Source organism: Nicotiana tomentosiformis, chromosome 11, assembly GCF_000390325.3.
Source record: "Nicotiana tomentosiformis chromosome 11, ASM39032v3, whole genome shotgun sequence".
NCBI classification, from domain to species: Eukaryota; Viridiplantae; Streptophyta; class Magnoliopsida; order Solanales; family Solanaceae; genus Nicotiana; species Nicotiana tomentosiformis.
The window spans coordinates 26,021,310-26,093,398 of NC_090822.1; the positions used below are offsets into that span (position 1 = coordinate 26,021,310).

A 72,089-nucleotide genomic window follows, 5' to 3' on the forward strand; every position below is an offset into this window, starting at 1 on the left:
TATCGAGCCAGATCTCGAGTCCAGGGTTGACGAGGTACATGCTCGAACTAGTGTATCGAAGCCATAATCGAAGGTCCATCTCGAGGGCCATGATCGAAGGCAAGGCTTGAGGGTCAGGATCGAGACCCAAGATCGAGGGTCACTATCGAAGGTTCAAGCTCGATGCCATGATTGAGGTTATGATCGAAGGCCCAACCTCGATACCCTGATCGAGGCCATGACCGAGGTCCAGGCTCGAGCCTGTGATCGAAGTCACGATCGAAGGTAAGGCTCGATGGCATGATCGAAGGTATGGCTCGAGGGCTAGGATCGAGGCCCAACCCTCGATGCCCTGATCGAAGGCACATGTTCGATGCCGCGATCGAGGCCCTATTCGAGGCCCAGTTCCGAAGTGCTGGGCAGTGTTATAAAGAGAGGACATTCGTCCCATTTGCCATTTTTGACGAACTTGAGCTTGAGCAAAGACGACTTTTGGCAGATTTTCAAGGGAAAAACATTGGGGTAAGTGATTCTAACTCGGATTTGGTCTACATATACAAGTATATCATTGTTTTCACAATCTAATTAGTGTTTTGAGATTGAAATTTAGAAAAGTTTAGAAATCTCATAGAAACAAAATTTTGAGATTTCGGTATCGATTCGGAGTCGGATTTGAGTGAAACTTGTATGGTTGGACTCGTAATTGAATGGGTTGTCAGATTTCATAACTTTCATCGGATTCCGAGATGTGGGCCTCGCGGGCGAATTTTTAATTAATTTCGGGATTTTTATTAAAAATGTAGCATTTCCTTATAGAATTTATTTTCTATAATTTTTAGTGATTGTATCGAATTATTTTGGCTAGATTCGAGCCAGACAGAGTTGGATAATCGTGGAAAAGGCAAAATTGTGGATTAAATATGAGCAAGACGAGGTAAGTCTCTTGTCTAATCTTGTGAGAGGAAAATTACCTCATAGGTGATTAAGATTAAATAATTATTGCTAATTGTGGGGGCTACGTACGCACGAGGTGACGAAAGTCCGTGCGTAGCTACTATTAATGCTAAAGTCCGGGCAGTTTAGGACTCAAAGCATGTATTACTTGTGTAAATTGTATTCTTTGATTAATTAATATTAATTAATATATATATATGAATATATTGTGAATTGTTTGATAAAGATATTAAAGGATGAAAATCTCATAGGTTTGATTTCTATTTAAATCAATTAATTGTCAAACGAAATTGTTCTCCTCCCAAATTTCTCATATAATAAACATACTGTCCTTCCGGAGGCATATAAGAAAATGTCCTCATTTCTTGTGGAGCGGGCCGAACGCCTCGGCAGGATAGATGCATCTATGGAGCGCGCCGCATGTTCCTCGGCAGTGTACACGACACTCTGGATCGGGCCGTACGTCCTCGGCAGAAATCGTGCTTAATAATAATAATTACATGATACTTTAATAAATTATTTCAGCTCGGGAAGCTAATTAATAAATTGAAAAATCCATGAAATTTAACAAATTATTATTCTTGCTTGTTAAGGAATTAATTGTTACTCCTGTAAATGAGATTTAATTGATAAATTGAAAATTATTTGAGTTGGAGGAAGTTAATTAAAATATTGAGAATTGTTACATTTGAAGGAATTTGATTATTTCCGCTGAGTAAATAAATTATTTGTAAATTCTGTAAATCATGCTGATTTAAATATCTTAATTTTATTTCAATTATTATTGACCTATAGTGAGTGTCAAAGTCGGCCATCTCGTCTCTACCACTTTGAGATTAGGCTTGATACTTATTGGGTACACGTTGTTTACGTACTCATACTACACTTGCTGCACTTTTTGTGCAGGATCTGAGACAGGTACTAGTGGAGGACCTATCATCACATACCCACGTCATCCCGAGGCATAGTGGTGAGCTGCCATTCTGAGCCGTTCTGCAGCTACCAGTGTCTCTTCTGATATTTCTATTCTGTCTATTTTATTTCAGACAGTATTTGGAGTTTTGTATAATCTACTAGATGCTCATGCACTTGTGACACTGGGTCTTGGCACACACATTAGTAGAAATTGGTATTTTATTATCTTCTTGGAATAAAAGTTTAACAAATGTATGTTTGACTTATTAGTTGGCTTGCCTAGCTGTAGTGTTGGGCGCCATCACGACCTATAGGCGAATTTGGGTCGTGACAGGTCTGAAACACATCTGAAACTTATCCAAGCCACTCGGGACCTTGTTTAAACATTCCAACAAGTCCCGTAATATAATACGGACTTACTCGGGGTCTCAAATCACGTTAAATAACGTCGAAATCACAATTTACACCTCGATTCAGACTTATAAATTTCAAACTTTTCAATTTACAAAACTCGTGCCGAAACATGCTAAATGAATTCGGAATGACTTCAAATTTGGCACACAAGTAATAAATGACATAACGGAGCTATTTAAATTTTTAGAATCTTAATCCGAGTCTGATATCAATAAAGTCAACTCCGCGGTCAAACTTTGAAACTCTTTAGTCTTTATATTTCTAGTTTCCGTTAAATGGTGATAATTTGAGCTAGGGATTTCCAAATCCAATTCCGAGCATAGGCCCAAGTCCCAAATCACTATACGGACCTACCGGAACTGTCAAAACACTGATCCGAGTTCGTTTTCTTAAAATATTGACCAAAGTCAACTCAGTTGAGTTTTAAAACTCTATTTCATATTTTAATCCATTTTCACATAAAAACTTTTCAGAAAATTATACGGACTGCGCACGCAAGTCGAGGAATGAAGAATAGTGCTATTCGAGGTAGAACACAAAAATGAATGTTTAAATTAAAGATGACATTTTGGGTCATCACACTTGGCTTGTACAGTAGTTGAACATGCTTCTTCGAATTCGGGCCTTTCAATACCGGTGGTGCGCCCGGGATTTGATCCATGCGGGCATTTACTTTTCTCATGAACTATAAATGCTCATCTTTGAATGAATCGTTCTATTTGTTAAGACCTGATCTGCTCTCCCAGCCCCATCGGAGCCAACTTCACCCCTGGGAGTGTTGTTGTTGATTCTCTATGTTGTTTGGTATGCAGGAACAACGGGAGGAATAGGATCGTGCCTGTTTTCATTATTCGAAGCACCTGATAGAGCTTGCTTCAATTCTATCAGAACCCGATCCTGCCGCGTGAGATGGCCTAGAATAATTGCATGTTGCTCTTGTAGGATCCTCACAGCATCTGGTACTTGCTCCTCATCAGCATCATCGGGAGTTGTCTCCCGAACCTGTCGAGGGTACTGCCTATCATGCACCGGTGTGGCGTCATTCCCCTCATTGCTGGTGTCACTGATTGAATCCTCGATTTGAGGCTGATCCCCCCGAATTTTAAGGTTGTGTGCATCGTTAACAGTGTTATCTGCCATTTTTTGTGATTTTTTCTAAGACAAAATAATCAAAATACTTTAGTAAAAAATACAAGGATCAATTTAATTGCACGACTGTCTGGGCCCCACGGTGGGTGCCAAACTGTTTACCCATAAAACGGTACAGTTAAATTTATACGTTGTTTCTAGACAAGTGAACTAATTTGATCCTGAAATAATATCATAATTGAAGAAATATACAATACTTAGCCTTAGAATGTAGATGAAATAGCAAAGATGGTGATTCCGTGAACACGGTCTCCGAACACAGCAATGATGAGATTAAAAAGCAAGGAAGCGAAATTATATAAAGCTTTGTATAGAATATAGAATATGTTCTTGCGATAAAATTCGTGTCAATTACAATGGTAACTGAGCTCACTATTTATAGCTATGCCTAGGGAAAAAAAGTCCAGGATCATGCCCTCCTTTAATGCCAATTATGAGGGTCATTGATGAAGATGTAACGTTAAGCATAAATGCCAAATTCTCTGTAACGGACCATCGCTCTTGATGTTGTAGAATATTCCTTAGTAAATACTATCGGGATCAGAGCATTTAATACACTTTTATAAACGTTATCCGTTCCGGTGACAAGGGCAGTGGCTGCGTTCGGTCCTCAGCCATCCCATCTTGGATTCCACGTGTTCTCCTTTTAGTCAGCCACGTGTCATATCATATTTTACCCTATATAGGCACCTGCAACCTTCGAATCCCGGATTCGCCTCTGTATTCACATATCTATATCTATATTATTATAAAAGCATGAATACAATGTCGGTTTATAAAAATAACCTTATAATAATAACTCATAATAAAAGGACATAATCAGAATTCTAGATATTAGCCTTATAATCCTATTAGTTTTAGGACATAATACTACATGTTAGGAATCCTACATGATTACCTTTAGGAATCCTATTAGTATAATTACTTTCCGGTTGTCTAATTCGTATAAAATTGAACAAGTAAATATATTTAGTCATGTAATCCTATTACTTTTAGGATATACTTTTTAAAATTTTTATTACTAATTTAATTTGAAAACGTATTATAATGTCTTATTACTAATTTAATTTGAGAATGTATTATAATGTCCAAATCCATTTAGAAAAAGTAGAGTCTATATTATTATAAAAGTATAAATACAATATTAATATACCAGAATAGCCCAAAAATATTAAACGGGAGAACTATAGGGAAAGGGAATAACCGCAATAACTTATTTTTTGGACTACAATACCATCTATGATAATTTTTAATATTTAATATTTTAAAATTAATAAAATTTATCTATTAAATTCTTATTAAAAATATGTAGGAAGGTTTAATAAAATCAATTTTATCAGACTCCTCCGTATTGGCAATATGTTACCACTCCATAATGTCCAATACCAAAAACAATATATTAAATGGACTGTAGAAAGAGTTGACATTGAGGAAAAAAAAAATACCCCATGATAATATATTTTTATATTATATTTGAACTATTTTCCTACTCAAATAATATTTTTTTTTATCAATTTTTCATGTAATATTAAAACAATACCCAGTTATTAAACTACAACTAAGAAAATATTTAAGAATATAAATGTGTGAGAAAGAGAAAAAATGATTAGTAAGAGTCAATACCACTGGTGATTCTACAGGTATAAAGATCTAAAAGTGAAATGTCATATCAATCTTTTACTCTTTGAAAATAAAATTTATTGTGGATAAAATTATAATTAAGACTAAATATTCAAAACAAGAGATGAACTAATATTAAGATCTAAATCAACATAGAATAAATTATTTTTTATATTAAAATCAAATAATTAAATCTTTTAATTAATTATTTAGCAAGAAAATCCAATTCAATTATTTTTTTCGATTCATCACATGAGTAAAATTCTTATTCAAGTTAAAAAAAATCTTAGGGTACATAAATTTATTCCATAAAAAGAGCGTTAGAACACAAAATAAAAAGGCTAATATATTATTAAGAATCAAAATGCTATACAAGTCTCTGAGGAAGCACAATCAAAGCTAAATATTAAACAAGAACAAACTTTCAAGACTATATTATAAAGAGTTGACTCTGCTATAACGGGATTATTCTTTGGAGATGCCTCCGGCGGAATCGAAATAATATTTCTATGTGATGCATTACTTACAAATATCATATCAAGAGGCATGATACTGTTAGCAATAATAGCAAGTGGTGTACCAACAACGATTTTATTGTGAGGCCACCCACTTTAGATTTGATATACCTCTTCAAATAACTTAAATAACCATCACAAATATATCAAAGCAGAGCAATGGTGCTAAATTTATAAGGAAAGCAAAATTGATAATATGGGATGAAGCACTTATGGCTAAGTGTCAAGCGGAGTTCTAGAGATATATTGGATATTAATGAACCGTTTAGTAAAAAAATAATAGTTTGGGAGATAATTTATGTCAAGTACTACCAGTAGTTCCAAAATCGACAAAAGCAGAGACTGTAAAAGGTAGCTTGCCAAAGTTATACTTCTGGCCTCAAATGAAAAAGATTCAACTGACAAAAAAGATAAAGTAAGAACAGATCCAGTATTTAGTGTCTTCTTGCTTTGTGTCGGAAACGAATAAGAGCATCCAAGTGTTCAGGAAGAACCAAATTATCTTTTATTGGATGCTCTTATTCGTTTCCGACACAAAGCAAGAAGACACTGAACAACAACAACAACAACAACATAATACCCAGTCTTATCCCACACTGTGGGGGCTGGAGAGGGTAGTGTGTATGCAGACCGTGTGTACGCAGACCTTACCCCTACCTTGTAAGGATAGAGAGGTCATTTCCAATAGACCATCGTCTCAGGAGATAAACATCCTAAATATTGGACTATATTTACCGCAATATGTTTGCTTGCACGAACAATTGTATGTTGCACTTTCAAGAGGGATATCAAGATCGACAACAAGAGTTTTGGTTAAGGCAGAGCAACCAAAGCATTGGGAGGAAACATACACAAAAAAAATATTGTCAACAACAACAACAACATACCCAGTCTTATCCCACAATGTGGGGGCTGGGGAGGGTAGTGTGTATGCAGACCTTACCCCTACCTTATGAGGATAGAGAGGTCATTTCCAATAGACCATCGTCTCAGGAGACAAACATCCTAAATATTGGACTATATTTACCGCAATATGTTTGCTTGCACGAACAACTGTATGTTGCACTTTCAAGAGGGATATCAAGATCGACAACAAGAGTTTTGGTTAAGGCAGAGCAACCAAAGCATTATGAGGAAGCATACACAAAACAATATTGTCCACAACAACAACAACAACAACATACCCAGTCTTATCTCACACTGTGGGGGCTGGAGAAGGTAGTGTGTACACAGACCTTACCCCTACCTTGTAAGGATAGAGAGGTCATTTCCAATAGACCATCGTCTAAGGAGACAAACATCCTAAATATTGGACTATATTTACCGCAATATGTTTGCTTGCACGAACAACTGTATGTTGCACTTTCAAGAGGGATATCAAGATCGACAACAAGAGTTTTGGTTAAGGCAGGGCAACCAAAGCATTAGGAGGAAACATACATAAAAAAATACTGTCCACAAAGAAGTGTTTGTTAAGATACCACCACATTAAATACTTTTAAACTATAATACATAATTATCTAACTAACATGACAAAATTGATCATTTGTGTAAGTTTTGATGATATCCTTTTATTTTAAATTCCTGTATTATGCTAAACAATTTACCTTTATGCAATGATTTATAACCACACAAAATATATGCACCTCATTTTATACCACAAGTTCAAAAGTCTTCTATCTTTTCTTAAACTCCGTACTCAATCAAATGGGTTCATCTAAATTCAAACAGAGGGAGTAATATTTTTTGGCATTTAGATGATTGTTGTATTATTATACATAAAATTTCTCTTATTAATTAAATTTCATTGTTCCTTCATATAAATAAATATTTAAATCACCACGAGTCATTATTAACGTGCAACGCACGTTCATAGATACTAGTCCTTAAAAACGCGTACAAATGTAATTGCTATCCATTTTAAGGGTAAACAAATTGCTTACTTAAAAAATAGATTGTTATCTTTAAATAATTTAATCCCCACATGTTATACACGTAAAACTATAATAGATGTTTGCATAATTTAATATGAATATTATTTACAGAAATCAAATATTGCGTCAGTTATGCGATGATGAATTTTTTTTATACAGCCAATAAAAATTATATTATTTTGGCAAGATTTTATGCTGGTATTAATTCTACCAATATACAATCAAACGATCCCACAGTTAATTAATCTGTTATGAGTTTATGTCGTAGATAAAACTATTATTCTATGCTAGTAGAAAAAGTAAAAGGGATAACTATTCTGTCACTTTATTTTGAGGATCTAGATGACACGTCAGCTCTGACCTATTCCACATATTTTATCGCCTGTGACTTTCCTCAACTTTTGTTTAATAAGCTTCATATAGAATCTTTTTTCCATTTTGTTTTTTATTTTCTTTTTCCTCTTTCACAATTAAAAAACAAGTTCACTTAATTTAGAATAAAAATTATGATATTAATTTAAAGCGATACTTGATTGAATTATTGTTATACTAATATTTCGCCCTCTTATAGTTGTTCGATAATTGAGATCCATGCGTATATTCTCTAATATATGTATGAATTATACTCGGACTTTTATTATTTCTATTTTTGTGATTATAGCATTATTTAGAAACTATATATAATATGCTTTCATGTAGGATTTTTTCTACACAAGATGGACGCATAATAAACTAAATTTTATAGTTATTGCACAAATGATTCTTATAGCCTGTTTGGCCAAGTTTCTAAAATTAGCTTATTTTGAGAAGTATTTTTCTTAAAAGTAGTTTTTAGCAATTAGTGTTTGACTCTTTGGCAAAACTTTTAAAACTTTTAAGTGTATTTTTCTCAAAAGTGTTTTTCATACACGTATTTTTGGAGAGAGAGTACTTTTTTGCTTTTCAAAAACTGTTTCTGCTTCTCCACAAAAGTATTTTTTTTCTTTCCAAAAATTTGGTTAAACACCTTAATTTTAGGAAAAAAATACTTTTTACAAACAGAAAAGACACTTTTGACTCATGAGAAACTTGGTAACAGACTTCAAATTTCAATTCCTCCGAAGCAAAAATATAATCATGCTTTTTACCAAACTAAAGACAAGATTTTCTTATTAAAATCATTTTTTATCATGTTGGATTAGCAATCAAGATCATATGTGAAACACAAAGACTTCAAGTTCATGAGTTCATCCCACCCAGTAAGTGCATAATCCACTTTATTCACTACTAGAAAACAATGAAAATTAATAATAATTTTCAATCATAGATATTAAACAAAATCAAATTTGAAACCTGGTAACACCGCCCTTTAATTCTCAAACACTAATATCCACTACAGAACTTTGGATATGTTAATTAATGTGATAATGTTTGTTTTTAATAAATTCAATCACCTTCAACACATTATTTACGTACTTGTTTGCTAACGCTATTATAGAAGTATTTAACATTTTGAGTTTTCATTAGACGTAGATTTCCGTTAAGAAATAATATATTTGGCTGAACATGTGAAGATGCGAAATTAAAAATATAATATCACATTACTTAACTAATAATAATAATAATAATAATAATAATAATAATAATAATAATAATAATAATAATAATAATAATAATAATAAATGATTCCTTAGGCTATGGGTAAACCAATTGATGGATTAAATTGATAAGATTAAGTTAGAATTGATGGATTAAAATCTAAGTCAAATTGAATGGTGGAAATTGATTGAATTCTCCGTGTTTAGATGAAATAATAGTTTGGTGAGTTAAAATTGATTAGATAGAAAAAGGATATGGATAACCCTAAATTGACGAATATTTAGGGTAAGATAACATACCCTAAGAGGAGAGATATTTGGGCGTTGATCACAATTTGACCAAATTAGGCAATTAAGAAATTGACTATTAAATACCTAGACTGGTAATCTTTTGACCCTAAAATTTGAAAAAGGACGAACTATTAACCTCCAATAAACTTTATATTCGAAATAATTGAACTTAATATAACTCTTTCATTGTCTTTCATAGTTCGATGTTCAACTATAGCATGTTTTGAAATTATTTTACTAATATTACTTTTTTTTTTCATTTTGTTTGGTATAGTTTGTCTCGATACGAAATTTAAATAATTATTTTTTAAAAATGTGTGATCTAAAAAATATCATAATATTTATGTCGTTATAAAACTTTTAAAATTTACGGTCTTTAACATTATATAATAAACATTTGTGTTGGTATAAATTTTTTATATAAAAAGGGTTAACTGGGCATTATTTAATAATCTCTCACATTAATTGTAGTTGTTTCTTTTCTAAATTTTTATGGGTAGGCAGGGTATTGAGAACATAAGTATAGTGACATCTTTGTCTCATTCCAACATAGGACTGATCTAGAAAATAATAATTAAAGACATAAGACTGTTCTTGATGCATGATCGCAGGGAAAAAAACAGAAATGAAATAAAATTTAGACCAATCATTATATATTTATGTTTCCCTCAACCTAAGGGTGGTGAACCGACTATCTACCAAATACAATTAAGACAGCAGAAGTAGTTTAGATTTAATAAATCTCCATTTATTATAATGTCTTAGTGGGGTACTAGAGTCCTTATAAGCAGATTAAAATTTTAATAGTTGTTGACGTATGTAGTAGTTTTTTTATGTAGAATTCACTAAATTCAGATGAACATAATACTGTTCTAACTTCTATAAAAGCCAATAGAGAGTACAACATAGTTGCTTACTAATGTCGTTTTGTGCTCTCTAAAATTACAATGGAATAAAACTTTGGTGGAATAATTAGATTAAAAGGCAGAAAACTAGATATAAAACTAAAAGAAAAGAAAGAATATTATTTGTACTAGCAAGAAAAAAATCAACAACTATAATAATAGTTTTCAATTATTTGTTTCCCTTTGTTGTTGTACCTACTGTACTATACAAAACAGCCCCACCCCTTTGGTTCGTTTCTTAACATTTAACTTCTCTTAGATCCTTCTGTTCATTCAGAAAATCGGATAGAGTTAAATTTATACGTAGTTCTAAGGGTATATGGTATAACTTGATACAAAATCGTAACAAGAAATAGAAGAAATAGAAATATACAGTCTTGACTTATAAGGATAAAAGATACAAACGGTGGAAAGGAGAAAAATGAATGACCTAGATAAAATGAAGTAAAAGAGCTCAAAGGATTGATCTTTCCATATGAGAAGCAATCTTTTGTTACAATGTGTGAATGTCCTTCACAGAAATAACAATCATCCCCTTTATAGTGGAAAGATCCTACTTTAGATATAATAAAAAATATATAGTGGGAAACCCATGAGGAACTAATTTTTTCCTAATTCCTGCCAGGATTCTCTCCCCTAATGCGGTTATAACGACTCTTATCTGTGAGCTCGATATTGGCTCGAGCTCGGTATTGACTCGAGCCCTCGATCTTGACTCGAGCTCGATTCTTACTCGGAGTCTGATATTGATTCGGGGTCGGTGTCGGTCGGTCTATGCATCTCAAGCACGATAATTTTGCTTCGCCCCGTAGCTCGATTTGGATACGAGCCCGATAATGATACCGAGCTTGTCATTGATCGGTCCTAGAACTCGAAGCTTGATGACCCGACTTCGGACCTCAACCTGGTATTACGAAGCCGCTCTTCGATCAAAGTATTATCATACTGACCAGTCCGTACGACGGACTAATCGAATCTGATTAGATATATGCTGACGTGTGCATCGAATCCGATCGTGACGTACACGATAGTTGTCCCATCGGTTCAGTTTATCGAGGTATTTAATGCGTGTCAGACGGCGGTCGGCCATTACCGATATTGCACCGCCACTGCTCAGCCTATAAACATCCCCTTCTTTCACCATTAATCACTTTTACATCTTCTATCTCAAAATTTCCTAAGCATCTTCTCATACCTTCTGAATTAAGTGTGGAATTTTCCTTCTGCGGTTTTTACTGCAAGATCTTTCTTTGAAACACCACATCTTCTTTATTTCTTTCTTCTAAATTTAAAAATGGTGAAAACATCAAAAACCATCCCCCCAAAAGAAGAGGCTTTTTATTCACAACCTGCTGCCGATAAAACACCGGTGGAGCCATGACCTGAGGAGTTTGTTCCCGGAACGTGTCTTCTCACCTCCGATTTTAAGGTCGATAAGGACTCGTTGGTTCCCGGTCGGTGTGAGCCGGTATCGAGGTATTTGTGCTCGATAACCAAAAAGCAACTTGCACAGTTAAAGACTTATTGCAACTGGGATAATAAGGAAGTGGTAATTCTGGCTCACGATGAAGATATTACCACCCACGTAGAAGGGTTCCTTAGTGTGTATACTTACCCTTTTACGTTAGGACCTTTCGACCCTGTTATCATCGATTTTTGTCATCAATACCGAATAACTCTAGGTCAGATTTATCCTTCCTTTTGGCAGATCGTTATCCTGATCCGTTTCTTTGCAAACAAGATCGAGGGGATGCCTTTCACCCTCGATCATCTTATTAGATTATATAGTCCCCGCCTATTTCGAGGTGGATTAATAAAACTTCAACGCCGGGCTACCAAGGTATTGTTCTCCACCATAGATGAGGACAAGGATCGAGGTTGGATGAGCATGTTCATTTGAATGAAGACTTCGGACCTGATCCCAGCCGAAAAGATGCCATTCCCCGAAGAATGGAATATGAAGCGTAAGTGTAATTCTGCTGCTTATTCCCTATCGCCTTGTCTCTTTGTTTCTTTCTTGCTGATATCTCTTTTGTGATGCAGAGGTTACTTGGATGCCCGATGTCATTCCCGATCTTAAGAGCTGGGTATGGGCCCTGGCTTCGACCTCTACATAAGTCGAACGTTCGTGGTGTGATTTGGCGAAGGGCCGATGGGAGGCCAAAAATCATGGTAAGCCTATTTCTCATGTTTTGAGAGTTCGAACGAAATATTTTCTACATATTCAACCGATTTTCTTGTATGTAGGCCTAGGCAGAGATGCAGTTTTGAGGTCCCTGCCCGGTGAGTAAGAAGCCTCGGACCCGGTTTCTAAATCGGCGAAGGGAAATAAGAGAAAAAGGGCCTCTACTCCCGAAAATCCAAAACCGAAGGCAAGGTCGACTTGCAAGCCTAGGAAGAATACCATCCCTTTGACCTTAGAATCGATTCAGCATCTAAGGGATGGAGATGAGGAAGAAGAAGATGACGGGTCCGTACTGGTGGCCCGATCGAAGAAGACCACCAATGTTCCACAGGCAGCTGGATCGATGGTGGTTTATAAGGCTCCGCCTCGAACTGGGGATATATTGGAGGAAGATTCGGGCAGAGTCCCCGAGTCGTTGGAGATCGAGGATGCTTCCTATCGAAGCCAACAGATGGGGGATATGTCTGAAGGGGTTGTCCCTGAATCTCTTCGAATCAAAGGGAACGCCCCAAGTGACTCACTTGGGGCAGTAGCAATCGAAGACTCGCCCACCTTTCCTACTTTTTCCGAAGGGGCGATTCGGGAAGCCCAAGCTTTGGGGGCCCTTGAACTAGACAGGCCTCATGAGGGAGAGGATCATTTTTGTGACCTATTTACCGGTGTCGAGGATGCTGTCGGCACTAGTGATACATCAGATCTTTTTCACGGAGTGCAGCAGGCATTGAATCAGGTAAAGCCTTAAATTATTTTGTTGGTATTATCTCTTATGCCTGTTTTTCTTTTCTTACTTTGTTTCTTCTTTCTTCGTAGGCCGTGGCAGCTCATCGAGAAGCATGTTCTCGATCCCGAGCTGAGCTGCGTCGATACGAGGCCGATCTTTAACGGGTCACGGAGGAGAAGAATGCCCTTAAACTCCTCTTAGGGCAAAGGGGGAGGAAATCAAGGACCTCCGAGCTGAGTTGGCTAAAAATCACCAAGATCAGACCGATTTGTCCGAGCAGGTAATGATACTATTAAAAGCCTATGGGCTCGATACTGGAACGAAGGCTAATCTTTCGGTCTCACAGTTATAGCAGAAGCTTGAGTTGATCGGGAAACTCCATGAGGAGGTCGATGTGATAAAGGCGAAGTCCTTGAAATGGAAAGGAAATATAGACCGCTTTGCTGCAGAGAAAGAGGTTGCTCGAGCCCAAATGTCATCGGCCGAAAGTCAACTTCAAAGCCTGAAGGAGAAAAGCTTGGTTCAAGCAAGGAAAACGGAGGATCTTGAGGCTCGGTTGGCTTCTGAACTTGCCAAGGCTGAAAAAACAAAGGCCGATGCAGACGCATTTGTGGCTGTTTATCGGGTTGATGCTGAAGCCGCTCAGTCACATGCGAGAGAGGTGGCCGAGACCGCTCGAACTCGAGCACATTGGATCACCGAATTTGCCAAATTCCAATCTCTGAGGGAAACCCTCGAGGAGATCCATGCTTGGGGCTTCAATCTCTCTGAAGAGATAACAAAGGCAAGAGAGCTTGAAGCCGATGCTAGGGCCTTAGCCTCCGATGATGATGATGACGATGACGATGACGATGTAGCAACCCCTTTGGGAGGGTGCTACTTACTAAACAAATCTAATTTATTACTTACAACATTAAGAAGATATTAATTAAAAATATATTCAGAATAATTTAGTAGCGGAAATAGGCCCATGCGATGAGGTCCAAAGTGCAATATTTTTATTTTCGAAAATACTCCTCATAATTTTATTTTTTTTATAAAAAAAAAGAAGAAAAATACAGTGTCAAAATTTCAACATAAGGTGATATAACCCTTCTTGAATAATCAACACGTTAAAGCAACTTCCTAACAAAATTATACTTTCATTCGACATCACTGCAAGTTTGTATTGTACATAAATTTCAAACTATCGGGTATAAAAAGGAAAACTAATTTTCTCCTTTGTGTATATATATATATATATATATATGTAAATTTAACATATTACAAGACTTGAGTTATTACCACACCTCAAAATAGCAAAATAAGTTACCAAATTCAAGTTACAAGATTTTGGTCTTAATATCCAAGCCTCCAAATAACATACATAAGTGTGACATATATATCATGTACAAGTCCCAAAACTATACAAAACCATGGTGCATATGCAAATGTGATCTCCTTAAGTGCTCCCAAAAAGACTACTTCATAAGGCCGTCTTCAAATTCCATCCTGTACATTACCTACGATAGAAAACAACTATCGCTAAGCATAAAGCTTAGTGGCGTATAAACTTTGGGGGCTTGGAGCCATTAACTTCTCCAATTCTCATTTTTAGTCATAGGTAGCTCAAATGAAATATAATTTAAAATAAGTGAACAAATATATCAAAAGTATCAAATATCAACCCTTGAAGTGTTTCCAATTATCAATAACTATGTTCAAGATTCAAGAGTTGAGAAAGCGTATACTATCAATCAAAGAAAGCTTGTCAAATATCTATTTTTCGCCCAATATGTACGTAATGCCATCACACTAAGCAAAATCAGATATCAAGATGGACCGAAGCCCAAAATCAAGTAGGGTCAAAACCCAATAGTCAAGAGAATCAAGAACCATATTAAAAATGGCTTCCCAGTTCATACTTAACACGGACAAGTTCCATAATTTAAGACGAACTACAAATCCAAAGTCAAGATGGCAAAAAATCCAAATCAAGAGGCATGCCAAGATGAGTGACAAAGTCACTGCCACAAGAAGGACAAAGTCCCAACAAGAATGCAAAATGATCAAATAATCCGTACGAGTGGGCGATTTAGCAAATATCTTATAATACTTGATATAACACGAATACAATGCTATTAATTGAAGACAAAAAAATAAAATATTAGGTTATTTCAAAATATTCCAGCAAGTAAAAAGAGTACAAAGTTTATACACAAACCTTGGTGTTTTACCACAAAATAGTTCAACCACAACTTGAGGACGTTCGAATCGTCTACGCCCTAGACAAACCAAATCCGTCCACTTCCTCAAACAATTCCCCTTAGATTTTACAATGATATATAAACCTTAAATACATAATAAAATATCTATATAAGTTCAGTGATTTAACATGTCAAAATAAACATGATATTGGTGAAAATTACCCAAAATGTTTGAAACAGAAATTCTGGACAGTATCACTACCTCGTGTTGTGACTCAGATTTGAAGATGAAAAAGGACAAAATAGACCGTGCGGTCTTCTTTACAGTTATAGATATGTGTCTTAGCGTTTCAGAGCATTTTGAATTACCCCCATTTTAATTTTGTACAAAACGTTATGTTAAACTTACTAACCATAGTACAGGGAGGGTTTGTAAAATAGAAAATCTGGGCAGCATCCGCCCTGTACTTCATTACCTATTTTCGGGTAAATAAAAGATAAATCAGGCTTTGGTTCCTTCATAAGAGTTATAGATCTATGAAATAGCTTTCCATAAAGTTTTAGATCACTTAAAACAAAGCTCTATACAAAAAGATATGAAGAAAACACTAATAGCTGTCTAGTGTAAAAACGGGTTTAGTAACTTACCACAAAAGAGAGGAGCAACTTGAGCTTCACCAAGAACGAATTTTGTTGGTTGGTTTAGTGGAAATTTATGGTGGTTTTCATGAAGTTTTCAGGTGATAATAAGGAGAGATGGTAGGGGTGTTTTTATTTTTCTTGAAAGAATGAAAATGGGGAGTTTATGGAAGACTATGTCAATCAAAGTTGTCTTTAAGAATTTTGGATAAATATGAAATATAAATGGCTGCCCAACTACTAAATATCCTTAGATAAATACAAAAGAGTGACAGTCCAAAAATTTAATTAATGTATTTAATAATAATTCATCAAAATAATATTAAGTGTTACGCATAGCAACACCATGAAACTTCTTTGTCAGTATTAACACAACCTAGAGTAAGAAATTTTCATGTATTGTAAATTTTACGTTTAGGAAGTGCGGAGTAAATATATTTCCTCATTATAAAGTTACTCAATCGAAAATACAAATATTAGTAAAACTTTGGGGTGTTACAACTCTCTCCCCCTTAAATAAATTTCATCCCGAAATTTACCTGGTACTAGTCCCTAAACAAATTTGGATATTGAATTCGCATATCCTCTTCTCGCTCCCAGGTAGCTTCTTCGCCAGAATGATTTTTCCAAAGAACTTTCACTAAGGGGATGCTCTTGTTTCTAAGCTCCTTTAACTCGCGCGCTAAGATTTGGATTGGTTCTTCTCCATATGTCAAATCAGGATTGACCTCTATAAATTCAATAGGAAGAACATGAGATGGATCTGAGCGGTATCTTCTAAGCATAGAAACATGGAAGACGTTGTGGATCTTGTCTAACTCTGGAGGAAGAGCTAGTTTATAAGAAACTGGTCCAACTCTCTCAAGCACTTCATAAGGTCCAATAAATCGTGGACTAAGTTTACCTTTTTGTCCAAATCTCATAATCTTCTTCCATGGAAAAACCTTTAAAAATACCTTATCACCCGCTTTATACTCAATTTCACGCCTCTTAAGATCAGCATAAGACTTTTGTCTGTCTGAGGAAATTTTTAAGCGATCCTTGATGATTTTTATCTTATCTTCAGTTTGTTGAACAATATCAGGACCCACCAATTTTCTTTCACCAACCTCATTCCAACAAAGAGGACCCAGAAGAAGGACCAGTCATCATCGCCACCAGAGATGACTCGGGGGCAATAATCTTTGCCCTTTTATTCTTTTTTCCGGCCACAGAGGAACGTCTTCTCTTTGTTTGTTTATCCTCCGATCGGGGACTCCGTAAAAAAATATTTGCACCCGAAACAGGCCCGGAGATACATGTTTGAGTAAGTGCTTCCTGAAGCAGCCTCGCTACATCAGCATGATCAGCCAGAACATCCTCCTCGGGGAAAGCAACAGAGTACGCAGGTAGACCTAATTCCATGAATAAAGTCAGAAGGGTTCTACCAAGTTCTTCATATAAAAAAAATGGAAGCAAGGTAAATTAGAGTTACCATGATTTTCGGCCTTCCACCCGTATTTAAGGGCCAGTTCTTTCCACGAATGAGTTTCGGGCATTGTGACGTCCAAGATCTTCTGAACCACAAGTGGGGGCCATCGAGTTGCTAAAATATACGAAGGGTGAAGAGATGATACGTCCGTAGAAGAATATCTAGTAAGAGGAATATTATACAAAGAACTTACGAGTGCGGTTCCAAGCAACTGGAAAGGATGAAGCCGTTGTCGGAATGATGTCATTGGTGGCAACTGCAACGAACTATTCCATCCAATCATGATCGTTGTCATCATCCATGCTAGACAACAAAGCATGGTGGCCACGCTTGCAAAGGTTTATCATTCCCCCGCGAAAGATTTTGGGGGAATAGAGATTTATCACATGAGCTAAGGTTAGCTCCTCTCCAGTTTCTTGGCACAAGCGTCGGAGGCAGGCGATCGTCCTCCACACTGAAGGACTTACCTGTGCCAAACATACTTGGTAGCGAAGGCAAAGCTCTGCAATCACAGAATCTAGCTCTTCGCACAAAGAAAACAGACCCAAAGTAAAAAGGTACATGAAATATTATGTAAAACCTTCCTTGGGAAGGGTCACTCGCTCCGATAGATCAGGAACGATAATTTCCAACTCATTGCAGCGGCAGTACTCCTTTACAATAGGAATATTGTAAGGACAAATGGAAGAATGGTACCTACTAATAACCCATGTACGAGGGTTAGCAGTAGAAAATTTCTCTTCAAAATTCTTCGAAGTACTAAGCCTTCTTGGGATGATGGAATCCACTATTGGTGGAACAAAATCCTTGGTTTTATTCTTATTCTTTGTAGAACCACCACGTTTGTAGGAAGAAGCCATTAGAAAATAAGAAGGTAAAGAGTTTGTGTTTGAAGAAAATTAGAAAAAGGATGGAAAACGAGGATGCAAATCAGAAGCTCAAGTAGTTGTAAAACACAAAGGAAAAGAAAGTTGCTTATAATTAAACTTTTGGCGGCTAAATTCATAGCCATGATTACCTCGATAATCGGCAAAAGGTTGTGCTGAATCATGGGATGACGCGTGTTCGGGGCATTAAATGCGGAGAGACGTGTGTCTAATCAACTGTCAGAAACCTTTAGAGGAGATTATAGTAATTCCCGCCAAAAAGGTATTTCTACCAACTTCCCGGTAACACAAAGTTATGTCACCGTAAAGCAGATGGACTATCTGTATAGGGTAAAATATGATATGACACGTGACTGACTAAAAGGAGGACATGTGAAATCCAAGATGGGATGGCTGAGGACCGAACGCAGCCACTGCGCTTGTCACCAAAACGGATAACGTTCATAAAAGTGTATTAAATGCTCTGCGCCCGGTAGCATTTACTAAGGAATATTTTACAACATCAAGAGCGACGGTCCGTTACAGAGAATTTGGCTTTTATGCTTAACGTTACATCTTCATCAATGACCCTCATAATTGGCATCAAAGGAGGGCATGATCCTAAGACCTTTTTTCCCTAGGCATAACTATAAATAGTGAGCTCAGTTACCATTGTAAAGGACACGAATTTTCTGGCAAGACCATATACTATATTCTATACAAAGCTTTATACAATTTCACTTCCTTGCTTTTTAATTTCATCATTGCTGTGTTCAGAGACCGTGTTCATAGAATCACTATCTTTTCTATTTCATCTATATTCTAAGGCTAAATATTATATATTTCTTTGATTATTATATTATTTCAGGATCAAATTAGTTCACTTATTTAGAAATCATATATAAATTCAACTGTACCGTTTTACGGGTAAATAATGCCAACATGTTATGCATACAATATACTAGCTACAAAGACAGATTAGGAATAATGGGTCGGTTCGGTTAGTTTTTGGTTAATTCGAATAGGCCTTTCATTCACAAAGCAAATAAGTTCGATTTTAGTTCAAATTTTAACACTTAATTTAAACACATTCTAAAATAAAAATACAAAAGAAAAATAATATTTCATGAAAGAGCACCTCCAATATTAAAATTTGTTTAAAGAATAGCTTAACTACTATATATTATTTGTTTGACTAGATTATTTACTTGTATTGCTTTTGAATTATTTTTCATTTAATTGTTCAGTTTTATGACAATTATTTTCAAAGAAAAACCTTCAACATTTAACCTATGCTATTCGACTCAAAATGACTATCAATCAAGCCATTTAATTTTTTTTCAAAACTCAATAGAAATTATTGTTCAAATTATACTCTAATATATAAATTTATATCATTTCATTAAAAAGAAAGAAATTATACGCTAATTAAAATCAATTGAAATTACCTATCAAAAATAATTGCTCATAATGTAAGGTATAATGATAGAAATAAAATGAGGACTTAAAGTTAAAAAAACAAAAAAGAGAGAATTAGCAAATAAAAGGAAGAAAAGGATGGAAAGAATCGAAAATGAAGGAAAAGAGGTGAGGCCCTAGGGACCAACTGAAAATAAAGAAAATCTTAATAAGTAGAAAAAGAGAAAAATCAAAGGAGATGCTCCAACAGGGAATCAAACTTGCTTTCATGAGGCCAAGGAAAGCCTTCAAAGGGGACGTTGAACCAATGGTACCCACGTCCACTTTGTGTCTTCTGGGTGCCACTCTGTTGATATATACCTTTTTTCACAGAGATATTATGCACATAGTAAGAATTTTAGCGAAGCGAGCGGGTGGCGTGGCACCCCTACCTCATAAGGTAGATCCACCCCTGTGTGGATAGATTCAATACAAGAAATCAAGAATGTTAGATAAACAAATTGAAGATGAAATCAATAATCAAACTAGTTGTGACGTTGAGTCCGGGCTCGGGTTTTAGCTTAACATTGGTCTTACCCTTGACCGGGCCCTCGATTCGAAGCAAATGTGTATGGAGAGCTATGCACAAAATAAACCTTTCAATTACTAGAAAGTAGAGAAGTAAGTTTATATTGCCTTGATATACGTGTTACAATGTGTTCATTGAATAAGAAACCTCCCCTTTATATAGTAGGGAGTATTACCCCTAGTACTTTTCTAAAAAAGATAAAAATCCTCCTTGTACATCAATCACTGATACGCTACCGGCATCGAAGGGCCGATGTGAGGCCCGTTCTCATGGTAAGGCTCTTCTTAGAATAGTTATTATTACACCCCAAACTTACTTAACGCTGACCCTTTCTCTTTCTTTCGCAGGTTTGCCTAAGACCACCGAACTTAGGCCGTTGAAAGGGGACGAAGATGCGTCCCGAGCCGTTGATCCCTCCGTTACGGGGCGCCCCTAGTTGCTGCGGAGGAGAAGAAGTGAAAAATGAAATCCTCGGGCTCGGAGGGGCCCGGGGCCCGAGGTGAAGTTAAAAAAGAGGGCGGCCACTCGGGTTCGCAAGCCCAAGAAGAGCACCAACTCCCAAGTGTCGGATTCTGACTCACTTCACCGACTTAGGGATGAGTCTGAAGAAGACGACATCTTTGTCTCTTACAGATCGACCCCTGTCGGGGAGCAGGTTATAGCCGAAGAAGAAATCCATGAGGTCGATCTCTTCTCGACTCGGGAGGCCGGGATTGAAACGGGGGCTGAGACCTCCCGAGAAGCTGCTTCTATTCCAAAGGAGGCAATCGGTGTAATAGACATCATTGAGACGCCCTCATACACCGAGTCCATGCTTGAGGAGGCCCAAGCAGGAAAGGAAAAGTCAAGTGAAGGAGTTCACGACGTGGACGACCCTCTCCACTCCTTCTTCGATGGCGTGGACACGCCTACTTTGGAAGACTTGTCGTTTGCTTCAATTTTCTTTTCGCCTGATTTTACTTGTTTCGTTAATGCTTCAAGCATTTTCATTACTTCAGGGCTGACACCGGGCTCAGCTTCACTCAGCCTTTCGGTGATATGCTCACTTCTTCGGGTGTTTTTCTGGGATGGTTCGGGCTCCACCCTGCTGGGGGCGTGTCTTTGATTTTGCAGCTGCGCTATCGCCGCCTGTTGAGCCTTCAACATTTTGATGATCAATCGCAGACTGACCCCATCACCTTCTCCTTCGAGCGCTCCTCGAGGCGTTGGTCGGGCTACTTCGCGAATGCTATTCTCGGGGCGGTAGGAAGGTTGGCATTGATGGCCACATGTGAGTTAGCATCGACTGGGTATACGACTATGACCCCATTGGGATCAGCAGGGGGCACCTCATTGCTAGGCACCAGATTGTTGTTTTCGCCAAGATAGCCAGACCCATTCTCAACGTTCAAGCGAGCGGACTGAGAATTTGACATTTTTAAGCTGACATGAAATTGAGACCTTAAAGAACAAGTATAAAATAGAGTGTGTTATGGAGGTTTGTATCAAACCACCACTATTATCCTTAGCCCCACGGTGGGCGCCAAACTATTTACCCTTAAAATGAATAACAATTACACTTGTACGCGATTTTAAGGATACGTGGATAGACTCAATACAAGAAATTAAAAATGTTAGATAAACGAATTGAAGATGAAATCAATAATCAAACCAGTTGTGACGTTGAGTCCGGGCTCGGGTTTTAGCTTAACAGTGGTCTTACCCTTGACCGGGTCTTCGATTGGAAGCCAAATGTGTATGGAGAACTATGAACAAAATAAGAACCTTTCAATGACTAAAAACAAAGAAGTAAGTTTATATTACCTTGATATGCGTGCTATAATGTGTTCATTGAATAAGAACCCCCCTTTATTCCTAGTATAATTCTAAAAAAAGGTAAAAATCCTCCTTGTACATCAATCACTGATACGCTACCGGCATCGAGCGAGATCCGCGCCGTGATATCCGATTGGATGCGGATATCACGACCCTCTGTTAGTCGTGTGCAACCGTTTGTACTGCCTTCCAAGGTATTGGTACTCGTTCTGGGTTCGGGGGGTGTTGACTTGTCGGGCCCGGTGGCGAGCACCCCGTTCCGCCCTCGAACCGATGAGTTCTAAGACTCGGTCTTTATCCCATACATTCGTACTTCGTCAGACTCACCTAGAACTCGGGGCGTGTGTTGACCTCGAGTTCACCCGTATACATAATTCATATATAATAATTTCTATATTATTACTCACATAAAATTTCATTATTAATCACCATACGCAATCACAATATCCTTATTCTCGCATCACTAATAAATGACCCAAATAACATATTAATAAATTCGAATTGAGTTTAATGTACTAAATCTGAATACGCTTGTCCCTTCATCCTACCTTGGCTACAACGCAGGATTTATATGTCTTATTACTCTTCGAGATCACACGTTTTTCACTTTCATTAGGTGAAAAGAATAGTCAATTTAGTTGTGTAAGTTCATTCTTTGTTTTGCCTTTTCTTCTTTTCCTTTTACTATTCCTGATTTCTTCTTTTTTACTTAATTGGTATCAACTTTTCTCTTGTGAAGCAGATCTATAGACGCGGTGTTCCTTTTTCTTTTTCCTTTTCTTTTTGTCTCCACGTGCTTGATATAAAATGTGTTTTCCGCTTCTTCATTATTGAGAAAAATATTTAAAATAAGCTAATTTATTATTTTATTTTTATTTCAAATGATTAGTCAATCCCTTCATTATACTTTTAATGCTACTCTGATCAGGGGCGGATGTAGTACATTGTCGACGGTTTCAAATGAACTCTTAACTTTCGACGCAAAGTAAAAATTTATAAGTAAAAATTCATTAAAATTGCAAAAATAGTATATATATGAACCCATAACTTTAAATATATAATAGATTCAATGCTAAAAGCTTCAAAAGCTAAACCCATAGGATTTAAATCCTGAATCCGCGTGATCTGACTCTGATAAAACATTGTTAAGTTATCGCGTAATGTAGAATGACTAAATCCTTAGGGTAATATGAAATTATCCATCTCTGATCAATCTTTAAAGGTATTCTGATATGTTCCATTTTATAAACTTACATTTTCAAATGATTAATCAATACTTTTATTATACTCGCAATATCTACTATGATAATACATTGCTAAGTCATTGCATGTTGTAGAATGACTAAATCCTTAGTGGTAGTATGAACTTGTCCATTTCTCATAAATGTTTATGTCATAACATGATTAATAACATGTGTAAATGTTATAATTTTATCAATTTCATGGTAAAAATTAAGTTTAATAACTAATTATATCAACAGTCGACCAATAGTTTCTACTTGGCTTGTATAGAAGTTGAGTACACAATCGATAATTAACAATCGACTATGAAGTACGTCTATTAATCCAGGGTTGAGGTTTTGAGGTTCAAAATTTAGGATATAGACCACGTAGGAAGTTTATTGTGACTAGAGGTAAATTGACGACTATTATTTAATGATTCTTCTTTTGTAAACATATAAATTTTATAAATTTATATATTTTGTAAACTCGTATATTTTGTTAAACCGTTAAAAATAATTACCTTCTGAAATATCTATAGAATTTTACATATGCAACACTTAATTTATAAGCAACTAAGAAGGGAGTCTAACCCCAAGGTGTATAAATGCTGAGTGTTGCAAGCAAATGAATTAAATACACAAAAAGCGCCTACATAACAGTTATATTAAATACCCAAAAAGCGGATAAGTACATTACATCTTGGTCAAAATAAGTTTTTCAACACATAAAAAAGTCTTGAGCTAAACTAATACAGTCAAACATCTCTATAATAGTCTCGTTTATTTCGAATAATTTTGAATGTTATAGTAAAATGCTGTTATAGAGAACATATTTTATAACATAACATAAAAATTGGTTCCGAAAAAACTTGACTTTTATAGTGAAGTGTTGTTATATAGGGATGCTGTTATAGAGAGGTCTTACCGTACATTATTTTTAAACAACAAAGATCAACAGCAGAACAAACATCATCTCATGACTTTGTTAATGTAATTATCTTAGTTTTTTACACATGATATTGATGTGGAGAATTTGCATTCATGAAGGTGATTGTATATACAGTAAAATATGAAATAACTTTCCTCTTAGCATATAGTACTCCCTACGTTCCATTTTATTTGATACATTTTCTTATTAATCCCTTTTAAAATGAATTATATATTTTTTTTTTCTTAATAATTTCTTATAGCTACATAAATGTTATGACATATTTAAATTTTGTACCGAGTCAAACTACATCAAATATAATGGAATGGATTTGGTATAATAAAAAAATAATTTTCAAAACATATTGTAGTTAAAAATAGATCTATGAAGAAGTTATTTTACGTACTTATGTTGAATTACTCCGAATGTAAAGTTTATTGTAGGTTAGATTTTTCTCCCGCGAACAAAGGTTGAGGTGGAGTGATAGATATGTTTCTTTCTTAACTAAAGTCAAATTTTCAGTGCAAATTCAGATTAATCGCTCTAATGTGATTACTGAAAATCGGATAAAAACCAATTAAAACTTCTTACCCCTCTATATTCGTCAATTTCAGGTCGTCCATGGGTATCCATATTCTTCTATTATTAAATCAATTCCAAAGTTACCAAACTATTATTTCATCTAAACATGGAGAACTCAATGAATTCCTATCCATTTGGTTCTAATCTCTAGGTTTTCAATTCTAACTCAAGCTCATCAATCTAATCCATATATAAGTACTTGGTTTACCCATAGCCTAAGGAATCATTTATTGTTATTATATTTGACTATTAAGTTTTTTCAGCTAATAAATGTGACATTTTTTCTTCTTCTGATTTTGCATCTTCACATGTTTAGCCAAATATTGTCTTCTTAGCAAAGCTCTATTTCTCATGAAAACTCATAACATTAAATATTTTTATAACATCGAGTCAGCGCTAGTGACAGTGCCGGTTCAAGGCCAAAGCAACTAAAGCAAAGTCTTTAAGCCCTCAAAATTTGGAGCCCCATATTTTGTTGATAGTACGTTGAGGTTCTAAGGAAATCTTTTTCAAAAAATATTCAATATTTTAAGGTGAAAATTACAAGATCTTTATTTAAAAAAATAAAAGAGAACTATTTAGCCATATGGTTGATTAGCTATATTGTTAATTGGAAAAAGATATTAGAAAAAATTCATTATAAGCTACATAAATAGAATTTAAATGAAAAAATATATGAAATTAAGGCTTCTTATTAAAATTTTGCTTTGGGCTACCAACTTTGTTGAACTGACACCGAATATTGTAATCATATTAATTGTAGTTCTTAAACTCAAACTTGTAGCATTACATTTAATCTAAATCTTGTTTTAACATAGTAGTAAGTTATCACCACGCCATCTGGACATGAATATATCATAGATTGTGGTCAAGAAAAGTAATATACCCCTGCACATGTTCATGAATAGCGTTAGCAGCAACAACAACAACAACCCAGTATAATCTCATTAGTGGGGTCTGGGGAGGGTAGTGTGTACGCAGACCTTACCCCTACTCTGGGGTAGAGAGGCTGTTTCTGATAGACCCTCGGTTCCCTCCCTCCAAGAACTTCCCACCTTGCTCTTGGGGTGACTCGAACTCACCATCTCTTGGTTGGAAGCGGAGGGTGCTCACCATTAGAGCAACCTAGCGTTAGCGAACAATTAAATAATGCGTTGAAGGTGATTGAATCTATTAAAACACAAAGGTTATTATATTAAATATATCCAAATTGTTTTAGTGGAGATTAGTATTTGAGAACTAAAGGGCGGTGTTACCAGGTTTCACATTTGATCTACTTTGCTATCTATAATATAATTGAAATTATTATTTAATTTACTGTTTTCTAGTGTGGATAAGTGGATTATGAACTTAGTGGGTGGTGGTGAACTTGAAGTCTTTGTCTTTCACATTTGATATAGATTGCTATCCATTATTGAAATTTTTTAATTATGTTATAAAATAAGAACTGTAAAGTAAAGACAAGTATAAAGAGAAACTGATATATTATTCAAACTTCAAACTTATGTACATAATGAACTGAAAAGTATAAAGAGAAACTGATATATTATTCAAACTTCAAACTTATGTACATAATGAACTGAAAAGTATAAAGAGAAACTGATATATTATTCAAACTTCAAACTTATGTACATAATGAACTGAAAACTCCTCTATTTATAGAAGAAAGGAAGCAGTTGCGAGGCTTTTCACGAAGTAGCTGCAAGGCTTTTCTTTAGCTGCTTGTAAGCTGTCTGCATGAGCTGCTTGCAACATGCTTGTTTAATAAGAAGCTGCTTGCAACATGCCTGTTTAATAAGAAGCTGCTGCAAATCATTTTATTGAGCTGCTTGCAACCTGCCTGCATCAGCTGCTTGTAGATAAACTTCAACAGAGTACTAAATGGATAATCTTCTTTAGGAAGATTATCTATAGCGGAGTAATAAATGAACATCCACAATATAATTATTTTCATAACACTCCCCCTTGGATGTTCATTAAAAGGTATTGTGCCTCGTTAAAACCTTACGAGGAAAAACCCAGTGTGAAAAATCCTAGTGAAGGAAAAAGAGTATACATATTTAGTAATACGCATTTCTAGTTGCCTCATTAAAAACCTTATAAGAAAAACCCTGTGGGAAAAAACCTTAGTATGGAAAAAAAGAGTACATCGCATATTTTACCCCCCCTGATGAAAATCTTGTTTCAAATATTTGAGTCTTCGCATTCCAATCTTGTATACCATCTCCTCAAAAGTTGAAGTTGGCAAAGATTTAGTGAATAAATCTGCCGGATTGTCACTTGAACGAATTTGCTGCACATCAATGTCACCATTTTTCTGAAGATCGTGTGTGTAGAATAATTTTGGTGAAATGTGCTTCGTTCTATCTCCTTATATAAATCCTCCCTTCAATTGGGCTATGCATGCAACATTGTCTTCGTATAAAATTGTGGATCTTTTATCACACTCCAAACCACATTTTTCTTGAATAAAATGAATCACTGATCTCAACCATACACATTCCCTACTTGCTTCATGAATAGCTATTATCTCAGCATGATTTGAAGAAGTAGCAATAATTGACTGCTTTGTGGAGCGCCATGATATGACAGTACCTTCACATGTAAATACGTACCCGGTTTGAGATCGAGCTTTATGGGGATCAGATAAATAACCTGCATCTGCATAACCAACAAGATCTGCACTACCTTTGTTAGCATAAAACAAACCCATATCAAGAGTTCCCTTTAAATATCGCAAAATATGCTTAATCCCATTCCAATGTCTCCGAGTAGGAGAAGAGCTATATCTTGCTAGTAAATTAACAGAAAATGCTATGTCAGGCCTTGTAGCATTAGCAAGATACATAAGTGCACCAATTGCACTGAGATAGGGTGTTTCAGGACCAAGGAGTTCCTCATCCTCTTCTGGAGGTCGGAACGGGTCCTTATTCACTTCAAGTGATCGAACAACCATTGGTGTACTCAATGGGTGCGCTTTGTTCATGTAAAAGCGTTTTAAGACCCTTTCTCTATAGGCAGATTGATGCATAAAGATCCCGTTTGCTAAATGTTCAATTTGCAATCCAAGACAAAGTTTTGTTTTTCCAAGATCTTTCATCTCAAATTCTTTCTTAAGATATTCAATTGCCTTTTGGAGCTCTTCTGGAGTTCCAACAAGATTTATGTCATCAACATAAACAGCAAGTATAACAAATTCTGATGTCATTTTCTTTATAAAAATACATGGACAAATAACATCATTTATGTAACCCTCTTTCAGTAAATATTCACTAAGGCGATTATACCACATGCGCCCAGATTGCTTTAAACCGTACAAAGATCTTTGTAATCTGATTGAATACATTTCCCGAGATTTTCGAATATGCTTCAGGCATTTTAAATCCTTCAGGGATTTTCATGTAAATCTCATTATCAAGTGACCCGTACAGATAAGCTGTAACCACATCCATCATATGTATTTCAAGTCTTTCACGTAAGGCTAAACTGATGAGATATCGAAATGTTATGGCATCCATAACTGGTGAATATGTTTCTTCATAATCGACTCCAGGTCGTTGTGAGAATCCTTGTGCGACAAGGCGAGCCTTGTATCTTTCAACTTCATTTTGGTCATTCCTTTTTCGCACAAAAACCCATTTATGACCAACTGGTTTTACACCAGCAGGTGTTTGGACTACTGGTCCAAAGACCTCTCTCTTTTAGCAAGTGCGTTCAATTCTGATTGAATTGCCCTTGCCATTTTGGCCAATCAGATCTTTGTTGACATTCTTCGACAGATCGGGGTTCACAATCCTCACTATCTTGCATAATGTTAAGTGCAACATTATATGCAAAAATATTATCCACCACTATTTCAGATCGATTTAAATTAATCCCATCACCAGTAGAACTTATTAAAAGTTCCTCACTCACTTGAGTCTCGGGTTCATTGATTTCTTCAGGAATCTCAGAACTAATCAGATCTTGGGTCTCTTCAGGAGATCCCTTCATAATATCATTTTGATCATTTGTCGATTTTCGTTTTCTAGGATTTCTATCCTTAGAACCCAAAGGCCTACCACGCTTCAGGCGTGCTTTAGGTTCACTAGTTCTTATGCTAGTAGATGGTCCTGCTGGGACATCAATTCATATAGGCACATTCTCTGCAGGGATATGTGACTTAGTTATCCTTTTCAAATCAGTAAACGCGTCTGGCATTTGATTTGCTATATTTTGTAAATGGATGATCTTCTGGACCTCCTGATTACATATAGGGGTACGTGGATCAAAATGAGATAATGATGAAACTTTCCACATAATTTCTCTTTTGATTTCCTTTTTCTCTCCCCCTAATTGTGGGAATTGTTTTTCATCAAATCGACAATCTGCAAATCGAGCAGTAAATAAATCTCCTGTCAATGGTTCAAGATAGCGAATAATAGAGGGTGATTCAAACCCAATATATATTCCTAACATTCTTTGGGGGCCTATCTTACTGCGCTGTGGTGGTGCTACTGGCACATATACAGCACATCCAAAAATTCGTAGATGGGCAATATTTGGTTCATGACCAAAAACTAATTGTGACGGAGAATATTTATTATAATGTGTTGGTCTGAGACGGATAAGTGATGCTGCGTGCAAGATAGCATGGCCCCAAACAATAGTGGGCAATTTTATTTTCATAAGTAGTGGTCTTGCTATCAATTGCAGCTGTTTAATAAATGACTCTGCAAGGCCATTTTGAGTATGAACATAAGCTACAGGATGTTCAACTTTTATTCCAACTGATAGACAGTAATTATCAAAAGCTTGAGATGAGAATTCTCCAGCATTATCAAGGCGAATAGCCTTTATAGGATAATCTGGGAATTGTGCCCTTAATCGAATTATTTGGGCTAATAACTTTGCAAACGCCAGGTTGCGAGATGATAATAGGCACACATGAGACCATCTTGAAGATGCATCTATTAGGACCATAAAATATCTAAACAACCCACTTGGTGGGTGAATAGGTCCACATATATCCCCATGTATACGTTCTAAAAAGGTAGGGGACTCAATGCCAACCTTCATTGGTGATGGTCTAGTGATCATTTTGCCTTGATAACAAGCATCACAAGAAAATTCATCATTTGTAAGAATCTTCAGGTTCTTTAATGGATACCCACTAGAATTTTCAGTAATTCGTCTCATCATTATTGATCCAGGATGGCCCAAACGGCCATGACAAAGCACAAAAGTATTTGAATCAGTAAACTTCTGGTTTACGATAGAGTGTGCTTCAACTGTACTAATCTTTGAATAGTATAAGCCAGAAGATAAAGTTGGTAACTTTTCTACAATGCATTTCTGGCCAGAAATATTCTTTATAATACAAAGATATTCCACGTTCATTTTATCTATTGTCTCAACATGATACCCATTTCGGCGGATATCTATAAAACTCAACAAGTTTCTTCGAGACTTGGAGGAGAATAATGCATTGTCTATAATAAGTTTTGTTCCCTTAGACAGAAATACAATAGCTCTTCCGGAGCCTTCAATCAAACTTATATTACCAGAAATTGTAGAAACATTTGCTTTTTCCTTATGCAAATAAGAAAAGTATTTCTGATCTTTGAATATGGCATGAGTTGTTCCACTATCAATTACACAAATATCTTCATGATTGGTCTTTGATCCAAACATAATTTGAGGATTATCCATATTCTTCAAAATGACATAAACAAAATAAATATGATAGTAAACATTATTATCAAAGCATAACTTTTATTTATGTACAACAATTACATAACCATACTATCTACTACAAACAACAAAAATTAAAATATTTACATTTCTACAGATTCACTACCGATCACATGACTTGTTTCTCCTTCTGGGAGTGCAAAATAATCAGCTACATCCAAATGCATGAAGTCTAAATTATCTTCAGAAATAAAATTTGCTTCAGCATTTTTCTCTGTCTTCTTCAGGGAGGCTTGATACAGCTCAACCAGGTGCTTTGGCGTACGACATGTACGTGACCAGTGCCCTTTTCCTCCACATCTATAACATGCATTTTCTGGCTTTGCTTCTTGCACTCTTCATGCTTTTGTTCCTTTCTTTTCCACTGCTGGTGGTGATGAGGGTTCTTTAGTGCATTGTTATTACCACGATTAGAGTTTCCTCCCCGACCACGGCCATGACCACGACTGGGGCCACGTCCTCTTCCACGCTTAGCTTGGTGGAAGTTCGTCTCATTCACTTCAGGGAATGGACAAGAACCAGTAGGTCGGCTTTCATGGTTTTTCATTAATAGCCCATTATGTTGCTCGGCTACAAGAAGATGTGAGATAAGTTCAGAATACTTTTTAAATCCCATCTCTCGATATTGCTGCTGCAGGAGCATATTCGAGGCATGAAAAGTGGTGAAAGTTTTCTCCAACATATCATGATCAGTAATATTATCACCACATAGTTTCAATTGGGAAATAATTCTGAACATAGCAGAATTATACTCACTGATAGATTTAAAATCTTGTAGCCTTAGATGAGTCCAATCATAACGTGCTTGTGGAAGAACGACCATCTTCAGGTGGTCATATCTATCTTTCAAATTATTCCACAGTATAACTGGATCTTTAACAGTAAGATATTCCATTTTCAGGCCCTCATCAAGGTGATGACGTAGGAATATCATTGCTTTGGCACGGTCTTGGTTTGATGCCTGATTTTTATCTTTGATGGTGGCTGCCAGACCCATCGCATCAAGATGAATTTCGGCATCAAGCACCCAAGACATGTAGCTTTTGCCCGATATATCAAGGGCTACAAACTCAAGTTTAGAAAGATTTGACATTATTTAGAAAAAGAAAGTTCGTACCTCTGATACTTTCAAAGTATTTTCTCGAGATGGCAGAGTCTCGTGCTGATAACGTGTTATAAAATAAGAACTGTAAAGTAAAGATAAGTATAGAGAGAAACTGATATATTATTCAAACTTCAAACTTATGTACATAAAGAACTGAAAACTCCTCTATTTATAGAAGAAAGGAAGCAGCTGCGAGGCTTTTCACGAAGAAGTTGCAAGGCTTTTCTTTAGCTACTTGTAAGCTGTCTGCATGAGCTACTTGCAACCTGCCTGTTTAATAAGAAGCTGTTGCAAATCATTTCATTGAGCTGCTTGCAACCTTCCTGCATCAGCTGCTTGTAGATAAACTTCAACAGAGCACTAAATGGATAATCTTCTTCAGAAAGATTATCTATAGCGGAGTAATAAATGAACATCCATAATATAATTATTTTCATAACAAATTACTTATTATTTTCTTGTGGCAAAGTGCTCTTGGAACAATTAATCTCAGCAAGAGTCTATGATACTTACGCTTCCGTCTTGTACAGAATATCATATGAGAAATTTTAGTTTCCATATCCTCCTCCCTTTTTATACTCTACCAAAGAACAAAATTACTTATGCTTCCATCTTGTGTGGAAAATAACCAGGGGCAGAGCTAGTCTATGGATTAGGGTTCAGTCGAGCCCAGTAATTTTGGTTCAAATATTGTATTTGTTTTTAAAATTTTACATTATTTATTTAGAATTCAGTAACTTAAAAGGACTAAATTCCGAACCCGAAAATAACTGTCGTGCCTCCTTTTTCTCGTGAAATCGGGTTTCGACGTGTAACAACTCTTTTGGATGGGAGATAGAGTGTTAAAAGAAGAAGAGTCACTACCTAATGATTTTTAAGGTGCGTTAGGGCATCTACTGTGCAGATAACTCTGTTTGACTAGTCAACGCCACCAAAGATCGGGTAAAGGCTCAAATTATCTTAAAGAGAAGGTGTTAGGCACTCTTCGAGGTCCACAACTGTGAATCCCGGCCAAACTTAAGACTATTTGGATTATAATTAGGCAAGATGATTAAATAAACAAAGAGAATAAAAGGTCAAAGAGTTTCGTTATAACACAATGAGAATTGGTACAAATCTTAAGGACTACAAGGATACAACTATAACGGTCTATATTAGATGACTAAGTGTATAAAGAGAAAAAAGGGGGGTTCTAAATTTTTTTAGCCTAAAGGATCACCCCGTGCAACATAAATAATACTTCGCAACTCCTTTTAGATAGGAGTTGCTCATTTTATTCAGCGGACAAAGACTATCATCTCCTGCTACCCGATTACTATGTTGAAATTTTTTACTTAGAGCGTTCTAATTCAATTCCAGGTCGCGTCTTATGCATGCACTACCCGTCCCATGCCTATGGTCCAAGAGGCGTTGGATATCTATTTGGGTGGTTCTAGACTTTACTTAGGCTGCTCAAAATGATAAAACTAAGCGACATTCAAAACAAATAGGACTTCACTTAAGGACAGTTAAAGGCTCAAGTTAGCCTCCACACTTAGACAACAAATGCACACAGACATATTTCTACGTTAGGTACTAGACAGTTTCAGAATTGAGGCAAATTGAAGTCATTAAGCTCTAAAGACATGGTTTCTAAACAACTACTCAATTTAAGAGTATCTGGTACTGTTATGTTGTTTATTGAGATTACATATTATAAGTTATTAAAACCTATAGACATGGTCTCTAAGTGATTTACGCAATTGGGGGAATGAAAACCATTGGGAATACTCAAAATTACTCGTGTTTAATCCTATTGGCGTGCTTTCTAAGCAAGTAGCAGTATTTTATAGCTAGGTTCTAATAGTTGGCAGTTGAAAAATGATTATGTAACACTTCGTCCTAGGCATGTTTTCTAGGCGAGCGACAGATATAACAGTAGCTGATGAATCAATTAAGAACCTATGGACATGATATCTAGATGAGGACCAGTAGAGCATAAGCTAGTATAATTCTATAGGCATGGTATCTAATGAACATGCTGCCGTTATGAAAATTAAAGGATAGTTATTGGCATTTTTTTCTTATAGGCATGCTGTCTAGTGACACATAGCAGTAGACATGGGAATAAATAGAGTATTTAAGCTCATGCTTTGATAGTAAACAAGTTGTGTGAGTGTGTGATTCCCCTAATGGCATGATTTTTACTAATGTACATGGAAATTCAAATAGCATATATGGCAGGTTGGATAAAATAACAAGTAAATCATACGAATCCTATAGGCATATTTTTTACCCTTTCATGCAAACATTAGAATATACTGTTTCTCCAATTTCACTAACACCCCAATGTTTTATTACAAAATTATTACAGACCAGATGAGGAATATAAGTACAAATATTACACAAGAAATTATAGTAGGCTTACAGCAGGCCTAAAGGAGATACCTAGTATTGCCTGGGCCCAAAGGAACTTACCAGTTATCACTTGAAAAATAGACAAACAAGAAAGAACAAACTCCACAATACTCTGAACGTCAGCAAAGAGAAATAGAACCTAGAGTCTTAGTGCGTCAGAGTTCCAAAAAGGCTTCAAACGAACACTGGGCAGTGCTCGTACCAAGAAAAGTTGAAAAAAAATCAAATTTCGGTGGCCTTGGCTTTCAGCCGGCCAAGAGCCAAAGTATAGAACAAGAGAATGAGAGAATAATAGAGTGACATCCTTTAGTTTTTAGTGAATCTCCTGATTCAAAGTCCGTTTCAAAGGGGAATGGGGGATATATTTATATAGTGTGGAAATCGAACAAGTAAACATGGAAAATAAATTATTCAAACACAAATAAGGAAAGCAGATCAATCAAGTTTAAGTAGGAACAAGGAAAGTCACATGCATACCCTATTCCGAATCAAAATAGGCAAAGATCGGACAAACCCTAGTTTGACAAATAATCACAATTAGCCAAAAATCTCGGTGAATCAAACCTATACGACCTTGTTGAGAGTGTGTACAAACGGATTATTGTCTGAATCTTGTGGGTTGAGGGGGATTGCACTCGATTCGGAGAGGTAATATTTGCCAAAATCAGGAAAGTACTAAGTAATACCACGAACAAATGAATGATAATGAGATTGTACAAATAAGGTAAGCAGATCGTGAAAGAATTTCATGATTTAGCCGGGTTTTGAGGGGATTTGGGAAGAGGTGTTTAGGTTTTGGTGTAGGAGTGAGGGAATGCAGAGGCGTCTAGGTTGTGGGAATGGGATTAGGGTTTAGGGTGAGGGGATATTAGGGAAGGTAGGGATTTATTATGTGTCGTTGATCATTTGAGATCAACAGCCAGGATCAAAGGGAAATGGGGCGGGTCTTTTAAGTGGGTACCGACCGGGTCAATTGGAAAGGGGTTGTCTGGTTTGGGCTTGGGGTTATTGGGCTAGGCTACTGGGCCAATTTTGGTCAGAGAATTGGCTTAAAACTGGGCTATTATTTAAATACACAAAATTTATCAAAACATAATTTATAAAAATGCTTAATAAATAAATAAAAAATATTATTTATGCACTAAAATGATTGAAAATAATAATTTAGTATTATAAAAATATAAAAATGCTATTTTGACACAAATAATGTAGTAAAAGAGCACTTATGTAGGAACATAGGCTATTACTGTAAAATGCTACATAAATAAATAAAAATACAGATATAATTATATGAAGTGATATAAAAAATTTTAAAAATGTGTGGTGTAAAAATAATAAATTAGGAATTGAGTTATGCAAATAATTTAAGGGAATAATTAGCAAATATTCAAGTAATTTTAATGCAAGAAAAAGCTATGAAAATTATGGAAAATGCTTGTATAAATCTTGTAAATTAAGTAATGATGCAAAAATGATATTTTGAAAGTATATATACTTATTTGAAAAATATGAGGGCAAAATTGGGTATCAACAACTGCCCCTCTTTACCCGGGAATGATGAAAGAGTTGTCGGGTAAAGAAAAATGATGACCAATTTTGGCCGAATTGAGTGGGAATGATGTGATTTGAAAAATACCTGAGTTGCCTACATATCCCTGGTGTTACGGGAATCAGGCCGTGTATAGTTCTGGATCCAACGGTGAACAAAACCGATGGAGTTTTTATAGGAATGTTTGCATGTTTCAGAGAGGGTTCTTTTGGGTATGATAGTATCGGATGACTTTAAGCGGAGTCGTGAATGTGAATTTGAAACGTTAAGGATGCGTCACAAGGCAGAAATATGAATGGTTGCAGAGAAAAAGGTAGGCAATTATTGGTAGTGGGTTACGTTTAAAACAGTTGAAGGATGTGAATGTTATGAACGGAAATCGGAGCGAATATTGCTCCCGTTTGTAGAACGGCTACCTCCTGGATTACCTTCAAAACTTAAAGCACGGTGCGTGCGAATATATGTATGGGTTATTGCGAAAGTTTAAATGTGATGCAAATTCCCTTTGGACCATGAATTTTGTCTTTGGATGGTGAGGATGGTGTCCTTAGACCATGACGTCTTGGGCCATGAAGCGTATGATAAGGGATTCACAGGCCATGAAACGGTGTCCTCGGGCCATGAGGATGATGCCTCTGGACTATGACGGCTTTGAATAATGATGTGCAATTTTGAGAGATCCCCAGGCCATATAATGGTGTCTCCCGTCTAAGAGGATGATGCCTTCGGACTATGACGCCTTTGGACAAAATGGCGATGTTTCAGCCCATGAAATGCAAAGATATGATGCCTGGTCATATGCGAGGACGAGACAAGACAAGTCTTAGTCTTGTGTGAGATGAGGGCGGCGCTTAGCCCTAGGTGACCAAAGTGATAGTGCTAGGTCTTAGGTAGCGTAGTGGAGATAGCATTTAGTCTCACGCAAGGAAAGGAAATGCTTAGCCTTATACAATTAGGGAGGCAGTGCTTAGCCTCATGCAAGAAAAGGAGACAATGCCTAGTCTCATGCAGGATAAAGCAGTGCTTAGCCTTATGCAATTAGGGAGGTAGTGCTTAGCATCATGCAAGAAGAGGAGACAGTGCTTAGCCTCATGCAGGGTAAGACAGTGCTTAGCCTCATGCAATTAGGGAGGCAATGCTTACCCTCGTGCAAGAATAAGAGAGAATGCTTAGTCTCATGTAGGGAAAGGCAATGCTTAGCCTTATGCAATTAGGGAGGCAGTGCTTAGCCTCATGCAAGAAGAGGAGACAATGCTTAATATCATGTAAAGATGGGAGGCAATGCTTAGTCTCATACAAGGAAAGGCAATGCTTAGACTTATGCATTTAAGGGGGGCAGTGCTTAGCCTCATGCAAGAAGAGGAGACAATGCTTAGTCTCATGCAGGGAAAGGCAATGCTTAGCCTTATGCAATTAGGGAGGCAGTGCTTAGCCTCATGCAAGAAGAGGAGACAATGCTTTGTCTCATGCAGAGAAAGGCAGTGCTTAGCCTTACGCAATTACGGAGGCAATGCTTAACCTCATGCAAGAAATGAAGACAATACTTAGTCTCATGCATTGAAAGGCAGTGCTTAGCCTTATGCAATTACAGAGGCAATGCTTAACCTCATGCAAGAAATGGAGATAATGCTTAGTCTCATTCAAAGAAAGGCAGTGTTTAGCCTTATACAATTACGGAGGCAATGCTTAGCCTTATGCAAGAAATGGAGACAATGCTTAGTCTCATGCAGGGAAAGGCAGTGCTTAGCCTTATGCAATTACAGGGGCAATGCTTAGCCTCATGCAAGAAATGGAGACAATGCTTAATCTCATGCAGATAAAGGCAGTGCTTAGCCTTACGCAAGAAAAGCAATGATCAGCTGCGAGAGAGTAAAGTATTTCTTGGCTTGATGTGTTTGCGTTTAGTAACTTGTCGTCATGGAGGTAGTGATTTTGCTGTGCGTATGTATTTGCGAATATTACTGTTGTGTCTATTGTACCTGCATTCAAAGGAAAATTGTGAGTTTTGCATGGGACGGTTGGCTCGTGCTCTTGATTCCTTGCTTCGCCTTTACTCCTATCTGGAGATCCTGTTTGAGTTACCCTGGGTAACGTCTGGCTCTCATAGAAACAAAGTTTTCAAAAATATATGCGTGCATTTGATAAATCTTTTATGAAAATATAATTATTTGAAATGTAGTATGTGATATCAAATAATTTAGATGAACCGGTGATGTGACACATTTCAGAGACATTGCAACCTCCTTGCCTTAGAATTTTGAGGGCTCCCCTCAAAATTCTGCCCCAATTTAAATGCAATACTTTTGGTTGTTTCACATATGAAAGTTGACTGAACTTGCGATCTTGCCCCTAGTTTCTGACCATGGTAAAATGAAGATTTTATTAAGATGTGACCGAACCCACATGGCTACCTACGTGTCCCCTCTTAAACGGGAATCAGGTCAAGCATAGTTCAGTTACATCAAATTCATAAACATAAACAATCCTAAACATAGTGTCTCTTGACTGTGTCTGAGTTGATAGGTTTTGGCCAAATATCTCCGACCATTTATGCAAGTATAAGTGCTCCTCCTGTTAGTACTCGATGAACCATGTAGGGACCTTGCTAGTTGGATGAGAACTTCCCCTTGGCTTCATCCTGTTGCAGGAAGATTCACTTTAGCACCAATTGCCCCGGTGCGAATTGCCTTGGTCTGAGCTTTTTGTTGAAAGCTATTGCCATTCTGTTCTGGTAGAGTTGACATCCATGCCCCAAGCGGAGAAAGGCCAGGGTGCACTTGTTGCATTGAGTTCATTGGGTGGAAATCATATCATATCAGCATGTATCTGGCATTGGTGATATTTTTGAACATACTTGATGCAGTATGTTTCCATAGTCATCCGGAAATACCCTGCTCTTAGGATTTTCTTGGCTAAGACGAAGCCATTCATGTGCGGTCCGCAAGTTCCGGTATGTATTTCCTCGAGCAATCTGGATCCTTCCTTTGTATCGACGCACCGTAGTAACCCCAGGTCAGGAGTCCTTCTATACAGAATTCCTCTGCTTTGAAAGAAATAGTTGGCTAACCTTCGAAGTGTGCACTTCTGAGTATGGGTTGCGTGCTCTGGATACTCTCCCTTTGCCAAATATTACTTGATGTCACGGAACCACATATTTCCGTCACTTTCTTCTTCAACCTGAGCACAATAAGCTGGTTGCTTATGAATTCCTATTGGAATGGGATCGATGAAATTCTTGTCGGGGTGTTGTATCATGGAAGATAAAGTAGCCAATGCATCTGCAAACTTATTCTGAATCCTTGGAACTTGTTTGAACTCTATATTTGTGAACCTCTTGATCAGCTATTGTACACAGTGCAAATATGGCAATAGTTTGGTATTCTTCGTAGCCCATTCTCCTAGAACCTGATGCACCAAAAGATCGGAATCTCCAATTACCAGCAACTCCTAAACATTCATGTCAACAGCCAACCGGAGTCCCAAGATGCAGGCTTCATATTCTTCCATATTGTTAGTACATGAAAACCTGAGTTTTGCAGATACCGGATAGTGTTGGCCAGTTTCTGATACTAAGACAGCGCCGATACCTACTCCTTTGAAGTTTGCTGCTCCGTCGAAGAATATTCTCTAACCATCATATGCTTCAGTGATGTCTTCTCCCACGAACGACACCTCCTCGTTGGGAAAATTACGTTTTCAATGGTTCGTATTCTCCGTCTACAGAATTTTCTGCCAGATGATCTGCCAATGCTTTTTCTTTGACCGCCTTCTGAGTTACATAGATGATGTCAAACTCGCTCAGCAATATTTGCCACTTTGCTAACTTATCCATAGGCATGGGCTTCTGAAAGATATATTTCAGTGGATCCATCCTCGATATGAGATATGTAGTGTATGCACAGAAATAATGCCTCAATTTCTGAGCTACCCATGTCAAAGCACAGCAGGTGCATTCCAACAAAGTGTACCGGGCTTCGTGGGGTGTGAATTTCTTGCTCAGATAGTATATTGCTTGCTCCTTTCTTCCAGTTTCATCATGTTGTCCCAAAACGCAACCGAAAGCTCTATCCAGTACAAACAAATAAAACATTAGTGGTCTTCGTGGCTCTGGTGGGACCAGAACGTGCGGTTTGGATAAATACTCCTTGATTTTGTTGAATGCTTTCTGGCATTCTTCAGTCCAACTTGTTGCAGTATCTTTCCTCAGCATTTTGAAGATCGGCTCACATATCACTGTTGATTGTGGTATGAAGTGACTGATGTAATTGAGATGCCTTAAAAAGCTTATCACATCTTTCTTATTCTTCGGAGGTGGCAAGTCCTGGATAGCTTTGACCTTTGATGGGTCTAACTCAATCCCTCGGCGGATGACGATGAACCCTAACAATTTTCCAACAGGGAATCCGAAGGCACACTTTGCAGGATTCAGTTTCAGATTGTACCTTTAAAGCTGATCAAGGAATTTTTTCAAATCTGCTATGTGATCTGTACTCCTTTTGGATTTGATGATGACATCATCCACGTACACCTCTATTTCCTTGTGTATCATGTCATGGATGATAGTTTTCATGGCTCTCATGTAGGTGGCTCTGGCGTTCTTCAGACCAAATGACATCATTTTATAATAATATATTCCCCATGGCGTGATGAAGGCTGTCTTTTCATCATCCTCCTCATCCATCTAGATCTTATGGTACCCTGCGAAGCAATCCACAAAGGATTGGAGTTCATGTTTGGCACAGTTGTCGGTCAATATGTGTATATTAGGCAACAAGAAATCATCTTTGGGACTTGCTCTGTTTAGATCCCGGTATTCAACACATACTTTGACTTTCCCATCTTTCTTCGGAACTGGCACAATGTTGGCCAACCAAATCGGGTACTCGACCACTCTTAGAACCTTGGCTTTGATCTGCTTGGTGACCTACTCTTTTATCTTCAAACTCATATTTGACTTGAATTTTCTGAGCTTCTGCTTTATCGGTGGACATGTAGGATTAGTGGGTAACTTGTGAGCTACTATGGATGTGCTCAAACCCGTCATATCATCATAGGACCATGCAAAGATATCTTCATATTCTTGTAGGAATCTGATGTACTCTTCTTTCTCCGACAGTGATAGATGAATGCTTATGCGTGTTTTCTTGACCAGTTCAGAGTCCCCTAAGTTAACTGCTTCAGTTTCGTCCAAATTGGACTTTGGCTTGTTTTCAAAATTTTCCACTTCTCTGACAATTTCCTCAGGTATCATATCATCTTCCAGGTCTTCTTAATTACTATCCTTATGTTGCATTGTCTCATTACATGTCACAGTCACAGGTTCATCGGGATAAGTTATAATAATGCTGTAAAAAGAGAAAATGTAGAGAATAATAGTAAATATGAAAAGTAGCAATGCATTAATTGAAATCTTTAAAACATTAACAAATGCGGCTTGATGACTTGAGCAATTATTTCAAAGCAAAATACTGAAAATGTCTCAAATGCTTAAAAATAATTGATGTTAATCTGCCAAGCTACCCAGGAACTTGACGGGACCGGGATGGTGCAACAGTCTAGTTTTTGAGAATAACTCCCTTCCCCACGGTATGAATGGTAAGGTCTTCCTCCTCAACAATTGCACTGCAATCCATATTTTCTTCATCAAAAATCAGTTTCCTCATGCCAGCTAAGACTTAATCTTCCTCAGATCCCCACATTATGTCAACTTGATGAAATGTCTGGTGCAGAGGTGGTACTTGTTATTCCAGCAGATAATAAGGACCACGCCATGGCGGCGACCAATCCTGGTACTCTTACCAAGTATATTCATATCCGATCCCAAAATTTGTGCCATGATGTTGCGGTTGTATGGGTTTGGTGATCCCTTGGAGGTTTTTGCCGAGACCCTTGCCAGGTTCATATCCTGTCCATATTAATATTCTTTCTATCTTGTTACTCCACCATCGATCCTTTTCAATTGACTTGACTCGCTCAATGCGATGGTATGTTTCTCCACCCATCTTCTTCATATTCTCGATGACTGGAACAGTCTGATTGGTGTAGATAAGGTTACTTCCATCCCCATGGATAATAACTTCTTGATGATTCCATTCAAACTTCACAGCCTAATGCAGAGTAGAAGCCACTGCCCCAGCGGCGTGTATCCAGGGTCGTCCCAATAATAGATTATAGGTAGCAGATATATTCAGCACTTGGAACTCAACATTAAACCAGGTCGGGCCCATTTGTATGTTGAGGTTGATTTCTCCGATTTTGGCTCTTTAGGATCCATCAAACGCCTTTACATTCATACTTCCCATCTGTATCTCGTGCATTCCTTTACCCAACCTCTTTAGAGTAGTCAGTGGGCATATATTGAGACTTGAACCCCCATCTATCAGGACCCTGGCGATGAACTTATCCTCAAATTGCATTGTGATGTGTAGTGCCATGTTACGACTTAGTCCTTCTGGTGGTAATTCATCCTTGTGAAAGGTGATTTTGTGTCTTTACAGTAACTACCCGACCATGTTGGCCATTTCCCCACTAGTGATGTTGGTGGGTACATAAGCTTCACTCAGCACTTTCATCAAGGCATTCCCGTATGTCTCGGAGTTTTGCAGCAGTGACAAGATCGATATCTGAGTGGGAGTTTTGTTCAGATGATCGACGATAGAGTATTACCTTGCTTGTAATTTTCTCCAAAGGTCATCAGGGCCAGTCTCAACAACAGGTGGCTTAGATGCAACTTTTTTGCTTGTTCCTCCAGGGTGCTCGGGTGTATAGACTCGGCCAGTTCCAGTCATGCCTTGCACCGCACCTGTTTCCTCTATTTTTGCTTTTCCTTTTCTCCTTGCTTCCGCTATATAATCCCATGGGATATCATTAGACTTGTAAGATAGAGTGTGAGCTACCATCACAGTGAAGGGTGTGGTTACCTCTACTTCAAATAATGCTGGTGTGGTTACCTCGACTTCAATCGGTGCTTGGGTTTGTACCACAATGGGTGTGAGTATGACCGGAGATGTTTTAGGATTATCCCCCTCCTTAATGAGTCCGATTGACCCCTCCGGCTCACATTCCTCGCCGGTCTCTATCACATTCACTCCCTCACCTCTGTGATCCGGGAGAGGATTGTTACGAACATTTGGTGAAACTTCCTTTGCCTGTATGAACTTGTTGTTGATCAGTGTCTGAATCTTATCTTTTAGTGTGCGGCACTCATCAATTGTATGACCTTTCATGCCCGAATGATAGGCACATGTCTTGTTCGGGTTAATCCACTGAGAGGAATTCTCCATAGCAATGGCAGGGATGGGAGTGACATAACCAACAGCCTTTAATCTCTCATATAATTGGTCTATGGGCTCAGCGATTGGGGAGTATTGTCTAGGTGGTTTGCGGTAGAAGTTTGGTCGTGGTTTTTGGTAGTTTTGGCGGGCGGGTGGTGGCGAGTGGTAGTATACGGGTTGAGTGTTATAGGCGTGGTAGGTGGTAGCAGGTTGTCGGTATCTAGGGGGGTGAAGGCTGGTATATGGGTGGAGGTGTTTGGTATGTAGGTGGAGGTGTTTGGTATGTGAGAGGAGACTTAGGACCCTGGGCCACCATTACGGCTCCCACTTCTTTCTTCTTCAAATTATCTCCCGATTGCAATGCTTTATTCGTGGCCTGCAATGCCTCAAAATTTGTTACCATCCCACTCTTAATCCCTTCTTCTATTCTTTCTCCTAGTTTAATGATGTCGTAGAATTTGTGATTTTCAATAACCATAAGCCTTTCATAGTACTGTGGGTCTTGAGCTCTGATGAAGAACTTATTCATTTGTTCTTCTTCAAGTGCGGGCCTTACTTTTGTGGCTTCAAATCTCCACCGAGTAGCATATTCGCGAAAGGTTTCTGCTGGTTTCTTCTTGAGGTTTTGAATGTAGAAAACGTCTGGTGCACTTTCTGTGTTGAACGTGAATCTGTCCATGAAATCTGATGGCATGCTTACCCAATTAACTCACTTCTTCGGGTTCTTACTGACATACCAAGACAATGCATCTCCGGTGAGGCTTCGCATGAATAGTTTCATACGGATTCGTTCATCTTTGCCCACTCTTACAAGTTTGTCACAATATGTCCTCAGATGCACCTTCGGATCACCAGCTCCATCAAATATTTTGAACTTGGGAGGTTTGTATCCCTCCGGCAGTTCCATATCTGGCTGAATGCACAAGTCCTCATAGTTTAAACCTTCAATGCCTTTAATAGCTTTGACATTCTAAACTCTGCCAGTGAGCTTCTTGAGTTCTACTGCCAAGTTCTTAATGAGCAGGTCTTTCTCGGTTGATTCAGGTTTGTATAGGGTTTGTTGCGGGGTGTGGGGTAAGGTTTCTATGTATATGGGATTACTTTGATGAACTCCGGGAATCAGGGCATAAGGGCGGTCATTGGTTGAGTTTTAGGGATTAGGAGTGGGTTACGATGTGTTCTGGGGGAGTGTGATAAGTGGTAGTTTGTGGGTATGGAGTTGGATGATGGTGGTGTTGTTGAGGAGTAAGTGCTGGTGGAGGGTTAAGGTTTTGAGGAGGCATGGGGTACTGGTGTAGTGCAAGAGGATTTGACGGTGGATTTTAGTTTTGTCTGTTTTGTAGTGGCACTTGGTTCTGGGTAGTTGGATTTTGCTGGTTAATATCAGGGACATTGAGGGTGAGAGAAAGGTTTTCCAAGTTTCGCACCTGCTCAAGTTCTCCTTTTAGCTCCAGGATTTTCTGTTCCAGACGTAAGACTAGTTCATTCTGTGTCGAAGTACTTCGGCTATCCGAAGTTTTGACATTTTCTACCAGGGTGGCGTTGTCTTTCCTGATACCACTCAAATCATCCATTTTACCTTTCCCTTTGCTTTTGCCTTTAGGATCGCTTGGTGGAGGAGGAGGTGGAGGACCTCTGGATCTAGTGTAATATGCTGACGATGCCAGTATGCACGAACCAACCTTGAGGAGTGGGAATAATCAAAAAAGAAAGAAAAACAGAAGATACCCAAGTTAGTAAGGGGTATTGAAAGAATACTTGCAATATTAAACATGTTTTGCAAAATCATGTAATAATTCGCGTCCTAATTTGGGGGCCTCGTTGTGCCCGAGGTAGGCCTAAGCGACACATAAACTTGGAGAAAATTGATGCCAATAATTTGCGTCATTTCATTAATGTAAAAATGAGCCAAACCTTCACTAAATCTACAATAATAATAAAGATACTAATGGCATTTAGCCTTATTACAATTGAAATCTAAAACTAAGCTAGAAAACAATAAAGGACATTATTTGTTAGTCTACTTGGTCCCTGAAGGACCTTCTCCGTGCTTGGCTCTTTTGACTCCATCAATCAAGTTCCCCAGATCGCGCATATCCAACAATAGGTAAGCCTTTACTAGATGCCTCCTTCACTACCATCCGTGTTCTGACAATCTGAAAGCCTCTTTCTCATCTTCCCTTCAAGCTCCATCAATCCATGTTCCAGATATTCTAACCTTTCTATTGCGTTAGTGGCGATCCCCTTCCATTCATTTATAGCCTCCATGTCTATTTTATGCTGGTCCAGATGTCTAGCTTTAGACTCAAAAACCCTTTTGCGAAGCCTTCTATACTTGACCTGTGCCTCAACAGCATCATCAATGATCCTATTTTCCGAATTGGCCCCTGGCTTGACGTCTCCTGCTATATCATCTACCAACCATGATGGATAGAAATACACATGACCAGCATGGTACCTGTCTGGCTCGATAGTCTCTCTTTCCACAATGACCTTCTGGTTCCACATATGTTGCGCCTCGAACTTGAAAGGAATGATGTTCCCTTTGAAATCTGCCTTGTACTGGACCATGTTGGAAACCCGAGGTATGACCTATTTTCTTCCTGCTTGTCTCATTACCTTTATAGGAGCATAAGGAAAAATGCCTCGCAACCTGATCAATACCAAATGTGTTGTATCCCTCGACCTGATGATGAACTCACTACTAGGAAACCACTCAAATATCCAATGTACCTTCTCGTCTGTCAGATTGCTGAGGAAACGTACCCAACATACAGCACTTCCAGGTTGTGCGAACCTATCTGGGATGAATGTCATTTTCTTTGGATGGTGATAAGCTATGTAGTCATTCAATGGCCGTCGTAGAAGCTCTTGGCGATATTTTCCCCTTTGAAAGTGTTACAATAGCCAGACTTGAAGTAATAGATTACAACCTTCAAAATGTCCGAACTATAGCAACCATAGCTAAACGATAGCTAAACGAGTGTGAATCCTTCCCCCTTTCATTGAAAATATCAACAAACCCAAGAAGCAAATGATGAATACATAAACTCGGCGGTGCGTCCAACCTAATGAGGTAATAGAAAGTTCTTCATTATGAAGACGGTACGACATACTATGCCCATAACGCTTATAAAGAAACATAAAAGGGATGTAGGATTTCTTTAAGCAAATCAATTCTTCATTTTTCTTAAATCCCAACATCTTTGGAAAACCTCGAGGGGTGCGATTCTCTGGTATTAGTATCCCCGGACTATCCCATGGCGGCTTAGCCAAACTTCCTATTTCTTCTAAGAGAGGAGTCATTTATATGTCACCAAATTGGAAGACCACACTTTTCTCATCCTAGAACATGGTAGAAGCCTCAATTAAAGCTCTATTTGCTTGGATATTAAGCAAAGATGGCAAGTCACCAAGTACTCTTCTCACATGATTCTTGTCGCAAGGCGCAAGGTCTTTCCACCAGTCAAGTAGCAGAGGTGGGATGTTTTGGACCATTAACCTGGGGACTTATTAAAAACAGTAAATACAGTAGTAAGGTAAAACATGAAAAACATAGAAACGAAATACAAAAGGAAGAAGTTAGTTCATGGAGTATATGCGAGAATGTAATAAAGCAAGTAAGGGAGTAGGGATGGGAGGGGCATGATATGGCAGTCTTAGGCAAAATGAAGAGCAATGAAGAGTAGTCATAGCAAATAGAGGTGAACGGGGAAGGGATGTGCATGTCATAATAGATTTAAACTAATAAAAGGCAAATAGGGAAAGGGATGTGCATGTAATTGCAAATTTAAACAGATAAAGGTGGAGAAGGGAAGGGATGTGCATGTCATAGCATGTAACAGAGAAAATAATCCACATAAGCCAAGTTTATTATGGTAAGAGCCTAAGCGTAAATCCCCAGTAGAGTCGCCATGCTGTCGCGCCCCCTTTTCTCGCGAAATCGGGCTTCGACGTGTGACAACTCTTATAGATGAGAGATAGAGTGTTAAAAGAAAAAGAGTCGCCACCTAATAATTTTAAAGGTGCGTTAGGACACCTATTGTGCAGATAACTCTGTTTGACTAGTCAACGCCACCAAAGATCGGGTAAGGGCTCAAATTACGTCAAAGAGAAGGTGTTAGACACTCTTCTAGGTCCACAATTGTGGGTCCCGGCTGAACTTAAGACTATGTGGATTATAATTAGGCAATATGATTAAATAAACAAAGAGAATAAAAGGTCAAAGAGTTTCATTATAACACAATAAGAATTGGTACAAATCTTAAGGACTACATGGATATAACTATAACGGTCTATATTAGATGACTAAGTGTATAGAGAGAAAAAAAAAGGGGGGGGGGGGGTCCTAAGTTTTTTAGCCTAAAGGATCACCCCGTGCAACATAAATAATACTTCGTAACTCCTTTTAGATAGGAGTTGCTCATATTATTCAGCGGGCACAAACTATCTTCTCCTGCTACTCGATTACTATGTTGAAATTGTTTACTTAGAGCGTTCTAATTCAATTCCAGGTCGCGTCATATGCGTGCACTGCCCGTCCCATGCCTATGGTCCAGGAGGCGTTGGACCTCTATTTGGGTGGTTCTAGACTTTACCTAGGCTGCTCAAAATGATAAAACTAAGCGACATTCAAAACAAATAGGACTTTACTTAAGGACAGTTAAAGTCTCCAGTTAGCCTCCACACTTAGACAACAAATGCACGCAGACAAATTTCGACATTAGGCACTAAATAGTTTCAGAATTGAGGCCAATTGAAGTCATTAAGCTCTATAGACATGATTTCTAAACAACTACTCAGTTTAAGAGTATCTGGTACTGTTATGTTGTTTATTGAGATTACAGATTATAAGTTATTAAAACCTACAGACATGGTCTCTAAGTGATTTACGCAATAGGGGGAATGAAAACCATTGGGAATACTCAGAATTACTCATGTTTGATCCTATTGGCATGCTTTCTAAGCAAGTAGCAATATTTTATAGCTAGGTTCTAATAGTTGGCAGTTGAAAACTGATTCTGTGACACTTCGTCCCTATAGGCATGTTTTCTAGGCGAGTGACAGATATAACAGTAGCTGATGAATCAATTAAGAACCTATTATGATATCTAGATGAGGACCAGTAGAGCATAAGCTAGTATAATCCTATAGGCATGGTATCTAATGAACATGTTGCCGTTATGCAAATTGAAGGATGGTTATTGGCATCTGTTTCCTATAGGCATGCTGTCTAGTGACACATAGCAGTGGACATGGGAATAAATAGAGTATTTAAGCTCATGCTTTGATAGTAAACAAGTTGTGTGAGTGTGTGATTGCCCTAATGGCATGATTTCTACTAGTGTACATGGAAATTCAAATAACATATATGGCAGGTTGGATAAAATAACAAGTAAATCATACGAATCCTATAGGCATGTTTTCTACCTTTTCATGCAAATATTAGAATATACTGTTTCACCAATTTCACTAACAACCCAATTGTTTATTACAAAATTATTACAGACCAGATGAGGAATATAACTACAAATATTACACAAGAAATTATAGTAGGCCTACAGTAGGCCCAAAGAAGATACCCAGTATTGCCTGGGCCTTCAACAAACTCCTTCTTCGCAAATAGCATGCCCAGATCCAAACAGGGGACTATGCCCATCAGCACAGCCCAAAAGTCATAAAGGAACTCAAGCCAAACCAAACAGTCACAAATTGACCATATGACCCAAATATTGAATTACACAGAAATCACTTACATAACCCAGTTTGCAGATTATACAAATAATGTGAGGAAGAAAAGCTAAATGCCAGAGGCAGCTCAAGTTCCAGCAGCAAAGAGAGTGATCAAAGAACCCCAAATCCTAGTGTGTCAGAGTTCACAAGGGTCTCAAATGGACCGCGAGCAGTGCTCACACTAGGAAGGTCAATAGATAGAATTTTGGTGGCCTTGGCTTTCAGCCGGCCAAGAGTGATAGATTCAGAATAGTGTAGGTAACAAATGAGAGTAAGAGAACAGTGATCAAGTGTTAGAACTTGAAGAGGTGCATTTATATTTTAGAAGCAGGCATAGCAGGGGTGATTAAACAAAGAACATACAAGCAAAGAAAATCAACAAAAACTCAAAGGACAAGTTGATATCACAAGTTCAAATACTTAGCATATTGTGCAGAAAACATTTTGAAAGAAGCAGGGGAATCAGGTTTTCTAAGACTACAAGATTAACATACAAAGGTGCACAATGCTAAACGAGTCTAAAGTATAGCACTAACTTAAAGGATTTAAAGCCTAGGGGTCTAAATTATGTTGAATATCCATCATAACACCATAAAGTAGACATGCCAACTTATAACACTAAGACAAAACAGTATCAAACATTATAAGGAAACACACGTTAAGATGGCTACTCTAAAGGTCCCAACTAATCACTAGGGGAAACAGGATTAGGCAAACCGAAGACATAATGAGTGACAAAATAGCATGTGAGCAGGTCATAGCTAGAGTGAAGGTCTTAACATAGATTAGGACACATTATAGATACGAGTCGGTCATTATAGCAACCCGGAACAAAGCAGGGAAGCAAACTCATGCCAAGCAGCAAATGTAAACCTTCAGGTACCAACACATTAGGCTAAACGAACTTAAGAGAGTCCAAATTATTCAAGTTAAGCATAAACATATCTCAGAACTGGCAGTTTTAGGTAAAATCAAATGGTAAAGAAGTTCAGATCACAAAAACGAGTTTAATGCCAATAAGGTTGCACCTAGAGATGGTCTAGAAACACATTAGGTCATGAAATTTCAGAGGTATGAATATGCAAATCATGAACACAAGAGAATAAAATTGCAAAAAAGCTAAGGAACTTACCAGTTATCACTTGACAAATAGACAAACAAGAAAGAACAAACACCACAATACTCTGAACGTCAGCAAAGAGCAATAGAACCTAGAATTTTAGTGCGTTAGAGTTCCAAAAGGGCTTCAAACGAATACTGGGCAGTGCTCGCACCAAGAAAAGTTAAAAAAAAATCGAATTCTAGTGGCCTTGGCTTTCAGCCGGCCAAGAGCCAAAGTATAGAATAAGAGAATGAGAGAATAATAGAGTGACAGCCTTTAGTTTTTAGTGAATCTCCTGATTTAAAGTCTGTTTCAAAGGGGAATGGGGGAGGGATTTATATAGTGTGGAAATCGAACAAGTAAACATGGAAAACAAATTATTCAAACATAAATAAGGAAAGAAGATCAATCAAGTTTAAGTAGGAACAAGGAAAGTCACATGCATAGGCTATTCCGAATCAAATTAGGCAAAGATCTGACAAACCCTAGTTTGACAAATAGTCAAAATTAGCCAAACATCTCGGTGAATCAAACCCATACGACCTTGTTAGGAGTGTATACCGATGAATTTTTGTCTGAATCTTGTGGGTTGAGGGGGATTGCACTCGATTCGGAGAGGTAATATTTTCCAAAATCAGGCAAGTACTAAGTAATACCACGAACGAATGAATGATAATGAGATTGTACAAATAAGGTAAGCAGATCGTGAAAGAATTTCATGATTTAGCCGGGTTTTGAGGGGATTTGGGAAGAGGTGTTTAGGGTTTGGTGTAGGAGTGAGGGAATGCAGAGGTGGTTGGGTTGTGGGAATGGGATTAGGGTTTAGGGTGAGGGGATATTAGGGAAGGTAGGGATTTATTATGGGCCGTTGATCATTTGAGATCAACGGCCATGATCAAAGGGAAACAGGGCAAGTCTTTTTAGCGGGTACCGACCGAGTCAATTGGAAAGGGGTTGTCTGGTTTGGGCTTGGGGTTATTGGGCTAGGTTATTGGGCCAATTTTGGTCCGAAAATTGGCTTAAAACTGGGCTACTATTTAAATACACAAAATGTATCAAAACATAATTTATAAAAATGATTAATAAATAAATAAGAAATATTATTTATGCACTAAAATAATTGAATATAATAATTTAGCATTATAAAAATATAGAAATTCTATTTTGACACAAATAATGTAGTAAAAGAGCACTTATGTAGGAACATACTGTAAAAAGTTACATAATTAACTAAAAATACAGATATAATTATATGAAATGATATAAAAATATTTTAAAACATGTGTGTGGTTTAAAAATAATAAATTAGGATGATTGTTAAGGGAATAATTAGAAAATATTCAAGTAATTTTAATGCAAGAAAATGCTCTGAAAAATTATGGAAAATGCTTGTATAAATCTTATAAATTAAGTAATGATGCAAAAATAATATTTTGAAAGTATATATACTTATTTGAAAAATATGAGGGCAAAATTAGGTATCAACAATAACCCCATGTGTAAGAGTGGCAAGTGGGTCGGGCCGGACCGGGCCCGGGATCGAGGGCTAAGTGTGCGGGGACCGTTAGGACCGCTAGAGGTGGGCTCGTGCCGGTCTCATGGGCCGGTTCTTAGCTAGGAACTGTTAGGACCGAGCTGGTCCCTTGGCGTGCCAAACGGGCCCAACGGATATTTTTTTTATAAAAAGAAAATAGCCATTTGGCTTTTGTAAAAAAGAGCTGTTGGGGGTTTAAAAAATAGCCAATATTTAAAAAATAGCCATTTAACCCCTCCAACTTAGATTTAACCCCAAACTTTTTATTATTACACTTTTTCCCTATTTTCAACTATAAATACCCCCTTATTCTTTCATTTTTTTACAAAATCAATATCAATCTATCACAATCTCTCTCTAATTCTCTTCTATACTTGCTATTATTGCTTACTTTATTCCAAAAAATAGTCAAAATTATATTGATGTTGTTACAATTTGTGAAAAAATTGTGAAGTTGGTGAATTGAAGTCTTCAAGTCTTCAACGATAATCAATTTTCAACAAGTTGTTCATCAATTCGGTAAACTCGTTCCTACTCTTAATGGTTAATATTATAGTTTTATTTATTTGCTATTACTTGATTAATTAAGATGTCTTCCTTAAGAAATATTTTTGGTAAAAATAAGAATAAGGAAAAATTCAAGACTGGCGAATCTATTGGTACTGTTGTTCCTCCTCCCCTGCCCTCGGCTCCCCGAACCAAACCCCATACCCGTCCTAGACACATAAAAAAACACCCTAAAGATAACGTCAGATGAATGTGGCCTAAGAGAAAGAAAGGTTCCTAAACCTTTTCCAACTAGATGGAATTACATGTATTAAAGTTTGGTTGTTGCATATGAATATAGAAACCTAATCACGCCCAACTATGCCTTATAAAAAGGACTAAGCGGTCCTTGCAAATATAATCTGGTTTACAAGTCCGGAGTCGAAACACAAGTCCAAATAATTTCCTAATTATAAAGATTATAATGTTTATTTATAACTAATTAACTAACAACTATTATAAAGCAGTAAAATTATCACTAACAAGGATGAAATTTGAGACAAGACTAAGGAGGTCTAGAGTTATGATTTTTCCAATTGTCAGAATCTTTCCCTCTACGTTTTCTATAATTTTGCCTAAGTATTCTCTACCGATCGTGAGTAATTTAGGTGTTGTAATTCTTTTCCGAGCAACAACTACAATTTACTAGACATACTCTTTCAAACTACGCTAGCTGGCACTAATTCACCACTCACTAAGATCGCACCAAGGTTTCGTTATTCCTAATCCCACCTTTAAACCCTCTATATTGATTGCTCACATACGTTAGGAGTGATGTTGTTCAACAACTACCTAAGTATGTACCCTTGTCCAAGCAATACATACTAAATAGGCACAGTCAATTGATGGCCATTCAATCAACAGCAATAAACATGTAGTTAAACAAGTAGAGAAATCCAATGACTCCATTATATAAAATGCAACAGAAAAATCACCCTTCAAAGGGTTCCATCAAACCCTAGATAAGGATTTAGCTACTCATAACCATACTAACAATCATGATAATAATTGAAAGCATTAAAATACAGATTAAGGAAGAACGTAAGAGAAAACTCTTGTGATTCGTTGCTTCCCAGTGTTCCCGTAGCCTTCTTGCCTCTCCAATAATGTCTCACTTATAAGAAATAGGTTTAGAACCTCTTTTATACATGTTGGGGGCGTGTAGGGTTGGAACTACCAAGTCCTAGCCAAATTAGGACGAAATCCGCCCTTAGCCGTATCACTTGGCACCAATCAGGACGCCTAATTTTCCACTATTCTGCCTTTGGCGTTCTGGTTGGTGCCTGGCACCAACCTGGGCACCAAAATCATATTCCCTTCAAATTCTTCTGTTTTTACTTTACTTTGCATGCAAGCTTGACAGAACACTTTAAATTGACTCCTACACATATAAACACCATTATTAAGCTCGAGTCACAAATATCTATACCAAAGTTAAGAAGATTGAGGTATAATGCAAGGCGAATTACATGCGAAAATATGGATTTTTAGCCTAACATCACCACCCCACACTTAAGCTCTTGCTCGTTCTTGAGCAACCTAAAACCTTGCTAACCAAACAATGCACACAAGACATCATACAATGGAGGACCCTTTGGCAATTTAACATACTATACTTATGACCATGGTTGATATCAACAATTAAGCCCTTGAATACGTATTCATACCTTTCCCACCTTCCACATGCCGGAATATTAATGACCAATTAAAAACACTTAAACAACCTGCCCATAACCACCCAACCTCAAAGACCGACTCATCGCCAATAAGCACTCTCAACTCGTGCACTCACCTAACCAGAGATGTTTAATAACGTCACATATCCGTTATGGAATCATGTGCCTCACCAAAGAATTAGAGGGTATTTCATCTATACATTCAAATATGCATTCGAATATAATTTAAAGACATCACATATATGAACAAAGGAACACTCGCTCTCACAAAGAAATTCATGTGTATCTCGTGGTTGTACCATATGCTTGCCCGTAGTGTATATCTCCACTAATCTAAGCTCGCAAAGTCTAAGATCAATTAGGTCTTTGCGGGTTGTAATGTAGGCTAAATAACGGGTAGGATATATATTTGGATATAGTGACTCACCCTCCTAAGCACCTTAATACACTACACTTAATTTTCCACTACACACTTTTCATGACCAATTCAAGCAATGCCATGAAACCATATACAACTTTGCCCTTTTCTTTAAGTACAACTCTGCATTCACTAGTCCGAATCCTGATGAATAGGAGGTGTGTGTGTGTGTATATATATATATATATATATATATATATTCCTTCAACACTCTTCATAAATTTAGGTTGCCCAGCTAATGATCTTCCAAAACATACATGCACCTTTGGCCTTTCTATGGTTCCACTCAAAATCTACCCCAACTCTCACCTTACTCTTCTAGCGACTTAAGTACTTTCGGAGGTAAAGGTTCTAAAAGATTTAATTAAGAACAAAATGGGAATTGGCTTGTAATGTGGGTGCCAAAGAAAAACCTTATAGACTCAAATGGGCTATCTACAGATCATTTTATATATGGTGGCTATATCTCAATGGACAATCAAAGAAATGCCTACATCATCTCTTAGACTCACAAAGCTTACTTATGTCGCTTCGACTAACACACAGGGCAAGTTCTAGATAAACACAGGATAACACATAATGTAATCAAAACCTCACATCACACATTGCACATGACCCCAGTCAGACGGTTCCATTCCAACTCTCAAGTTTAGGCAAGTAACACAAAGTCAAGAAGTATTAACCAATAAAGCACTACATGAACAATGAGTCAAGTAACTGAGAGAAGGCATCGCAAACAGGCGATTCAATCTTTCATGTCATATTTTTCATTAAAACATGTTAGGAAGATAATTTGCATGCTATGGCCTAACAATTCTAGCATCAACATGTCAAAAGGCATATAGAACACTCAAGTTTTCTTCCCTTAATTTTTTAAAAATAAAATTGCCCGATTCAAGTTACATCCCCTGGAAAAGAACCGATGCCAAAAGAAAAACCAAGGGTGATTATTATCTACCTACGACTAACTAAAAATAAAATAAAAATAAAAAATAAAAAATATTTTTGGAATTTTTCATCGGGCCTTAATCCCTCAAGAAAGTTTTTCAAGAGATCCATCGTCAGGAAAAAGTCCAATTGTTTTTTAATTTTTTTTAGTCAATCTAACACAACTAAAATATCATAAAAAATCACCCAGACAATCTCTTCACCCCACACTTAAAATTATGCATTGTCCCTAGTGAAAACCATAAATAACAAGAAGGTGAAAGAAACTCCCTGGTAGGCTAAATGCCGAAGCATTAGCAGCTCATGGGATACTCAGACTTCTCCTAGGCATGGTCCTTTGGGCGGCACCTCACACTTAGTTCTAACCATCTCACTTGCTTTTGCTTTTTTCCAATGGCCTTGCTTCCCATGCTCCTAGAGAAATCAAAAACAACACTACAAGAATAATACAATAATAAAAAATAAAAAATAAAAATAAAAAAATAAAAAAATAAATAAAGAAGTAAAGTTGGGTTGCCTCCCAACAAGCGCTTGATTTAACGTCGCGGCATGGCGCAAATCACTTTTTGCCTCCACCTTGAGCATATGAATTGAACCCCAGGTTTTGCTTCAAGCTTACGATTATGCTCCTGGGGTGGTGGAACGAATCTAGTTGGCCCAAGGAAACAATGTAGTATTCTGCACTTCTTGGCTTTTAGATGAGGTGTGTAATCCTGACTTTCCGGCAAGACGAATTCCAGAGTGTAGGCACCTTGTTCATCATTTCTTGACTCCTCAATTGGCTCGGATGACTCTATTTCTATATCTTCATCCAAACACAATGTGGAAAAAGGCTTGGAGTGTGGGCCAATGCGCTCAACTACATGAACTTTGGGACTATTAACATCCTTAAAACCAATGACACTAGAGTTAACTAAATATGTATCTTCAATGTCTTTGGTTGACTCTAGTATTTGTTCTACAACATCGACATCCTCAAATTCTAGTTTGATAGATTGTTGGTGTTCTACTCTGACCTCCTCCCTTAGCACCTCAAATTCTGCATCTAATACATGCTCCTTTTGGCTACTATCCACAATATCAGCTGGTTGAGTATTAAATGCTTCAACTAATTGACTCACTTGTGCCTCCAGGTTAAGAGTAGTTGCTTCTTGCCTTTGGATAGTATCCCCAAGCCTTTGTATTTGCATTTGTTTCTCATTACTTCGTTCCATGAGGCACTTTAACATATCTTTGATCTCCTTCAGGTTAGTTTCCCTAGTTTCTTTGTTCCTATTAACTTCACCAGAAAAAGCAGAACTGTCATAATAAGGGGGGGGGGGGGGGGGAGAGGATAAGAAATATAAGCACAATCATAAAAGTGATCATCTTGACCACCACACGTATCACCCACATTCCACACATGAGAATGAGTTAGTGCACATAACTCGCTCTCGGGAATATATTGATAATTTTGGCATGAGTGGTTTCCTCCACAATATGCATGAGGGAGTTCAAAAGTAGAATTACCCACATCAAAACTCCTATAATTCCAAGATGCCATGTTTCTCAAATCAACAAGTAAAACTAAAATAAATAAAAAATTAAATACTAAAAAGAAAAAAAGTTCAGACTTGAAACCTAGAAATATGTACAACTACAACTACACCGTTAGCTCCCCGGCTATGCCTTATAAAAACGACTAAGCGGTCGTTGCAAATATAATCCAGTTTACAAGTCCGAAGTCGAATCCCACAGAGAACGAAGGCTTAGCTACAGTTGTTCAATATTGCTAAGAAACACAAGTCCAAACAATTTTTTAATTATAAAGATTATAATATTTATTTCTAACTAATTAAATAACAACTATTATAAAGCAGTAAAATTATCACTAACAAGGATGAAATTTGAGACAAGACTAAGGAGGTCTAGAGTTATGATTTTTCCAATTGTCAGAATCCCTCCCGCTACGTTATTCTCTACCGATCGTGAGTACTTCGGGTGTTATAATTCTCTTTTGAGCAATACTAAAATTTACTAGACATATTCTTCCGAACTACGCTAGCTGGCACTAATTCACCGCTCACTAAGATCGCACCAAGGTTTCGTTATTCTGAATCTTACCTTTAAACCCTCCGTATTGATTCCTCACATCCGTTAGGAGTGATGTTGTTTAACAACTACCTAAATATGTACCCTTTTCCAAGCAATACATACTAAATAGGCACAGTCAATTGATGGCCATTCAACCAACAGTAATAAACATATAGTTAAACAAGTAGAGAAATCTAACGGCTCAATTATATAAAATGCAACAGAAAAATCATCCTTCAAAAGGTTCCATCAAACCCTAGATGAGAAAGTTTAGCTACTCATAACCATACTAACAATCATGATAATAATTGAAAGCATTAAAATACAGATTAAGGAAGAATGGAAGAGAAAACTCTTGTGATTTGTTGCTTCCCAGTGTTCTCGTAGCCTTCTTGCCTCTCAAATAATATCTCCTGTAATGACCCGGCTGGTTATTTTGAGAATTACAGCCTCGTTCCCCCATTTACTACTCCGTTTGTGCTTTATAGATGTTGTATGACTTATCGGGTTAATTAGTTCGGGTTCAGAGAGAATTCAGAGTGAAATGAGACACTTAGTCTCTTAAATGGAAAGCTTAAGTTGGAAAAGTCGACCGGATGTTGACCTATGTGTAAACGACCTCAGCTTCGAATTCTGATGATTTCAGTAGCTCCATATGGTGATTTTGGACTTAGGAGTGTGTCCGAAAAATTATTTGGAAGTCCGTAGTGGAATTAGGCTTGAAATTGCAAAACTTGAATTTTTGGGAAGTTTGACCGGGGTTGACTTTTTGATATCGGGGTCAGAATTTGATTCTGGAAATTTTTATAGGCCCATTATATCATTTATGACTTGTGTGCAAAATTTGAGGTCAATCGGACTTGATTTGATAGGTTCCGACGACGTTTGTTGCAATTTGAAATATCAAAGTTCATTAGGCATGAATTGGGGTATGATTCGTGGTTTTAGTGTTGTTTGAGGTGATTTGAGGGTTTGACTAAGTTCGTATGATGTTTTGGGACGTGATGGTTTGTTTGGTTGAGGTCCCGGGAGGCTCGGGTGTGTTCCGAGATAGTTTCAGATAATTTTTCCTTGTTTTGCAACTGTTGGATTTGGTGTCTGGTGTTGTTCTTCGCGAACGCAAAGGGTCTTATGCGTTCGTGAAGAAGGATTTTGGAATGCTGGGATTTGCCCATCGTGAACGCGATGAAGGATATGCGAACACGAAGAAGGGAGCTGGGGAAGCGTACGCGAATGCGAGTGTGCGGACGCGAACGCAAAGAGGAAAGGGAACTGGGGGCCTGCCTGATGTTAAGCCTTCGCGAACGCGACTTGTGTCTCGCGAACGCGAAGGGTAGAGGTCGGAAGGTATCAAAAATCGGTGAGGATATCGCGAACGCGAAGAAGGAATCTTGGCGCTTCGCGAACGCGAAGCTATGGTCGCGAACGCGATGAAAGCATTTCTGGGAAGAATTAAAAGTTCCAATACGGGGTGTTTTGAGTTCATAACACAAAATTGAATTGGGAGCTCGGTAGAAGGCGATTTTTATAGTGATTCTTGCGTGGGAGTTTGGGGTAAGTGATTCTTATCCAGTTTTGATTAATTTCCATGATTATGCCTTTGAATCCATCATTTAATAGGTGAATTAAGTTTAAAATTTTGAAAAACCCTCTTGGTTTAAATTGAAGATTTGAGGGTCGAGTTGAGGTCGGATTTTGGTAAAATTAGTATGGCTAGACTCGTGGTTGAATGGACTTTCAGATTTAGTAAAGTTTATCGGGTTCCGAGACGTGGGCCCCACAGGTAATATTTGGGGTGTAATTTCAGATTTTGTGGAAAATATTAGTATATTGATATAGAATTAATTCCTATAATTTTGTGGACTGAATCAAATTAATTGTGGCTAGATTCGAGCCGTTCAGAAGTTGATACGTGCAGAATGGAATTTCTGGAGCATTATTTAGCTTGCTCGACATTGGATTCGTCTTGTTCGTAGTAAGTAACTCTTCTAATCTTGGAGCTGAGGGTATGAACCCTGAATACATGTATTATGTGAGTTTTTGGGAGGTGATGCACATGCTAGGTGACGGGCGTGTGGGCGTGCACCATAGAAATTATGACATAATTGATTCCGTAAAATTTTGTAGTGAAATAATCCTGTCATTTTCTATGTAGTTTTATGTGTTAAAGAAATTTAGCTGAAAATCATATTAACAATCATGTCGAGGCTATGTGCCAGTATTATTGGGACCCACAAAGGTCGTATTGTTGTGAATTATTTGTTTAAATTGAAGATTTATACTCAGTCATATTCATTTCATCACATATCATATCTCAGTCTCTGTTGCTATTTATTGATGCATCATATCATCATTTTGAGCTAGTTTCATGACATTCTGAGCTCGAGAGACTAGAGAGATTGATGATTGAGTGAGGCTGAGGGCCTGATTATGAGGATAATTATGGGATCGAGCTGCACGCCGCAGCAAGCCATATTGGCTTTATATACTTTATTATTATGTGGATCGGGGCTGCCCACTTGCAGCAGGCCTTATAGGCTTTATATAGCACGTGAGTTGTCCGTGCGGTTTATAGTGCTTGGGCTGAAGGAGCCCCTCCGGAGTCTGTACACCCCCAGTGAGCGTGGTTGATATTATTGAGGGATGGATCTTCCCTGGACATGGATCTTGTCCGAAGTATTATATACCCGGAGATGGATCTTCTCCACGAGCTGGATTGGCCCTACTCGGTACTGAGTGACTCATGATCAGTTGATGTGTATATTCCGGGATGGATCTTCCCTGGGCTGGATTGGCCATATACAGTACCGACTGATTGGGCATGATGAGTGGAAGGTGTGAGATAGTGAGATTGAGTACTCTGAGAGTGTGAGTACATGAGTATATCTCTGAGATACATTGCATTGATATGCACACATGACATACAGGCATATAGATGTATTTGCTTCATGCTGTATGGTATCACATTATTCATGATTTCTCACGCATGTTGACAGATGGGCATAGTGATGCATTTGTTTTACACTGGTTATCTGAAAAGAAAATAAAATATCTTATTTATTATTGAAAGGATTTTGGAAAAAAGTATTGTTTTTAAACTTATTCATATTTTTGGCAACTTCGGTAAACGATTTGGGTTTTCATTGATGTACTTGAAAAGCAGAACTATTTTTAGAAATCATGATTCAGCTGAGCATTTTATATCTGGGTTACTCCTTTTATTACTTGCTTTATGTTGTTATGAATTGTTGTTGCTTATGGGAGTTGGACTCTGACCTTGGTACAAGCTCGTCACTACTTTCAACCTAAGGTTAGGTTTGTTACTTATTGAGTACATGGGGTCGGTTGTACTCATACTACACTTCTGCATCTTGCGTGCAGATGTTGGCTGCTGATGTTGCTGTGTTCGATGGGAGCTGGATTGAAGATGTACTTGCGTCCCGGCTGTAGCTGCCTCTTGTTCGTGGTAGCTTTAGATCTGTAAAACTCTGTTTATGTACTATTCAAACAGACTATGTATTTATTTCATTTCCGCTTTGTAAACTCTATTCTTAGAAGTTCATGATTTGTACTACCAGTTCTTGGGGGAAATGTTTAAGATTCAGATAATTCCTTTTGTTCAATTATCTTATTAATATTATTGAAATAGGATGGTTATTAGTTGGCTTACCTAGCGGGTTGGGTTAGGTACCATCACGACTAGTTGGATTTTGGGTCGTGACATCTCCTTTCTAAGAAATAGGTTTAGAACCCATTTTATACATGTTGGGGGCGTGTAGGGTTGGATCTACCAAGTCCTAGCCAACTTAGGATGAAATCCGCCCTTAGTCGTCTCGCTTGGCGCCTGGCGCCAATCAGGACGCCTAATTTTCTACTATTCTACGCGTTTTGGTTGGTGCCCGACACCAACCTGGGCACCAAAATCATATTCCCTCCAAATTCTTTTGTTTTACTTCACTTTGCATGCAAGTTTACCAAATCTCTTCAAATTGACTCCTACATATATAAACACCATTATTAAGCTCGAGTAACAAATATTTATTCCAAAGTTAACAAGATTGAGGTATAATGCAAGGCAAATTACATGCGAAAATATGGATTTTTAGCCTAACATCAAAACCCCATAAACTCAACGTTTAATACACATGTAAGTGATGATGACGATTACCTTACGAATGGTGATTGGGCTAATGCTAAAATGCTTGTTGATTTTTGTCACGACCCGAAATTCCCACCTTCGGACCGTGATGGCGCCTAACATTTCACTTGCTAGGCAAGCCAACATTAGAATACTATTATCTATTTTTAAAATAATTTTTAAATTTATTAATAATCAAAGAACAAATGCGGAAGTAAAGTCTGAAATGTAGTGAATAATCCATAAAAACAACGATGTCTAAATACCATCCCAGAATTGGTGTCACAAGTGCACAAGCTTCTAGAATAATACAAATAAAGGTCTGAATAAAATAAAGCTATCTGGAAATAAACACACAGCTAAAGTAAAATAGACGGGGACTTCAGAACTGCGGACGCCATGCAGTTATACCTCAAGTCTCCTCTGGTAGCTGAAATCCGAGCAAGTCTATGGTACGTCGCTAGGACCAACTCCAAAATTTGTACAAGAAGTACAGAGTGTAGTATCAGTACAACCGACCCCATGTACTGGTAAGTGCTGAGACTAACCTCGACGAAGTAGTGACGAGGCTAAGGCGGTTCACTTACATCAACCTGTACGCAATATTAATAACAACAACAAATAATATAAATAAAACATGTAACTCATTTATAATAATTGAAGCCAACTCAACAGTCATAATCCATTATTATTTCAACTAATTCTGTTGCAGCGTGCAACCCGCTCTCACATTATATTCACATTTAATTCTGTTGCAGTGTGCAACCCGCTCTCGCAATATATTCACATTCAGTTCTGTTGGGCGTGCAACCCGTTCCTCCAATATATTCATTTTAATCAAGTCTGTTACAACGTGCAACCCGATCCCACTATATATATATATATATATATATATATATATATATATATATGTCGACTTTTAAATAAGTTTGTTGCGGCGTGCAACCTGATCCACTAATATGGACTTTTTAATAACTCTGTTGCGGCGTGAAACCCGATCCACCAATATGTTCATTTCTAACAATTCTTATAGAAGAAATTTCCCAAATAAATGCAACAATTAATATAAAATTATAAGACAACAAGCATACAATAATTATGATTTAATTATGAAACAAACAATGACAAATAGCAAATTATTAAGGAAATCAGTGAGAAAATAGGCAGTTTAATATTTAATATGCTAAATGTCAAATAACAATTAAGACACATAATTCAAATAGCATGTAACAATTAATGCAGGAATTCAAGAATTAATATTTGACAAAGAATAGGAGAAAAATAATTATTATAATAATTAATTCATGATTTAAAACGATTTATGATTTTTCAAGTAATTATGCAAACAATTAATTTGACGACATATAGACATTCGTCACCTCGCCTATACGTCGTTCATATGTATTTCACATAAAAATATTTTAAGGGTTCTATTCCTTCAAGTCAAGGTTAACCACGACACTTATCTCGCTTTGAAAATTCCAATCAATTACTCAACCACAGCTTTTCCTTTTAAATTTGTCTCCAAAAGCTTTAAATCTATTCATAAACAATTCAATATACTCAATACGAATCATAAGAATTAATTCCATATGAATTTACTAATTTTTCGGATAAAAATCCAAAATTCATTAAAATATTCGACAGTGGTACCCACGTCTCACATCCCGAAAAACCTCACGAAATTCAAATACCCGTTCCGCTACGAGTTCAACCATATAAAAATTATCCAACTCCGATATCAAATGGACCTTTAAATCTAAATTTCTCGTTTTTGGAAGATTTTAGAAAAATCTGATTTTTCTTCCATAAATTTACGGATTCATGATATAAACGAGTATGGAATCATGAAATATAATTAATATAGGATAAGGAATACTTACCCCAATGTTTTCTGTGAAAATCACCCAAACCTTCGCCTTAACCGAGCTCAAAACAACCAAAATGTGAAAATAATATCGGACTCTTCGATATATACACTGCCCAGGCATTTCCGCACCTGCAGTGCCTGGGCTCGCACATGCAAGCTCGCACATGCAAGCTTGCATCTGCGAGCTCACATCTACGAAATAGGGCTGCCAGGCGAGGCCTCGCACCTGCGGAGGAAAGATGCACAACTGCGCTGCCTTTGCTTCTGCGATTATTGTGTCCGGGACCCCGTTCGAATATACCAACAAGTCCATAAAGATAATACGGACTTACTCGGGGTTTCAATTCAGGCCAAACAACATCAAAATTACAATTCACACCTCGATTCGAAATTTTAAGTTTTAAACTTTTAAATTTGCAAATCTTGTGCCAAAACATATTAAATAAATCGGGAATGACTTCAAATTTGGCACACAAGTCATAAATGACATAACAGAGCTATTATAATTTTCTGAATCGGATTCCGGTTCCGATATCAAAAAGTCAACCACGTGGTCAAACTTGGAAATCTTTAGCCTTTAAATTGCTAGTTCCGTTAAATGGTCATAACTTGAGCTTGGAACCTCCAAATTACATTTCGGGCATACGCCCAAGTCTCAAATCATGATACGGAGTTACTGGAACTATCAAAACACTGATCCGGGTCTGTTTGCTAAAAATATTATCCAAAGTCAACTTAATTGAGTTTTAAAGCTCTATTTCACATTTTAATCCATTTTTCACATGAAAACTTTCCGTAAATTTTATGGACTGCGCATGCAAGTCGAGGAATGATAAATGGTGCTTTTCGAGGTTTAGAACATAGAATTACTTATTAAATTTAAAGATGACATTTTGGGTCATCACATTCTCCACCTCTAAAACAAATATTTGTCCTCAAACGGAGTTAGAAAAAGTACCTGAGCTGGAGAAAAGGTGTTGCTATTTACTCCGCATGTCCGACTCGGACTCCCAGGTAGATGCCTCTACCGGCTGACCTCTCCATTGCACCCGAACTGAAGGATAACTCTTAGACCTCAACTATCGGGCCTGTCGGGCTAGAATAGCCACCGGCTCCTTCTCGTAAGGCAAATCTTTGTCCAATTGGACCGAGCTGAAATCTAACATATGGGACGGATCACGATGATATTTTCGGAGCATAGACACATGGAACACCATATGAACCGCTGATAAACTAGGTGGTAATCCAAGCATGTAGGCTACTTCACCCACCCTTTCAAGAATTTCAAAGGGTCCGATATACCTAGGGCTCAACTTACCCTTCTTTCCGAACCTCATTACACCTTTCATAGGTGAAATCCGGAGTAATATTCTTTCTCCAACCATGAATGCAATATCACGAACATTACGGTCGGCATAACTCTTTTTCCTAGACTGAGCTGTGCGAAGTCGATCATGAATAATCTTGACCTTATCCAAGACATCCTGTACCAAATCGGTACCCAACAACCGAGCCTCTCCCGGTTCAAACCAACCAACTGGCGATGGGCATCACCTTTCGTATAATGCCTCATATGGAGCCATCTGAATGCTCGACTGGTAGCTATTATTATAAGCAAACTCCATAAGTGGCAAGAAATGATCCCAAGAACCTCCAAAGTCTATAACACAAGCGTTAAATATATCTTCTAATATCTGAATAGTACGCTCTGACTGTACGTCTGTCTGTGGATGAAATATTGTACTCAACTCCACCCGCGTGCCTAACTCATGCTATACAACCCTCCAGAAATATGAGGTAAACTACGTACCTCGATCTGAAATAATAGACACGGGCACACCGTGAAGGCGGACAATCTCATGAATGTAAATTTCAGCTAATCTCTCTGAAGAATAGGTAACTGTCACTGGAATAAAATGTGCTGACTTGGTCAACCTGTCCACAATGACCCAAACTACGTCAAATTTTCTCTGATCCGTGGGAGCCCAACAAAAAAATCCATAGTGATACGCTCCCACTTCCACTCAGAAATTTCTAACTTCTGAAGCAGACCACCCGGTCTCTGATGCTCGTACTTAATTTGCTGACAATTCAGACACCGAGCTACATATGCAACTATATCCTTTTTCATTCTCCTCCACCAATAATGTTGCCGCAAATCTTGATACATTTTGGCGGTACCTGGATGAATAGAATACCTGGAACTGTGTGCTTCTTCAAGAATTAATTCATGAAGCCCATCTACATTAGGCACACAAATACGACCCTGCATTTGCAGAACCCCATCTTCCCCCACAGCAACCTGTTTGGCATCACCGTGCCGCACCATGTACTTAAGGACAAGTAAATGAGTATCATCATACTACCTCTCTCTGATGCACTCATATAAAGAAGACCGAGTGACTATGCAAGCTAAAACCCGACTGGGTTCTGAAATATCTAACCTCACGAACTGATTAGCCAAAGTCTGAACATCTGCAGCTAATGGCCTCTCACCAACCGGAATATACGCAAGACTGCCCATACTCACAGCCTTTCTACTCAAAGCATCGGCCACCATAATGGCCTTTCCGGGTTGATACAAAATGGTGATATCATAGTCTTTCAACAACTCCAACCATCTTCTCTGCCTCAAATTAAGATCCTTTTGTTTGAACAGATACTGAAGGCTATGATGATCAGTAAATACCTCACACGAGACACCGTAGAGGTAAAGCCTCCAAATCTTCAGCGCATGAACAATGGCTGCCAATTCTAAGTCATGAACATGATAATTCTTCACGTGAACTTTCAATTGCCGCGACACATATGCAATTACCTTGCCATCTTGCATTATTACTGCACCAAGTCGAATGTGAGATGTGCCATAATATACCGTATACGATCCTGAACCTGTGGATAATACCAACACTGGCGTTGTAGTCAAAGCGGTCTTGAGCTTCTGAAAGCTCAACTCACACTCGTCTGACCATCTGAATGGGACACCTTTCTGGGCCAATCTGATCAATGGGCTTGCTATAGATGAAAACCCTTCCACGAACAGACGATAATAACCTGCTAATCCCAGGAAACTTCGGATCTCTATAACTGAAGTAGGTGTAGGCCAATTCTGAACAGCCTCAATCTTCATAGGATCCACCTTTATGCCTTCTGCCGATACAACATGCCCCAAAAAGCCAACTGAGTCTAACCAAAACTCATATTTTGAAAACTTGGCATATAACTGATTTTTCCTCAAGGTGTAAAGCACACTTCGAAGATGCTGCTCATGCTCCTCCCGACTGCTAGAGTAAATTAAGATATAATCAATGAATACAATCACAAAAGAATCCAAATAAGGCTTGAACACCGATTCATCAAATCCATAAATGTTGCTGGGGCATTTGTCAACCCAAATGACATCACTAGGAATTTGTAATGCCCATACCGAGTTCGAAAACATGTTTTAGGGACATCAGATGCCCTAATCTTCAACTGATGGTAACCAGACCTCAAATCGAACTTTAAAAACACCTTGGCACCCTAAAGCTGATCAAATAAATCATCAATCCTCGGCAATGGATACTTGTTCTTGATGGTGACTTTGTTCAACTGCCGATAATCTGTACACATCCTCATCGATCCATCTTTCTTCTTCACAAACAACACGGGTGCACCCCAGTGCGAGACACTATATCTAATGAAGCCATTATCAAGCAAATCTTGCAACTGCTCCTTCAATTCTTTCAACTCTGGCGGGGCCATGCGATATGGCGGAATGGAAATAGGCTGAGTGCCCGGAGCCAAATCAATGCAGAAATCAATATCCCTATTGGGTGGCATCCCCTGCAGGTCTGCAGGAAACACCTCTGGAAACTCACGAACAACCGCCACCGAATCTATGGAAGGAACCTTCGCACTAGAATCGCGTACATAAGCCAAATAAGCTAGGCACCCCTTCTCGACCATATGCCGAGCCTACACATAAGAGATAACCCTGCTGGCGGAATGGCCAAGATTCCCTCTCCACTCTAATCGAGGCAACCCCTGCAAGACTAAGGTCACTGTCTTGGCGTGACAATCTAATATAGCATGTTAAGGTGACAGCCAATCCATACCCAGTATGACATCAAAATCAACCATGTCAAGAAGTAGAAGATCTACACTAGTCTCAAGACTCCCAATGGTGACCACACACGAACGATAAACACGATCTACAATAATAGCAGCTCTCACTGGTGTGGACATATAAACAGGAGCACTTAAAGAATCACGGGGCATAACCAAATAGGAAGCAAAATAGGATTACACATAAGAGTAAGTAGATCCCGAATCAAATAGAACTGAAGCAGCTCTACTGCAAACTGAGACAGTACCTGTGATAACAGCGTCAGATGACTCAGCCTCAGGCCTAGCTGGGAAAGCTTAACACCTCTAACAGTCTGGCCTCTACCTCTGGTTGCCTGACCCCTGCCTCTGGCTGGCTGAGCAGGTGGTGCAGCAACTGGTGCCAGAACATGGCACGAGAACTCCGATGCTGTGAGCTGTCCGTTGCCCGAGGGCAAAATCTAGCAATGTGCCTCGGATCACCACAAGTATAAACATAACCTCGGTTACGGTGACTGCTGAGCCTGAAACTGACCTTGTCGACCCGAATAACCACCCTGATAACTCTGAAGTGGAGGTGCACTAAAAGGAGCTGGTGGTGCACTGTAGGCTAGCTGGTCGGAATAATACATTTGAGGGCCACGACCACCTGAGGCACCGTGGGATGCCTGAAGCGCTGAATGAAACGGTCTGGGAGGATGGCCTCTACCAAAAGTACTCCTGGCTCTAGATGAGGCACCGCTGAACTCACCGGAATGATGAGGTCTCTTGTCAGACCCCTGACCTCCCTGAGTAAGAACCATTTCGACCCGTCTGGCGACATTAGCAGCCGCCTGAAAAGAAATCTCACTCCCAGTCTCCTTAGCCATTTGCAATCTGATAGGCTGAGCAAGTCCATCAATAAACCTCCTCACCCTCTCTCTCTCTCGGTGGGAAGCAGAAGAATGGCATGACGGGAAAAATCCACAAAACGGGTCTCATACTGAGTAACAGTCATACTGCCCTACTGGAGATGCTCAAACTGATGGTGACGCTCCTCTCTCAATGTGATAGGTAGAAACTTCTCTATGAAGAGCTGAGAGAGTTGGTCCCAAGTAAGATCAGGCGACCTAGCTGGTCTGGTCAACAAGTAATCTCTCCTCCATTTCTTGGTGGAACCAGTCATCTGAAATACAGCAAAATCGACCCCATTGGTCTCCACTATACCCATGTTTTGTAGAACCTCGTGACAGCTGTCAAGATACTCCTGGGGATCCTCTGAAGGAGCACCACTGAAGTGAATAGGAAAGAGCTTGGTAAACCTGTCCAATCTCTATAAAGCCTCGGAACACATAGCTGGCCCATCTCCGACCTGCGCCGCAATAACCAACTGAACTAATCTGATTGGCTGAGTTGCTAGAGCCTTATACTGGGGAGCTATCTGCTCCGGAGCGGGAGTGGTGGGAGTTTGTGCTCCTCCCCCAACCTGTGAGATGGCTGGTGCCACTGGAAATGTACTATTCTGGGCCACGCCCTCTATAAGACTTACCAAATGGACTAGAGCGTCCTAAAGTACTGGAGTGGTTATGAATCCTTTCGGGACCTGAACTGGTCCAACTGGTACATTCTGAACTGGAACCTCCTCCTGAAGGTCCACATGAGGTTCTTCAACAGGTGTAGTTGCTCGAGCTCTGGACTGAGCTCTACCTCGGCCTCTGCCTCGACCTCTACCCCTGGCCGTAGTTGCCACCGGGGGTTCTGGTCCCTGTCCATCGGTAGAAGTATTATGTGTTCTCACCATCTGCGAGAGAATAAGAGTAGAAGTGATATTGTTCCTAAACTTCATAGCCTCTGAGAGATAAGTACAGACGTCTCCGTACCGATCCTACAGACTCTACTAAGCTTGCCCGTGACTCGTGAGACCTATGTAACCTAGTGCTCTGATACCAACTGTCACGACCCGAAATTCCCACCTTCGGGCCGTGATGGCGCCTAACATTTCACTTGCTAGGCAAGCCAACATTAGAATAATATTATCTATTTTTAAAATAATTTTTAAATTTATTAATAATCAAAGAACAAATGTGGAAGTAAAGTCTGAAATATAGTGAATAATCCATAAAAACAACGATGTCTAAATACCATCCCAGAATTGGTGTCACAAGTGCACGAGCTTTTAGAATAATACAAATAAAGGTTTGAATAAAATAAAGCTGTCTGGAAATAAACACACAGCTAAAGTAAAATAGACGGGGACTTAAAACTGCGGACGCCATGCAGTTATACCTCAAGTCTCCTCTGATAGCTGAAATCCGAGCAAGTCTATGGTACGCCGCTAGGACTAACTCCAAAATCTGCACAAGAAGTGTAGAGTGTAGTATCATTACAACCAACCCCATGTACTAGTAAGTGCTGAGTCTAACCTCGACGAAGTAGTGACGAGGCTAAGGCGGTTCACTTACATTAACCTGTACGCAATATTAATAACAACAACAAATAATAGAAATAAAACAGGTAATTCATTTATAATAATTGAAGCCAACTGAGCAGTCATAATCCATTATCATTTCAACCAATTCTGTTGCAGCGTACAACCCGCTCTCACAATATATTCACATTTAATTCTGTTGCGGCGTGCAATCCGCTCTCACAATATATTCATTTTAATCAAGTCTGTATGTATGTATGTCGACTTTTAAATAAGTCTGTTGCGGCGTGCAACCCGATCCTCTAATATGGACTTTTAATAAGTCTGTTGCGGCGTGCAACCCGATCCACCAATATGTTCATTTCTAACAATTCTTATAGAAGAAATTTTCCAAATAAATACAATAATTAATATAAAATTATAAGACAACAAGCATACAATAATTATAATTTAATTATGAAACAAACAATGACAAATAGCAAATTATTAAGGAAATCAGTGAGAAAAATAGGCAGTTTAATATTTAATATGCTAAATGTCAAATAACAATTAAGACACATAATTCAAATAGCATGTAACAATTAATGCAGGAATTCAAGAATTAATATTTGACAAAGAATAGGAGAGAAATAATTATTATAATAATTAATTCATGATTTAAAATGATTTATGATTTTTCAAGTAATTATGCAAACAATTAATTTGACGATGTATAGACACTCGTCACCTCGCCTATACGTCGTTCACATGCATTTCACATAACAAATAGTTTAAGGGTTCTATTCCTTCAAGTCAAGGTTAACCACGACACTTACCTCGCTTTGAAAATTCCAATCAATTACTCGACCACAACATTTTCTTTTAAATTTTTCTCCTAAAGCTTCAAATCTATTCATAAACAATTCAATATACTCAATACGAATAATAAGAATTAATTTCATATGAATTTACTAATTTTCCGGATAAAAATCTAAAATTTATTAAAATATTCGACAGTGGGACCCATGTATTAAATCCTGAAAAACTCGCGAAATTCGAACACTCGTTCCGCTACGAGTTCAACCATACAAAAATTATCCAATTCCGATATCAAATGGACCTTCAAATCTAAATTTCTCGTTTTTGGAAGATTTTAGAAAAATCTGATTTTTGTTCCATAAATTCATGGATTTATGATATAAACGAGTATGGAATCATGAAATATAATCAATATAGGATAAGGAACACTTACCCCAATGTTTCCTGTGAAAATCACCCAAAACTTCGCCGTAACCGAGCTCAAAATGACCAAAATGTGAAAATAATATCGGACTCTTTGATATATACACTGCCCAGGCATTTCCACACCTGCAGTGCCTAGGCTCGCACATGCAAGCTCGCATCTGCGAGAAAAATCTAGCATCTGTGAAATGGGGCTGCCAGGCGAGGTCTCGCACCTGCGGAGGAAAAATGCGCACATGCACTGCCTTCGCTTCTGCGATTATTGTGTCTGCTTCTGTGGACGCGCGGGTGCGTGCAGGTTTCCGCACTTGCGGACTTTTGCCCAGCCACGCCCGGGCGCATCTGCGATCGAACGCTCGCTTCTGCTAGCTCGCACCCTTGGTAAAAAATTCGCAGGTGCGATTACACTAGAAGGCCAAATTTTAGATTTTTGCTTAAGTCCAATTCTTGTTCCGATTTCGACTCGAATCACACTCGGGGTACTCGGGACCTTGTCCGAATATACCAACAAGCCCAGAAATATAATACGGACTTAATCGAGGTTTCAATTCACGCCAAACAACATCAAAATTACAATTCACACCTCGATTCGTACTTTTAAGTTTTATACTTTTAAATTTGTAAATTTTGTGCCAAAACATATTAAATGAATCTGGAATGACTTCAAATTTGGCACAGAAATCATAAATGACATAACAGAGCTATTCAAATTTTCAGAATCGGATTCCGGCTTCGATATCAAAAAGTCAACCCCGTGGTCAAACTTGGAAATCTTTAGCCTTTAAATTGCTAGTTCCGTTAAATGATCATAACTTGAGCTAGGAACCTCCAAATTAAATTTCGGGCATACGTCCAAGTCTCAAATCACGATACGGAGCTACCGGAACTGTCAAACTACTGATCCTAATCCGTTTGCTAAAAATATTTAGCAAAGTCAACTCAATTGAGTTTTAAAGCTCTATTTCATACTTTAATCCATTTTTCAGATGAAAACTTTCCGAAAAATTTTACTGACTGCGCACGCAAGTCGAAAAATGATAAATGGTACTTTTTTAGGTCTTAGAACACAAAATTCTTCTTCTTCTTCTTCTTCTTCTTCTTCTTCTTCTTCTTCTTCTTCTTCTTCTTCTCAATCTTCTAAAAGAACTGCGGGAGTAAGAGGACTTAGTGCTTGGGCGGGGTTTAGGGGTTCTTTTGGTTCTAGTAGTAATGATTTTTTACAACTAAATAAGCTTGAAGTTTATTTATCGCAGAAACTTGAGAAAGTGAATCTCGACGGCACCTTTAAGGAATGGCCCGAGATATTTTAATTATTCAAACTTCAACAGTGGCATCGGAGAGCACTTTCAGTCAAGCAAGACTTCAAATCGGTGATTATAGAGCATCTATGAGGGAGAGCTTGGAAAAATCAGTACTTTTCAGA

At 37.9% G+C, this 72,089-nt stretch overlaps 1 protein-coding gene and 1 long non-coding RNA gene across 2 annotated transcripts; both read right to left on the bottom strand.

Annotated features, from left to right (window-relative positions):
- Positions 1–14,455: 14,455 nt before the first annotated feature.
- On the bottom strand, positions 14,456–16,172 carry LOC104093355 (uncharacterized). The gene is made up of 2 exons (XR_011412041.1): positions 15,994–16,172; positions 14,456–14,661 (listed from the first exon to the last, which is right to left on the bottom strand). It is a non-coding gene; the product is annotated as an uncharacterized lncRNA (long non-coding RNA).
- A 26,962-nt stretch (positions 16,173–43,134) lies between these two features.
- LOC138901164 (uncharacterized) lies at positions 43,135–43,608 on the bottom strand. The gene has a single exon (XM_070188909.1). The coding sequence runs from the start codon at positions 43,606–43,608 to the stop codon at positions 43,135–43,137; it is 474 nt and encodes a 157-aa protein (XP_070045010.1).
- Between the last annotated feature and the right edge of the window lie 28,481 nt (positions 43,609–72,089).

What these genes read in the sequence shown, in the direction of transcription:
- LOC138901164 (XM_070188909.1), bottom strand. Translation starts at nt 43,608, where the DNA reads ATGCCATCAGATTTCATGGACAGATTCACGTTCAACACAGAAAGTGCA.